The sequence below is a fragment of the Watersipora subatra genome, chromosome 11 (genome assembly GCF_963576615.1).
Source record: "Watersipora subatra chromosome 11, tzWatSuba1.1, whole genome shotgun sequence".
In the NCBI taxonomy this organism is placed as follows: Eukaryota; Metazoa; Bryozoa; class Gymnolaemata; order Cheilostomatida; family Watersiporidae; genus Watersipora; species Watersipora subatra.
Window position 1 is genome coordinate 4,519,011 of NC_088718.1, and position 60,948 is coordinate 4,579,958.

At 36.8% G+C, this 60,948-nt stretch overlaps 3 protein-coding genes and 1 long non-coding RNA gene across 6 annotated transcripts; 3 read left to right on the plus strand and 1 right to left on the minus strand.

The window, feature by feature from the left end:
• Positions 1-5,841: 5,841 nt before the first annotated feature.
• Positions 5,842-29,685, plus strand: LOC137408303 (putative methyltransferase DDB_G0268948). The gene is made up of 6 exons (XM_068094780.1): positions 5,842-5,967; positions 21,448-21,620; positions 22,182-22,395; positions 24,881-24,987; positions 27,007-27,144; positions 29,071-29,685. The coding sequence occupies exons 1-6, from the start codon at positions 5,857-5,859 to the stop codon at positions 29,168-29,170; spliced, it is 843 nt and encodes a 280-aa protein (XP_067950881.1). The 5' UTR covers positions 5,842-5,856; the 3' UTR covers positions 29,171-29,685.
• Positions 29,686-34,179: 4,494 nt separating this feature from the next.
• LOC137408474 (uncharacterized) lies at positions 34,180-39,142 on the plus strand. Of its 2 annotated transcripts, XM_068095013.1 has the most exons (8): positions 34,180-34,316; positions 34,559-34,612; positions 34,851-34,958; positions 35,223-35,299; positions 35,422-35,566; positions 35,857-35,961; positions 36,138-36,183; positions 38,171-39,142. In XM_068095013.1, the coding sequence occupies exons 6-8, from the start codon at positions 35,911-35,913 to the stop codon at positions 38,638-38,640; spliced, it is 567 nt and encodes a 188-aa protein (XP_067951114.1). In that variant the 5' UTR covers positions 34,180-34,316; positions 34,559-34,612; positions 34,851-34,958; positions 35,223-35,299; positions 35,422-35,566; positions 35,857-35,910; the 3' UTR covers positions 38,641-39,142. The 2 variants fall into 2 exon arrangements, with proteins under 2 accessions (XP_067951114.1, XP_067951115.1); XM_068095014.1 differs by lacking the exons at positions 34,180-34,316; positions 34,559-34,612 and having other exon boundaries at positions 34,710-34,958.
• Positions 39,143-40,554: 1,412 nt separating this feature from the next.
• LOC137408188 (putative methyltransferase DDB_G0268948) lies at positions 40,555-47,686 on the plus strand. 2 transcript variants are annotated; one of them, XM_068094593.1, is made up of 6 exons: positions 40,555-40,741; positions 41,687-41,859; positions 42,405-42,618; positions 44,236-44,342; positions 46,155-46,292; positions 47,334-47,686. In XM_068094593.1, the coding sequence occupies exons 1-6, from the start codon at positions 40,631-40,633 to the stop codon at positions 47,431-47,433; spliced, it is 843 nt and encodes a 280-aa protein (XP_067950694.1). In that variant the 5' UTR covers positions 40,555-40,630; the 3' UTR covers positions 47,434-47,686. The 2 variants fall into 2 exon arrangements, with proteins under 2 accessions (XP_067950694.1, XP_067950695.1); XM_068094594.1 differs by having other exon boundaries at positions 46,236-46,292.
• A 9,216-nt stretch (positions 47,687-56,902) lies between these two features.
• Positions 56,903-59,339, minus strand: LOC137408189 (uncharacterized). Its single transcript, XR_010980049.1, has 2 exons — positions 58,972-59,339; positions 56,903-57,108 (listed from the first exon to the last, which is right to left on the minus strand). It is a non-coding gene; the product is annotated as an uncharacterized lncRNA (long non-coding RNA).
• Between the last annotated feature and the right edge of the window lie 1,609 nt (positions 59,340-60,948).

Consider the following 60,948-nt stretch of genomic DNA (forward strand, 5'->3'; position numbering starts at 1 on the left):
GTCGGTACGGAGATGTTTGCGTCTTGTCGCATCCCCAGATTTCGCAGCATGCTTGGAAGAGCTCCGACTGGAACTGAGCTCCCTGGTCGGAATGGATGACTTCTGGAATGCCAAAATATGCGAATACTCGCTCATCCAAAATCCTTGCGATGGTGGTTGCCTTCCCATCTGGTATCGGTATGGCGTCGCTCCAACGGGTGAAATGGTCCGTGAGTACGAGTATAAGATTATTTCCAGCTGTGGTAGGGGGAAGTGGACCGCACAGATCGATTGTCACGATCTGCCAAGGCCGACCGGCGTACAGATGATTCTCAGCTCGGCTGCGGCGGTGATCGGTGCCCTTGGCTCGCTGACAAGCCATACACGTTCTGACCAGTCTCTTTACATGACTCGTCAGGCCAGGCCAGGCCAAAACCAATTTCGTCTCAGCGCAGCTATAACTTTGTTTGCCCCAAAGTGAGCCTCCTGATGAGTCTTTTCGATCAAAGACCTCCTTTGCGCACGGGGGCAGATTGCCCGTCATTTTCCTTCAAGTCCCGTGATCTGAAGCTCCTCTTGTTCTGTCAGAAACAGGTGGCTCCGGATTTTCCACAGCTGTGCTGTTTCAGCGCTCACCACTCGAGAGTCGATGCTGGTCTGTCCCAATATGGCCTGGATGATGGGCCGTAAGTTGGGGTCATCTTTCTGTTGCTGACTCAAGTGTGAACTCTTTGAGGTTTGCACTTCCCGGGCTCGGGGGAGAGCTATGTTTGTCGGAGTGGTGCGCACTACATCGCTCCATCGACGTGGTAAAGGCGACGTCGTGTTCAGCTCTTCTGGATTCTTCCGAGTTTCTTGATCGCTGGCTATCACTTGGCAGCGTTCCATAGGCACAGGGGCAAAGAACCGTGGAGGTCGTGAGACTTCGACATTGCTCTCTTGCGGTGTAGGGGCCCAACGGTTGTTGGGCTGGGGTACCATGCTACCCCGGGTTTGTGACACGACCCTGGGGTCTACCACCCGACCTGGGCGCAAGTTCATACTGTGATAAGGTGGTCTCTGTTTTGTCGAAGGGGGTAGAGGCCACCGGTTGGTGGGTGCAAGGTTTGTATCCTCTGGTGGCCGAAGAACCCGCGAAGGTCCGGCATGACTCTCCAGAGATACGTTCGAAGGGAGCAAGGGCGGTGTATATACCGCGGAGTGAGTTGGGAACCAAAGATCCTTGGTCCGGCATACCATGCCTTCCGGAAGCAGAGGAACCTGGGGCGGTCCTGCGTGGCTCACTGGTGGCAAGTCCGTACGATTCACTCGGGGTGCGATCTCCGACAATTGCTCGGTCCTGGAGGTGCTTGTTAGGTATATCGTGTTGGGTCATGCAGTTGCATTGCCTGCAATCTTTGCACACCTGGCGACTCAGCTCATCCACGTTATTATGCTTCCTGCCTTTACGATGTTCTATCGTGAAGTTGTATGGTGCCAGTGTTTCCATCCATCGCGCGAGTTGGCCATGAGGATGGGTGGTACGCAGTAGCCACGTTAGTGAGGCATGATCGGTGCGCACAACGAATCGCTGGTCATACAGTTGGGGCTTGAAGTGTCCTATTGCCTTGACTATAGCAAGTAACTCCTGGCGAGTTACGCAATAATTACATTCTTCCTCCGACATCATCTTGGAATAATACGCAATGACACGCTCTTGCCCGTCTTGCACTTGTGACAGTATGCCACCTAGTCCCACGGCGCTGGCATCGGTGTCCAGAATGAAAGGTAGGTTGAAGTCTGGATACGCTAGAATCGGTGCAGAGACCAGACGTTGCCGTAGCATGCTGAACGCCTCCTGGCAAGCGCCTGTCTATTTGAATATCGCATTCTTCGAGCTCATCTGGTTGAGTGGTCTGGCGATCTCAGAATATTCGTGTATGAAGCGACGGTAGTAATTACACGTCCCGAGGAACGATCTTAGGTCTCGTTTGTGTTGGGGTGGGGGCCAGTTCTTAATAGCCTCTACCTTGTCTTCGTCCGTTTCTACACCAGCCTGACTGACAATGTGGCCTAGATATTTGACTCTATCTGCAAATAAGGCACATTTACTTGGCTTAAGTTTCAGATTCGCGGCCCGCAGTCTGGAGAAAACTTCTTCTAGTCGTTGGATATGAGTATCCACATCCGGTGCAAACACGATGATGTCATCGAGATAGATCAAGACAGTCTGCCAATGTAGTCCTCGTAGTACTGTCTCCATGAGACGTTCAAACGTAGAGGGAGCCGAGGTGAGGCCAAATGGTAAGACCTCCCATTCGTATAGGCCAGATCTTGTCACAAAAGCTGCCTTCTCCTTGGCATCCGCATCCAGCTCGACCTGCCAGTATCCACTGGTCAGATCTAAGATGCTGAATACCCGGCTATGCCCCAGCGTGTCGAGGCTATCATCAATCCTCGGTAGTGGATACGCGTCCTTTGACGTCACGGCATTCAGCTTCCGGTAATCGACGCAGAAGCGCCAGCTGCCATCCTTCTTCTGGACTAGGACTACAGGAGAACTCCACGCCCCTTTTCCCTCTGAGATTAGCCCCTGTTGTTGCAGTTCGGCCACTTGCTTTTCAATCTCGGCCTCCTGTGCCGGTCCATGCCTATAAGGTCGCTGTTTTACTGGCTGAGCTCCTTTCGCTAACGGAATCCGGTGGCGTGTGAGACCTGTCCTTCCCAAATCAAACTTTCCTACGTTAAACACATCCTGGTTTTGCGTCAGCATTTGTTTCGCTTTGGCATGGTCTTTTCCTTGTAACCCGCTCTGGTCGAGTAACGTTTCTAACACCTCGGGTAGCTGTGTGGAAGGTGGCGTTGGTGCTGTTGGCTTTAAGGCTTGCCTCGCCTGGCTACAAGTCGCGATATTTTTTCCTGGCGGTAACTCGATGGTATTCGTCGAAATATTGCACACTCTAATCCATAGTTTTCCCTGCTGTGGGTGGTGCACTGACGAGGCCACTCGTATATCAGTGTCTGGTGTTTTTCCTTCGATTAGGGCTAACTGTCCATTCCAATTCTGGTTAAGTCGGCCTGGGATGAGTATTTCCGAAAATGGAGGGATCTCTGTAGCTTCTACTGTTTGCACTCCCACTTGTAGTGGCCCGCCATATTGGTCACAGCATTTGATAACCTCGTCGTATAGATGTAGTTGCGCTTTTCTGAAATCTATGCGGCACCCTTTTTCTGTGAAAAAGTCTAAGCCAAGCAACACGTTTTCCTGTAGGTTAGCGATTAGAAATTTGTGTTCAAATTTTTGTTGCCCAAGCTATATTGTAATCGTTGTTAGCCCCTCTAGGGGTAGCTTACTGCCATCTGCTAGTATTCCTTGACAGTGTACGGGTTCGATAGGCTTATCGTGTTTTTGCCGTATGCGATTAAATAGGCTAGTTGGCAGTATCGACTTTGAGCAGCCGCTATCTAGTAAGAAGGTGGCTTTTGCTGTTCCCGCCCAATCGGTGATGTAGTAGGCGGCCGTGTTATCAGTATGCATGGCTTGTTGAATGCCCAGGTGTATCGATTTCTGTCCAGGATCCCCTGGGTGTTTTAACCCTGAACATAATCTTTACCGCCGAGTACTCTCTCTTCCCTTGAGTTGCTAGGGGAGGCAGACTGCACTGTCTTGCCAAGTGCCCCTCTCTGTGGCACCTCCAGCATCTCCTTGTTTCTCTGCGAGGTTCCTTTCGTCTCTCTGGTAGTTGTGTCACTTGATTGACTAACGCCGTCACTTTTTGTAGTGCCTCTTGTGTTTGTAGTTGTGTTTTAAGTAGGCTTTCGTACATGGCCTTTGGTATGGCTGACTCCTCTTTCTTCACTTCTTCAGTTGCTATATCTATGTGTAGCACTCCAGGGCTACTATTGTCGAATGCCTTGAGCTTGTTTTGGATTTCTTTTAAGTTCTTGGGTGGGTCCAAGGTCATGGCCCATGTGGCCGGGTGGTTAGTTGGTAGTACTCCCAAAATTTCCTTGATAGCTATATCTTCCCTATCTTTGTCGCTTAGCGTGGGGTGTGCTATCCTTATGACCTTCTAGAGCTGGCTGGTGAAGGTGTATATGTCTTCCCCTGGCCTATACTTTATCCTTTTTAGTAGTTGATGAGTCTGTTTTTCTTTTATTCCATATTTTTCCAAAAGTTGGCTTTTTCTTTCCTCGTAGTTTGTGGCTGGTAGGCCTTTTGCGGCGTCTCCTTTTAATGCTAGTTTAAAACGTAAGTTAGTTTCTTCTTCGCTCCATTTGTTGTGTTGAGATATCTCCTCGAAACTTTCTACGAACTCCTCTATATCTGTTGCTCCATCGTACGTTGGTGCTTGTATTTGTTGCTCTTTTGGTTGGGCATTTTTCTCTGCTTGTTGTTTCAAGTACGTTAGTAATTCCTTATTCTCCTCTCCTTCTGCCATTTTCGGTGTGTATTCGTGATAGCGTTATCCCACGAGGCTGCCACCAATAAAGGGAATTTGTTTAAATTCAGCGAAATTGCCCCAACCTTCACAGAAATGAGCCAGCAAGCGTAGACAGTGTCTTGTATAGAAGCGATAATGTTTGTATTATGAGTAAAAACTGTAGTAACGATAATAACAATATTATGGGTATAACCGTAGTGATGCAGTAAGAATATGATTCGTAGTTGATAATGTCGGTGAAAGCTGCGTGATCAAATTCTAAAGTTATTGAAGAAAAAGCGCTTTTTTCTTATATCCGGTCTTGAGCTCTTCAGTCCGGGTGGATAAAATGTAGATTAATACGAGAGGATATCATGCGTTAAATATGAGAGTAATGCGTAAATAAACTGCCATTGCCAGATTAAAAACAATTATAAAAGGTACTTACGGCTATACTATTACAATAAAAAAAATAAGCAAATGATATTAATTGATAGTCTAGGTCAAACGGTCTTCATCTATATAATTTCACTTCATATATATATATATATATATATATATATATATATATATACGTATAACAAGATAATTTTAAATTATATTTTGACTAACCTCACAAAGTTTATAAGAAGCAGTTGGCTGCAGAAGTTTTGGATTCTTTTTGCTACTTCAAGAATCCAACCTGTAATTTTCACATTGACACTGTTTAAATAAAATAATAAAAAATGACTCCGTTCACATAGGCCTGGCTGTGAATAATAGTCTACAACTATCCTTAGCTTTCCTACTAATCAGTTCAACATTAAGTTAATAGTAATATCTAAGTCTATACAATTGCAAACACTAAAAACAACGTGAATCTTACCTGCCCACTTTAACGATCCATGCATTCCTTCTTTCAGGATCTTTTGGGAACTGAAAAACCTGTAGGCCTAACGATCTGCTTGAGTATCCCACAGCCCAACAATTAACCATTATGATAAAGATGCTATTTAAATCACAAATAAATTATAAAAAATAAAGGAGAAAGGTGTTGACGAAAAGATCGAAATAACTCAACGCTGTCGTATAAACGGAATTTTGTTTTTAGCCTGGTGTAAATCTAATTAACCACAGATAAGACGCTCGTGTTAAACATGAAAAAAATCAGAAAATTCTGACGATCTTTGTGGTATATAAAACAGCTAAGAAAATGGTGATTTCGACTGTGTATAAGTCGTATTTCTGATTCGATACCTTAATTTTCAACAGAACTTTATATAGCAAAGCGAGTTTGTTTTGAACTCTCTAAAATGACGTAACTCCAGTTGGCGTAACTCTTCCTATACGACACTGTTTGTATAGGCTACATCGGTGCGTAACTTTTCCTAAACGATACATCCTTACTAGTTATGACGTCATTGTCAAAACTCTCATGAGTCACTGAGACAGTGACCCATTTACGAATGAGCCGGTTTGAAAGAACAACGCTGCCATGGGTACCCGATACTTCGCGAGCAAATTGGGCGCTCAAAATTACGCTAAGTACCGACCTTCGTATCCTGACTCCGTTTTTGCATCATGCATCAACTTTTTAAAGAATGGTGTAAGTTTGCTTGTGAATTTATCTTTGTCAACCTTTGCCTAACGACACCGTCTAGTGAGCAACAATAGACCTATCTGTACTTGCCATATTTAAACAAACTGCATACTCGCGGGGCACTGTTCGACTATTTTTTTATTACCTATTTTTATATCAGACATGTTTCAAACATTCTAGCAGGTTTTTCTGAACAAATAGTTGGTGACATAATAAACAGTGACTTTGTTTTCTGAGATTTGTTTTGTGAGATGTTATTGGCATCTCTATTTAATATTAGTAAGGCTATAATATCGTGATACTATAATATAATCGGGTCTAGTGTGACACGTGATAAATTGCGTGACGCTTTTAGTAAGTCTATAATATCGTGATACTATAATATAATCGTGTCTAGTGTGACGCGTGATAAATTGCGTGATGGCTAAAACCATGCCAGATTGTCATAAAATTGCTCTCAATGGCTTACCAGATGCATTTCAAGTAATATTTTAACAAACCAGTGATTTTCTTTCCAGTTTAAATTATTTTCAGTTTAATGCAGGTCGAAGTTGTAGTAAGATTGATTTAGCACGGCCACTAGACTAGATGCGTTCGGTATCGGTATCGGTATAAATAGATCCTGCAGATATTCATATGAATATATTGTGCAGGCCTCAAGTTTGTACAATCAAAAGTATAGACTAAAATTACAACCTCAAAAACAAAAAATAAAAAAGCTTATTGTATGACATATATATCTCCGAGTTTCATATCTCGTATAGTTCTCGGAAGGAAGCTATTATGGTACTTGTTGTTATTTGCGGTTAAATTCATGGGCTGCGAGGCACGCTGACTTCTAGTGGTACAATGATCTTCATTTTTATTTTTACTAAAAAGCTCAGGAAACTTGTGTGATATTGCTCCTGGAGACTCGGAACAGGCGTCTCTGATCATTTTATATAACAAACATTTACGCAAGTTGGTTCTACGTTCCTCTAACGTCTCCAGGTTCATGTCTTTAATTAAGCCAGTTATACCAATATCGCGACCTTTAACATTGCAAATAAATCTTACAGCCTTTCTCTGAACCGCCTCAACCTGGTCAACCTCGTATCTCTTGTACGGGTCCCACACCTGGCATCCATACTCCAAAATAGGTCTAATAAAGGATTTATATGCAAGTAGTTTGAGAGCTTTAGGTGCACTAGATATAGATCTCCTTAAAAATCCTAGCATTTGACTGGCCTTTTTAACTTTGCAATCGATGTGATACTGCCACGAAAGGTCACTAGATAGCCACACTCCCAAGTATAGTGAATGGGTTTCAAACTGTAACAAACTTCCATTTAAAAAATATGGCAACTGGTCGTCAGAACATGCAGAACCTGAAAAACACATCACCTTACACTTTTCAATATTAAATTCTAGCTTCCACCTCTGAGACCAATCGAAGACAGCGTTTATGCTATTCTGAAAGTCGACAACAGTAAAGGAATTATCAATTGAGGCATAAACTATAGTGTCGTCCGCAAACAAACTAATATTACAATCAACACATTCAGACAAATCATTAATATACAATAAAAACAATCTAGGCCCCAAGACAGAACCCTGGGGTACCCCACTTGTAACACAACGACTCTCACTATTTACCCCTTTTATCGTAACTCTTTGAGTTCGCCCGGTTAAAAAATGTTTAATCCAGTCAACTAAAAAAGGACTAAGATTGTAGCGTTTCAGTTTATTAATTAAAAACATGTGAGGGACCTTGTCAAAGGCTTTTTTTAAATCTAAAATTAAAGCATGAGTTGGTACTTTTCTATCCAAAGCTTTTGCAATTGAGTGAATGGTAGATGTCAGTTGAGTCTCACAGGAGAGCCCAGCGCGGAAACCATGTTGAGAGGTGCTAATTATTTGATCTAGTTCGCTATTCAGTTTATGTAAAATGATGTGTTCCATAATCTTGCATGGAATGCTTGTCAGTGATATGGGCCTGTAATTCCCTGGAACTGTTCTGTCACCCTTTTTATGAAGGGGTACCACATTAGCCTCTTTCCATCTTGTGGGAACTTTACCAAGCCTTAATGACTCGTTAAAAACAATAGTTAGGCAGTCTGCAGTTTTTTCGGGCTGTAATTTCAACATATTACCATTAATACCATCTGGACCGGGGGCTTTTTTGATTTTAAGATCGTTAATCAATTTTAAAACGCCCAAGGCTGTAATATCGGCGGCCCAGTTTTCACACTGTTCGACATGCAACAGTTGTTCAGACTGACAAAATTGTTCGATAGACTTTCTTATTAAGTTATTAACCACCTCGTGTTGTTCTGCCCGGAAGCGAGTGTGAATGATATATTTTTCCACATCACCTAATATATAATCCTACTGTGATAATGCGGATACAATACACGTGTATATGTGAACGAGGGAAGACAACTACTACAACATCTCCCTTAATACACAATAAGAAGTAGGTAAGGCATATGTGGATTGGGCATACAGAAAGAAAGCATTACAAACTATGCCGAACAGAGCAAACATATAAGCCATAAACTAAGAATAACAAGAGTGAGTATAAATGTACAAGACCTAGCAACGAATGAATTATCGGCTGCTCACAGATCCATGCGCTTTACAGGTCTACGTATGCTAGTGCTGCGGCGTAGTCCTGGTGGCTGATTGTCAGAAATTGACATAGGTTGTCGTACTGCATCAGTGTTGGATCCGGCCTCACGCTCGACTAGTGGGAGAGTGCTCGGTTCGACAGTGTCCTGATTGTTCGGTGACAATCGGGAGAGGGCTTGACGGTTGCGACGTACGATGCCGTTCGGAGTGTGTACTTCATGCAAGCGTCCTGGAAGGTTTTTGGTAACAACGCCTTCTCTGTCGAGATCCCTAATGTACATGTCATCACCTCGCGATAACGGAGATAACTCTTTCGCTCTGTGGCGGCTGTCGAAGTTTCTCTTCATGCAGGATTTGTAATCCTGTTCTTTCGGCCTGACTATCTCTATGTCAGGAGGATTTGGTAGGAGTGACTTTGGATCAACGGGTATGTCCGATCTTAAACGGCGTCCCATAAGTAGTTCGGCAGGAGAATAACCGTTCTGTATGGGCGTGTTCCTATACGCTAGTAGCGCTCTATACGGGTCGAATGATTTGTGTAGCAGATTCTTAACTGTGCGCACGGCACGGTCTGCTTCTCCATTAGCTTGTGGAAATCTCGGTGAGCTGGTTATGCTGACGAAATTGTATTCTTCAGCAAACCTCTTGAACTGTTGGCTAGCGTACTGCAGGCCATTGTCAGATATGACAGACTGTGGAATACCGTGACGAGCGAATACGGACTTCAGTGCGTTGATCATGGTGTCGCTATCGGTTTGATCTAGCTTTATCACTTCTATGTACCTAGAATAATAGTCTATAACTAGTACATAGTCTTTGCTTTGCCAATGAAACATGTCGGTGGCTACACGCTGCCATGGGCGGTCGGGGAAGATTGACGGTTGCAACGGTTCAGTCTTTTTGCTAGAGTATGTTTGGCATGTTCTACATGATTTTATCATTTCGGAAATCTCGGAAGAAATGCCTGGCCACCAGACTGACTGGCGGGCTCTCTCTCTGCATTTTGTGATGCCCTGATGGCCGCAATGCAATCTAGAAAGAATGTCTGCGCGCATCGGAAGAGGTATTACCAAACGGTCCATATACATGAGAACATTGTCCACCAGACTCAGATCTCTTTGAACTTGCCAATATGGCTTCAGGTTCGTCTGCAAGTCTGATAAGTAAAATGGCCAACCATGTCGCACGTATTGCCTGATTTGCCTACATGCTGTATCCTCCAGCTGTGCATGTTTAATCTCGTTAAGCCTGCGGTCCGTCACTGGTAGTTGCAATAGAGACGATATAGTGTACACCTCAATTTCATCAGCGAGCTTCTTGTCCTCGACGTCTGGTCTACCTACTGGTCGGCGTGAAAGCAGATCTGCCACATAATTCGACTTTCCCGGTATGTGTTTAGTCACAAAAGTGTACTTCATTGCACGTAATCTTTGTCTTTGAATGCGAATCGTAAGATCGTTTGCCGCCTTCGAATTAAATATGGGCACTAGCGGCTTGTGATCAGTTTCGACTGTCACGTCCTGATGGCCAAGAATGTACCTATCGAACTTAGCACATGACCATGCTATACCTAGTGCCTCTTTCTCTATAGGTGACCAACGCTGATCGGTTTCGGTTAGAGATCGGGATTTACATGCTACTAGCCTTCGGGAGCCATCGGATTGCACTTGTAGCAAAACTGCTCCTAGACCCTGATTGGAAGCGTCACACATTATGATTATTGGTTTGTCGATGCTGTACCATGCTAAACACGGAGCCTTCGACAATTCACACTTAATGTCAGACACGGCTTGCTTTTGGGCAACATCCCAGACCCAATGTGGCGACTTGAGGACAGCACGAAGTGGTATCGTCAATTCAGTGATGCGTGGCGAGAACTTTCCCAACTGATTCACGGTACCTAAGAGTGATTGTAGTTCAGTTATATTTGTCGGGTCAGCGAGATTTTGAATATCTCTGATACGATCGGGATCGGGTCTCACGCCTTCTGCATCTACCAAATGATCTAAAAATTTCGTGGAGCGTTGGCTGAAGCAACATTTCTCCGCATTAAGTGTCATGCCGGCCGCCATCAGGCGTTGGAGCACTTTGCGGACACGATCATCATGCTCCTGTTCGCTGACAGAGCTGTATACTAATAAGTCGTCCATGTGACAGACAACACCGTCAAGACCTCTGAGAATGTTATATATACACCGTTGAAAGATGTCGCCAGCGCTGACTAGTCCGAATGGAACCCTATTGTAGCAATAACGCCCAAAAGGAGTCACGAATGTCGTGAGTAGCCGGGATTCGTCAGATAGCGGAATTTGATAATAGCCCGAGCTTGCATCAAGCTTGCTCATAAACTTTGCACCTGATATCTTAGCAAGCGAGCTATCGACGGACGTACTTGGATATGTGTCACGCCGTACGGCCTTGTTTAAATTTGTAAGGTCGGCACAAATTCGGATCTGATTTTGGTCTGCCTTCGGAACCTATACCATACCCGCACACCAGTCTGTAGGTACGGTCACCTTTGAAATGACCTCCTTTCGTTCCATATCGTCCAGCTGCTTCTTTACGATCCGCAAATGGGGCATCGATACTTCGTACGGGATATGCAACGCTACTGGTTTCGCATCGTCTCGTATCTGTATCGTGTATGGATCTGCGAGCTTGCCTAAACCACAAAAAACATCCGGGTATTCAGATTTAAAATCATGTTTCCCTACAACATCACCAGAAACAGTGTTAACATTGAATACATGATTTACATCACAAGTAACCAATCCTAAAGAAATACAGGCATCCTTGCTTAACAGATTAGTGTTCTGATCAGAAACTATATAAACTTTCTCAACAATGTGTCGGTTGTCAATGCGCATCTTAGCATTGGCATAACCTAATACAGGTAAGTGAGTGTTACCGGGTCCTACAAGTTGCTTGTCGGGTTTAGACAGTTTATGAATGTTACCTCTGAAAGAATCTACACTGCATACAGATACAGCAGCACCTGTATCGAGTTTGAACACACTTACGACCTCGGGACAGTTGTTGAAAGTGATATTTATTCTCACCGACCAGCTGCGATCGTCTACTTTGACTGGCTTGACCTCACCTAGGAAATGTGGTGTCGAAATATTTTCAGCTACTTGAACTTCTGAAACCTTAGATAATTGTCTGCATACCGATTTCCAATGTCCGATCTTCCAGCAGTGGTTACATACAGATTTGATAGCTGGGCATGATGATTTCAGGTGGAAGCCTTTTCCACACCTGTGACAGGCTTTCGGTTTACTGGCTGGATTAGGGTTATAACTAGCAGCACCAGTCGTTATGGGCCTAGCATTCTTGGCAGTCGCTTTCATAGACCTACGGTTTTTCAAATGTTTAACGCTGTCTACTGACGCCGAGGAACCTTCAATGCCAGGTCTCACTACCGTCTGTGCCTGCTTTGCTGATTCATATCTTCTGCAAATGTCTACAGCAGTGTTGAGAGTCAAATCTAATTCTGATTGTAGTTTGTTGCTCAGCGAATCATCAGTAACGCCAACAACCAATCTATCGCGAATGAGTTCTTCTCTCAATGCACCGTAGTTGCAATATTCAGCTTGTCTATACAGCTTATTGATAAATACGTCCATGCCATCGTTGCCTTGAGCAAGCTTGTTGAATTTCGCGCGTTCTACTATCGTATTAGTGCGAACACCAAAATATGTATCGAAAGCATTAATTAGATTGTCGTGTGTATCCTCCGGGATAGCTTTGGCTAAAATAATATCTTCTGCTTGAGGGCCTAACGTGTAAACAAGGGTGTTAATCTGTTCTCTGTCCCTTTGCTCACATAATCTACTTGCCTCCCGATACCTGAGCCATCTGGCTTTCCACCTAGTCCATTGTCCTGGGTCACTGAAGTCAAATTTGTCCGGTGGATTCAGTCTTGGAATTGAGTAATGTTTATGTACCACAGGAGCGGCATCTTCTTCTTCGCTATGCTCACTGTCTCCCATAACATTGCTGAAGACCTCTCGCTGCCACCATGTAGTAAGATTGATTTAGCACGGCCACTAGACTAGATGCGTTCGATAGACTTTCTTATTATTAAGTCATTAACCATCTCGTGTTGTTCTGCCCGGAAGCGAGAGTGAATGATATATTTTTCCACATAACCTAATATATAATCCTACTGTGATAATGCGGATACAATACACGTGTATATGTGAACGAGGGAAGACAACTACTACAACAGAAGTTATTTTTTAAAGATGTGATTGCGTCAAATAGTTTTTTTAGTTAGACTAGTTTCTTTGCGTTCTTTTTTAATTTTTTGTTGTACACCGCTTTTTAGTTAGTTTACTTGCAGTAGTACCTTGTGGAAAAAATATGACTATTGATTACCACAGTAAAAATTGCTCATATATAAATTTTAGTTTATTGTAAAAGAAAGTATATTTTTTGTCTATCATATCAGATTATGTTTGTTGTGTTAGGCGATCTCATTGGCAAGATGTTTGAAGATAAAAATTGATCGCGGTGAAAACGTGCCCAGACTTGCCCAAAATGATGTAACCAGTGATGCAACCTGTCTATCTCTCGTATTTATTAGAGTTGCCCCGATTCTAAGATCGGTATCGGTGCCGATATGGGTGTTCAGTATCTGAATCGGTATCAGCCGATCTTTTCTTAAAAAATCGGAAACTTCATAAACTTTTTACAGGTCAACTATTTAGCAGAAAACCGTATTTTAGCCTACTACACTAATAACAAATCATCAGCTGCAAGTTCCTTCTTTTTACCTAATGAATTCCGAGCCTGTCACACAATATATTTCATGTCTACAGCTTAATAAACATCCACACCACTGAGGAATATTTTGGCTTTAGTCAGGCCGTAATCACAAAGTGCGGTATTTCCCAATTACAGCGATATTATTTATTGCAGCCAATCACGAACAAAAGAACAATCAAGAAACATGAATGCGGTGTAATGTTTCTATTTACTAGCATTACAAAAGTAATTTGAGCAGCCGATGCATAAACCCATAAAGTTATCTATCCGTCTCTTGATCCTGACTATATGATGTATCGTTTGTATCGCATAAATTAACCTCAGGGGCTGATCGGTATTTAGCCTGTCCTCGTCATCTGTGGCAAGTGAACCTTCAGTACTACTGGATACATTGATAGTGGTAGAAAACAAAGACGTCTCGCAGAGATAATTGAATCACTAACGGTAATTAAACGAAACATTTATTTGCTCTAAACAGTACAGGCGCAGCAGTTTGTTCAGCAGTAGAAGAAACTCTTAATTTATCACAGATAAAGCTGCACCACTATCAGTAATTACCTTTATTAATAACGGATTTCAAGAACCATGGACTGTTTTGTTACTAGATGCACGGTATGGCAGTATATGAACGTATATACATGTATGTCTTTTTTCCATAACTACAAACAAATAGTACATAAATATTTATATTTTCTTTGCATTATATTTATATTTGCATAATAAAATTAACAATTATCTATGCAACCCAAAAGATCTGAATCGGTATCTGAATCGGATTATTTTTCAATAAGAATCGGTATATCGAATCGGTATCTGAATCGGCTGGTGAAATTAGAATTGGGGCATCTCTAGTATTTATATCGGCTATTGCGATATTGTCATATTAATTTCCTCTAAATGCTGTGTAAACATCTGAGTACTGACTACCAATTTTACCGGTCTACAGTAATTATGTCAAGCAAATTAAGTAGAATAAGGTCTTTGTATCGGCGCAGTTCTGTCGCCACCCACACCAGAAACTAGTTACTAAGTAAAATAAGTAAGTTGCTTCTTTGAAAAGAAAATGTTTGAATGTATGGCAAAACCAGCTGCATCCCTAGAAAGTCATGTATAGTTAACGTTTTCGAGTCATTATTGGTATCAATTTGTAGAAAAAATTCAGTGTTCACATTTAATTAGTTGATTCAAGTACTAAACAAGTAGTCGAGCTATGCAAAAGTACCTGTCAATACAGCTCTGATTACACTTCATAAATCCATCTATCCTACAAGATTTCAGCACAGGTGGCAATGAGGCTATGATGTATTCAATGTTCGGCAAATCATGTTTTGCATTATCTTCAACAATATTATTTTATTATATAACTATTTTATTATTCAACTAACAAGCCAAAAAAATTTCATCTCGGCATAAAGCTTTTATTAAAAATATTCATCCAAGTCGTGGCCACTCACATAATTTTAGCTCATATAATAGGACAAACTAATCTACTGCAGCAAACTCAAACAAAACATATCATGGTTTGTGCAGCGCACATTCACAGCTCTCTTTCCCATTTATAGCAGTTTCTAGACTCACGGCTGCTCGGCTGGTGGCACTAGATAAACATCCTGTAATCAATAAAACAAATGTAAGAACTACATGTCATTCATAGATATGTCGCTTTAATGCGTATCTACTGAAAGCTTTCAAATTGGGAGTTAGATAGGTTGCGAATGTAATTTTAAAAATGACTAAATGTTTAACAAAAACATAAGTGCGCCAAGCCAACAATTCGAAGCTTTGTTTCTGGGCGCTAAAGATGAGCATTGATCAATCGATTTCCCTCACTTTCTACAAGTGAGAAGTGAACATAAATTCTAATCATGAATCTAATTTACCAGCTAAAACTGCCAAGCCAATTCGAAACATATATTATAGCTAGGGGAAACGATAAAAAAGTTATGAAACGATGATTGATGATAGCGAAAGGTTATAATTTTATTAATCAGTAAATGTGTTCATGAGTACTTAAATTATTACCTTTAGTATATTTAACACTTGTTCATCAATCTAAGCCATTATATTGCTAGATGCTATAGATTAATTAAAAAGCCGTCCATTAATTTAACAATCAACATCATTTATTTTGTAGCAAAAACTCACTGCGCATTCGTATCACGCAGGCGTGCACCGAAAGGTACATAATGGTCTCAAACAGGGAAATATAATCTCAATATAAACACAACAGTATATATATATATATATAGGAGACTCAACGTTAAAAAGAAATTTACCTCCATTCTCCTATCTTCCTCTGCAGCATAACGCTGCTGATGCCTGTCGGCTCGAACCGTACGCTGTCTGCCTCAAACTTTAACCACTTGACGCTCAGAAAACTAGAGCGACCTTCACAGGAGCTGGAAGCATTGTTATAATTCTGTTCTTCGTCAATAAAACGTGTCGATGCAGTAATTCAGTAAATTAACAATGTCAATAAAGTCAGTAAATATCGATGTCTATGTGCGCTCTAGTAATTGAGTAAAACCCTAACTTTGAGATCACAGAGGTGTTCTGCGAGCGATAACATTTAATATGACGTATATAAAAATTTCATGCTGATGATTGGCTAAAGAAGAGATCATATATTTATCGCTGGTGAACTCTTTTCACATGTAACACTCGTTACGACACGAATGAAGCACCCGCTCGAATCTGAGCGTTTTAAAAGATGGCCCTATTCAAATGCCTATATCTCTGGACAGGGTTAGTCTACAAAGACAAAAATCAAATCAAATTGTAGCTGATGTTTTAGCCATTTATTGGTCTTAATTTCAATTGATCAACTTTTTTGACGCAATCACATTATTAAACATGTGTGAATATGACTCCTGACAAGTTTATAATAGATTTTAAAGTGTTTTAGCTAGTTTTAATACATTTCGGACCACTTTTGACCCTCATGCATTTTTCAGTTTGTTGAGATTTTTCTCGAACTAGAAAAATGCGTGAAGGTCAAAGTTGGTCCAAAATGTATTAAAGATGTAGTTGCGTCAAATTTAAGTTGATCTTAAAAGAAAGCATTTTTTTTCTGTATCAGTTGATATGTTGTTTGTTGTGTTACGCGATCGCATTGCCAAGATATTTGAAGATTAAAACCGAAAAAATCTGATCGCCGTAAAAACGCTCAGGCCACCAAAACGTGCCCAGACTTGCCCAAAATGATGTCACGCGTTAGGCAACCTGTCTCTATCTCTCGTATTCACATCGGGTATTTGCGATAAAAGTCTAGTCTTACGCGGCTCTATTGGCATATATCTTATTTTGTATTTGCTCATGTTGGCTAGAATAAAATTTTAAATCCTGCTACAGATGCATTATTATGAATGTTTCAAAGGCCTCAAATAACGAAAATTGAAAATTTGTTCTACTCACTTTCTCCAAATGTTGTGTAAACATTTCGGTACCGACTACCAATTTTACCAGTCTAAGGTAAATCTGTCAAGTCACTTATGTAGAACGCGGTCTTTGTATCAGCACAGTTCAGCAGCTACCCATACTAACGATATATAGCCTCCCATAAGCCCCGCCCACATTATGTCGCTTATCCTTGGGGCGGAGCTGTATATCATTGCCTACACCGTCTACGTACTAGTTTCTTACTAGTAGTATTCTCACCGAATACTACCTAAGTGAAATAAGCAAGCCACGTCTTTGAAAAGAATATAGACAGGGATAGAGTTTTAAGGATGAGAAGTCTGCTGCAAACTGGATTTGAACTCACATTCTCCAGTTTTGCGGACATCCATATACCATATCAAATTCACTACAATATTCTGCAAATCATGTTTTGCATTATCTTCAACAATATTATTTTATTATATAAATTTTACAAGCAAAAATATTTTCATCTCGGCATAAAGCTTTTATTAAAAATATTCATCAAGTCGTGGCCACTCACATAGTATTAGCTGATACAATAAGACAAATTCATTTACTGCAACAAACTCAAACAAAACATCATGGCTTATGCAGCACGCATTCAAGTCTCTCTTTCCCCTTTATGTCAGTTTCCACACTGACAAAGCTTCTTCGGCTGGTGGGACGGCATAAACATTCTGTAATCAGTAAAACAAATGCAAAAAATATGTCATTCATAGATATGTCATTCTAAAGCGTATCTATTGACAGCTTCCAAATTGGGAGTAGGATTGAAAGTTGAATTGGAGATTGCGAGTGTAATTTTAAAAAACGAATAAACATTTAATAAAGGCACAAGTACGCCAAGCCAACGATTCGAAGCTTTGGTTCTGGAGATTAAAGATTTGCAATGATCAATCGATTTTACCCACTTCCTACGAGTGAAAATAATTTGTAATCATGACTCTAATTTACCAAAGAAAATTCGAAAAAAATATTATAGTTAGGTAAAACGGCAGATAAGCTATGAAACGATGATTGGAGATAGCAAAGAATTATCATTTTATTAATTAGTATATGTATTTATAACTATAAAAATATTACATTTACTTAGGTATAGAAGACTCTAAGTTAATTTACCTCCATTCTGTCTTCCTCTGCAGCAAAACGCTGCTGACGCCTGTCAGCTTTGACCATAGGCTGTCTACTCCAATCTTTTACTAAAAGTTGCTCAGATAACTTTGAGTAGCGGTCGCTCGAACTTGAAGCCATTTTAAAACTATGTATAACTTAGTAATTGTTGAAACGCGTTGAATCAGTAACTATGAGAATGAATTCCCTAATTATGAGAATCTTCGAGATCACAGACAACGCGTTTTACGAGTGATAACATTTATTACGGCCTATATAAAAATTTCGCGCGCATGATTGGCTTACGAAGCGACCTCATATTTATTGCTCGTGGTTTCGTTTCAGATACCTTGCTTGTGACGTCACGAAAGAGGCACCCGCTGGAACGTGAGCTTTTTAAAAGAGGGCCTCATTCAAACGCATATATCTCTGGACAGGGTCGGTCTACAAAGACAAAAATGGCATCAAATTGTAGCTGATGTTTTAGCCTTTAATGGGTCTTAATTTCATTAAATTGAATTTTTTGACGCAACTACATCTTTAAAACTAGCTAAAATTGTCAGCAGTCATATTCACACATGCTTGAAAAAAACTTCGACCTGTATTTGCTTAAAAATAATTTAAACTCTGAAAGAAAATCACTGGTTTGTTGAGATATTACTTAAAATGCATCTGGTAAGCCATTGGGAGCAGTTTTATGACGATATGGTATTATTTTAGCCATCACACAATTTTTCATGCATTACGCGATTTACTAGACTCGTAATATAATACTGTATTTAGCTGCCTAAAACATCCAAAAATTTAGTATCTACAATAGGTATGGTATGGCATTTGCGTACTGTAGCAAACCTTAAAAATCATTAATGTTATTCTAGCGAGCAACCTATAACATAAGTGAATATTTTGCCAAGGGCTGTGTGGAGCAACTCCTTGAGGATTCGTTTACCTAGTTTTGTAAAACGCGTGATGCGTGAATCAGCGTGATGAGTAAAAATACTTCTAAATAGCATAAAATCATTTTAAAACATTCATAGATGAGTTTTGGCAGATTTTCAGTTGAGTAAAAAAAATTGCGTGAAAGCTAAAATCATGCCAGATCATCATAAAATTGCTCCCAATGAATTACCAGATGCAATTTAAAGATTGACGCAACAAAATTCACTTTACAGTTATTTGGTATCAAAGGTTCACTATGTCTTGCTCTGCTGTGTTGTAGGTTCAAAATATGTTGAAATGTGATATCAAGCTCTTAGAAGCTAAAAAAACGAACAGTTAATCGCAGCCATCATGAAAACGCTGTAGGTTGGAATCCCTCTCAAAACGGCTCAAATGTGATGTAGTTGAACACGATGTGCTTCTGTTTACACTTTCATGCAACCTCATTCGTCGAAATATTTTCACAAATGTACTTCGCTCATTCAATAAAACCATGTCTATTGTCTTTACGCGTCTATTTCATCATCATTGTAATGCTGTCACTTTCAGCACTGATATCTCAAAACCTAGCCTGTAAATTAGCTTAATTTTTTAACCTTAGCTCGAGGGGTTGCATATCATCTTCTGATAACCATGAAGAGCTTGTTGGTCACCGGTGATGGTCGAAGAATGTTGTAGAAATTGTTCGCGCGTTTGGCCAGAAATTTGGGTCACATGATCAGATTACGACTAGATGATTAGACCAAGCTGAAACGAAACTGTAAAGTTGCGAGCATCTATATTCGGGAGGGTTTTCCGGTAGAACCCGAAGTGTTTGTCATAAACTAGTGCTACGAAACTTTTTACATGGAGCTTTTTATTGGCCTTTCATTTCACACAATAACCTCACGTGACAAAATAATAACCACGTCGAGTTGAGTGCGTCATCAAAATAAAAGGATTCCAATCTACGGCCGTTTTTCAACTTCGTTTTTCTGTTTTTATTTTCTGTTAGTTTTTGAGCTTTTAAGGGCTTTTAATCACATTTCCAGATATTTTGAATCTACAGCGCAGCAGAGTAAAGCATGGTGAACCTTATGATACCAAATAACTGAAATGTAAATTTTTTTCCGAGTCAACCTTTAAAAATGTGTAAAAGTTTCCAGTGATTTCTTTCCCAGTTTAAATTTTTTCCAAGCTAATACAGGTCAAATTTTTTTCAAGCATGTGTGAATATGACTCCTAACAATTTCTAATAGATTTTAAAGTGTTTTTAGCTAGTTTTAATACATTTTGGACCAATTTGGACTTTCACTCATTTTTCTAGTTTGTTGAGATATTACTTGAAATTGCATCTGGTAAGCCACTGAAAGCAATTTTATGGCGATCCGGCATAATTTCAGCCTTCACGCAGTGTCACGCAATTTTTTTTCTCACTGAATATCTCCCGAAACTTCATCTATGGGTGTTTTTGAATGGTTTTATGCTGTGTAGAAGTGGTTTTAATCATCACGCTGATTCATCCATCATGTGTTTTACTAAACTCGGATGTGATTGGCCAGTTTGAACAAGAACGAAATGTTGAGGCATTTCGCTTATAAAAGGCGACCGCTGCAATTTATTAGACAAGTCAGCTGGTGTTTTGCTCTTAAAAGGGAACATAATATTGTTACTGTAATAAAATCGTTTATTTGTTGGAGATATCATTTCTGATCGTTATTAAAAGACGAGCAGCAAGGTCGGACAAAATTACAACAAATAATTGGATAGCAAAATGGTTGATTTCAGCTTCTGCCTGGTGGGTTCGGCAGGCTGTATCGTCAGCAGCGTTGGGTCCAGCGCAGATACGCTAGAAATAAGGGCTGTTTCCACTCGTATGAGTTTTCTTCAGTAGGCTATTGATACAAGGCAATTTTACATCACTATGTGTTCTATTTCAGCTATTATAAGAACATTATTTCTAGTCCATCTACGATGAAAAGCCTATTGTTTGCCAACACCATTGTTGTAAACAATCAAAGCTATTCCATAATCAAAACAAGTTTGGTAACCATTATACACTCCTGCTGCTCTAGTTTCATATTGCTGATTCATGTCTCAGCCACCCATCACCTAAGCATTAAGTGTTGGTTTCATTTCCTTTATGGCAAGAGATATGTTATGCTTTGTCATCATATGCGCATTCATATTCAACTGTCCCCACATGTGCTTTATTTCTGTAAGGATGTCTGCATGGAAAATGTGTGTACAGAACAACCTGAAGCTATAGACTGCCTGAATCAAACAGAACTGAAGTTACTGAACTCTTTATATAGTTAAACATGTCATAAAGCTTCCCCAAATAGTGATCTTGTTTCTATAAAGCTCATGTAATTCATCATCAAGGTAATTGTATGTTGAGCTCCCCATGTGCATCATTGCATTGATGAATTTTCCCTAAAAGCTTTCCTGTAGCTTGCTAAGCAGTGTGTTATGTAATTGATGTTAATATAGAACACCCATTATTTCAAACTTTAATGAAAAAACAACTCTAACAGTTGCTATGTATAAAATTCTCATGAAGCTACCGATATTAAATAAATAATCAATGCCGCTAAACAACTACTCATTATGTTATAAGTTTATGTTGTACAACTTTCATACATTAATTTGCTGTAGGCAACAAATAAGGCCAAGAAGTTTCCTTTTGCTGTTGATGTTGGCTGTGGTACTGGGCATCAATCTACAGTTCCACTAGCGAAATACTTTGACTCAGTGTTGGGGGTAGATATCAGTGAAGAGCAGATATCAGAGGCCAAGAAAAGCAAACATCCGGAGAATGTTAGCTTTAAGTAAGTGGTTAACATATATATGTGGTTGAAAGTGGCTTGACAACTGGTATAATTCAACATGTTATATATACTTTTGCTAGATATGTCAGTAATGCCAGATTGGGATTCAAAGATGCTCTATTTATTATCAGAACTCTTGACTTTGATGTAATAGTTTCCCTAAGTGGTACCGAAAAGATGAAATTGATACTTACCATTTATACTTACCCATACTTACCTTTACTTACATGGTGCCTGTTTGACTTGGGTTTTAACCCCTGATTTACTGCTTATGACTTTGGAAGACGAGGAAAGAGTTTTTCTCATGTTATAATCGTTTATCAAAGATGCAAAACATTCTCTATAATAACCAGGAACTTTCAAGGTGTATACATGGAATGCTACATTTTGTCAAAATATTTCTTTTTTTACATTTTGTTAACATGTTTTCTATGCATGCACTTATTGATAACTTACAATTTATTGATGATATACAATTTAGGCAAGAGATTATCACTCTTATGGGTTTGCTTTAGGGAAAAACAGCCTTTGACATTTTTATTCCTGGAATTTTGCTAACAGGGTGTCAGCAGGGGAAGCACTTCTTGTCGAAAATGAGACTGTATCATTACTTCAAGTAGCAGCTGCAGCACACTGGATGGATTTAGCGAAATTTTATAAAGAAGCTGACAGAGTTTTAACTCCTGGAGGGGTTGTCACGTTATATTGCTATGCAGGCCCAGCTCAAGCCTTGAACCATCCTAAATCTGCTGAAGTCAATCCTATACTCCATGAGGTATTGCTAACAATAACAATGACAGTTAAATTTATTCAAGGGACAGATTTTATACCATTTTCCTCACATTGCAATTGCTTATACAATATAGTAGTATTCTTTTGCCTTGGTGTGTGACTATTATTTGGGTTTGTGAATGAAAACATCTTCTGTTTGAAAACAAAGTGTTTGAAACTTAGCAGCTATTTTCTTAAAGGTAGAACTTGTTTAAACCTGAGTCTTTGAAAAGTACTTCAAAAGATGAACTAAAAAAATAGCTCCTTCAATGAACTGGAAATAGCATTTAGAAGTACTGTATTTGATGGTCTATAAGATACACTTTTTTATCAAAAATGGCGTAAAAAGTCTCCGTGTCTTATGTACATGATAAGTATTTTAGTTAAAATGCTACTTAAAATATTACACAGATGCTTTAGCCAAGACTAACGTTCATTTAGTTACATTATTTGTAAAGTTTATTAACTGGATTTCGCCGTTGGGATTATGGATGCAAGAAACAAGAAGCAAAGTTACACTACTCGCTACACACTTTACGTTATAAAATGTGCTTAAGGACACGGAAATAGAGCAGCAGGAAATTATCTTGAGCCTCCTACCAAAAAGACTTGTATGATCTTGGCGGCTACAAAAAATAAACTACAAGAAGTGAAGAAGAACATAGCCTTCAATTTTTAATTCCGCACTCGCCTGCCTAGAGGAGGAAATAAAAAAGTGGGTGGTAGATGAAAGAAACTCTGGCAGGTGTGTATCTACAAAAATAATAAGGAACGAAGCCAGGAAATTTGCTCATGAACATGGGATTGAGAAGTTTAAAGGCACAGAAGGGTGGTGTTACTACTTTATGAAAAGAGGTTTGTTAATGCGAACAAAAACATCGATTGGACGAAAAATGCCAGTCGATTATAATGACAAAATTGTCAATTCTCATAAATTTGTTATAGCTGCTTGAAAAAATATCCCTTAAAACTGGACCAGATTGGAAATATAGATGAGGTTCCATTAACATTTGATGTGCCATCGTATAAAACTGAGTGCGAAGAGAGCAAAGACTTGCAGCGAAAACGACAGGCGATAAAAAGACACATACGATTGTTCTTTCATGTTGCACCGATGGAACAAAACTGCCTCCTTTTTGTATTTTTAAAAGGAAAATTTTCCCTAAAGAAAAAATTGCAAAAGGTGTTCATTGTCGTCCTAAAGAATAGATGAAGATAACCTGAAAATATGGTTATGAAATGTATGGGTGAAACATCCGGGTAGATTATTAAAGGATCATGCCACGAAAGGAAAGTGGTGAAAATATGGACTGATAAAGCAGTCACTCCTAGGGAGTTAACGGGTCAACTACAACCTTCAGATGTATTCCTTAATAGGTCATTCAAGCAAAGCATGAAGGAGCTTTGGAACGATCGGATGACAATGCCAAATCACGATCTCACACCAACAGGAAGGATGAAAAAACCGAGCATTGCAGAAGCTGGTGAAAGGGTGAAACAAGTTTGGGATAACGTCAGACCTGAAATGGTTGGAAAATCTTTTGGGAAATAAAGTCTCGGCAATGCTCTTGATGGAACAGAGGATGACGCATAGGGTTATTTCAAGACGATGATGATGAAGATGGCCAATTACAGTGTTCTGGTTACGACGGACGAATTTTCTGGACATAAAAACGAGAAACATTTGTTGACCTAGTTTTCTGTTTCTATTCACTTATGATGTCTTATGTTTTGTTATTTGGTTTTCCGAAGAGTTTTTGTATAAATCGTGTTTTCTCCTGCCAGAAGTAGTTTCCATAATCGTCCGGAGTGAATAGCTAAATTCTATGATCCTGTTATAACCTACTAAAATATATATAAAAAAAATTCCTTCAAAGTCCTTCTGAAATTGAAAGTGTGTCCTATGCAAAAATGTGTCTTATAGTCCATCAAATACGACATTTAAAAATAACGCAATAGTTTAACAATATTGCAATAATTTAAAATAATGCAATATTTGAAAATAACTCTGGACATTTACTAATTGGCTGCAATTTACAAAACTTCCAAAAATTGTCAAATTAAATCTTAACAATAACAAGTTCAAGTTAAACTAAAGAGATGTTAACTTTATACTGTTAAGAAGTGTTATAAAATACATCTATAGGTTGCTGTGTATTATTGTTATCATTTTATTGATGAAATTGTCAAAGCCATGTAATCTTATTGGTTTTATGACCTTACTGACAGCTTTTTGGTTATGTTACTTATTGTTATTTGTTTTTTTAGTTAATGTTAACTTTTTTCTAGCTAAATCGACCTAAATTTTTTTCGTTTGCCGTTTTTTTAGTTGCATAAAGTTATAGTTATAGTTTATACTTGATTAATTACCTAAGCATCTCAAGGTTAAAATATGCTTAGCCGGTTTTCTTTTTATAATAAAAGCTGTATGAATCACTGTTTTGAACCTTCGAGTATCATATACTATTCAGCCTGCTAACTCTTTACAGATATTTGAGAGACATGTGGAGAGAGGCTTTTGTGTCCCTGCCAATGACATGGTGAGACGTCGTTACACAGATGAATGCTTTCAAATTCCTTATAGTGATAAAACGAGGTGACTAAACATTATTTCAATTGGTTTTAATGGATTAACATTGTGGTTTTTACTGTCTTACATTGAAATCACATATGAATAGAAAGATTAACACATTAACATAGTAATGTAATACAGCGGAATTATTACTTATAAAATACTCCGCTTGCGAAATTTTCAAGCTACAAAACATCTTTTCGTTGAAAGATTTCTTCGGCTTTCGAAAGATGTTTGTAGATACAAAAGACCAAAAGGCCTTTCATTGCTTGACCTGTTTGCTTTCTTTGTTTGAAAAGCAAAATGGTAAAAAATATTGCAATATTATTGTGTGTATTCTTTAAATTTACCATGTATGCTTTGTTAGTAAATGTGCTCCTTTTGTACACCACTTTTTCTCTCTTTTGCCAACTGTTGGCTGCCTCTTTTCGCTGATGTATAGTTTGGAGTTATCATATATCACATCCAGAGTGGGAAAACTTTAATTTTTAGCAATTCAAGTTTTGTGTTTTCTATATGATAGTTTTTAGTTAGTAAGTATAAAGCTTTATACTTGCATGCTTGAAACATTTATTCTGAGCAAAACAAAATCACGAAAACAGCACAACATTCACATCGTCTGACCGCCATCTTCCTACTTCCGCGGTCTTCACTCTGCCTCATTCTGAGGGCCAAAGATATACAAACCAATGTACCGTTCATAGTTTTTATTCATTATTTCTCCATTTCTTTCTTTTTCCATGTGTACTTTTTGCATTTACTAATTAGTAATATAATTCTAACGTGTGTTTATTACGTTTTGATTATTGAATGTATTTATAACTAGGTGAATGGCCGTCATTGCACAGTTAATAGAAAACAGCTTATAAACTGTGACTGGTAATAGAGTGGCCAATGGTTAAAATGCTATTAACACAGCATCGTTATGTGTATTGAATTCATCATGCTAAGTTTATCGTTTAAATCAATAGCGCAAATTTATTATACTGTTGAACTTTGGCTTATGATCACTGATACATAGGAAGTTTTTATTGGTCGACAAAAAGAACCTTAGCAAATATTTATCTGGAAATAATTTCCAACATACAGCGTCTGAAATGTTTTAAAACATAACAATTTTGTAAGTAAAAGTAAAGAAAATAGTAGAAATTACAATAAAACCAAAATAGTAAAATATATGTACCAAGTTAATTTAAGCTATACTCAGTTGACCCTCATTAAAATGCACCTGATTAGGTTAGTCTGGATATCGGATAAGTGGACAAATTTAGGCATAGCTGTTGCAAAAGAAAGACAGTTGTGTTCAATTGATAAGCAGTCAGTTTATAATGATTGTTAGTAAAAATTATTAAATGTAACAAATATTTGTTTATTTGAGAAACACTAATCTTTTTGAGCGTTTAAGAGCTTGTAATCACATTTCCACATATTTTGCACCTACAACACAGCAGAGTAAGACATAGTGGATCTTTTGATACCAAATAACTGTAATGTGAATTTTGTTGCAAGTCAACCTTTAATGTGATATTACCTGTACACAGTGGACGCTCCTAGAGTGTAAGTAATTCGTTCCGAGTATGTTTACTTTATACGAACAGTAAAATACATTTTAATTGCCTAATCCGTTTCTAAATCTTTCCGAACCCACCCCTACGCTCCTTAAAAAACTAAACTTAACATTTTATGTAATGAATACAGTAACTGTGGTATTATTGGTTAGTGTCTACAACTTTTCTTTTTTTATGTCTGGCACTTGGTTTAGGGTCCATGATTACGGTAATTTTATGATAAGTTAAGGGAAGCCCACACCTTCAATGTTAATTTAAATTGATTTTCTTATTTTTTCAATACAGCAAGATCTATGCAGCTAAGAAAAAATTGTATATGGCTAAAATACAAAGCCAAACAGTCACAACTTTCTAGTTTAGCCAACTCCATCTTCACTGCACATTAATGAAAAGTTGAGACAAGATTGTCTTACAAGTTTATAGATTTGTGTCGTGATTGAGACAATTGTGGCCCAAACATGTTGACTTGTTTCAGGATAGACAACATTCCACATCCCATTACAAACACTGTTGAAGATTATGTGAAATTTTGTAAAACCTTGTCATCATTTCGAAGGATGGAAGAGGCAGAGCCTGATTTGACTAAACAGTGGATAGAGGATGCTACATCCAGGTTCCTATGATTCTATGTTCTTAATCAGAGTCCATTGAAAGATTTTAGTTTAAACGCTGGTGATTTTTCAGTCAGCATGCATAAAACGCAACGATACGATTCTTTCCCGTTGTTTTGCTGCCATTCATGCCGAAGGTCAGATTGTTTGACTGACGAAACATGTTTGGCTGGCCATACTGCATTCACAACTGTCCATTCCTGCATGATTAACAGAAATCATTTTACAAGCCCATGAAGAATCATTACGTAATTTCTATATTATTTTTTATGATTGTTTTATTTTTGGAATGATTTTTAACTGATTCAAAAACGTCATACATGAATTCAGCAAAGTTTGAGAACCGGGGGTTCTTAAACGTAGCTTGGTAGCTAAATTTTCCATTAGCTGTCAGGCTTCACAAATTTATTTCGTAGAGGCTTACTCTAATGCTCTTTAAAGGTTGACTTGCAACAAAATTCACATTACAGTTATTTGATATGAAAAGATTCACCATGTCTTACTCTGTTGTGTTGTAAGTGCAAAATAAGTGGAAAGGTGATTACAAGCTCTTAAAAGCTCAAAAACAAACAGAAAATTGCAGCCACGCGAGACCGCCGTAGTTTGGATTCTCTTTCCAAAACGGCTCAAATGTGATGTAATTGTGAGAGATGGTTTCTGTTTACACTTTCATGCAACCTTATTCGTCGAAATATTTTCACAAATATACTTCACGCATTCAATAAAACTATGTCTATTGTTCTTACACGTCTGTTTTATCGTCATTTTAATGCTGTCACTTTTAGCAGTGATATCTTATAACTTACCATAAAAATTCGTTTAATTTTTTAGCCTCAGTTTGAAGGAGTACATATCATTGTCTGATAATCATGATGAACCTGTTGGTAACTTGTGATAATCGAAAAGTGCTGCAGAAATTACTTGCGAAGTATTTGGTCACATGATTAGGTTACGACTTGCCGATTAGACCAAACCGAAACCAAACTGTAAAGTAGCGAGCATCTATATTTGATACAGGGTCTTCGGTAAAACCCGAAGTGTTTGTCATAAACTAGTACTACAATAAGTTTTATATTGAGCTTTTTATTGGCCTTTCAATTCACGTGAGAACATCACGTGACAAGACAATAACCAAATTTCATGGCTACGTCATCGAAGTAAAGAGATTCCGATCTACGGCGGCTTTTCGTTTTTGAGCTTTTAAGAGCTTGTGATCACATTTCCACATATTTGACACCTACAACACAACAGAGTAAGACATGGTGAATCTTTTGATACCAAATAACTGTAATGTGAATTTTATTGCAAGTCAACCTTTAAGTAACTGTGAAATTTTTAAATTTTTGAAAGAATGAGTGTCGGGATGTTATGGAGTTCCTTATTTTCCATCGTCCATACTTCATATGATTTATTTTGGGTTATGGCAGTTTATGAGAAGTTAGCTAGGTGCATAATAACGGTGGGTGGAAAAGGTCATAGTTGAAGGTCAAAGAACAACAGCTCTAAAACAATTGCTGTGTCTATAGATGTGGCTATAACTACATCCAAATGAAATTTTGTTTCTTATCAAGGCTATTAATTTTGGCAGTTTTATTAGTTGCGGTAAAATATCTGATCTGGCTGCATGTAAACTCAAAATTTACAGCCCTATACATGAAATAAAATTTGTTGTTTTCACAGAGTTTTTACCGAGAGAAGTGTACATGACACCTTCAAGTGTTCACTGGCACAATGATGAGTTTTTTTTTTGTGCATACTTTTTTGCTGTATATAGTAACTTAGAGAAATCCATTTGCTGGATGGTGTTTTGTATAAATTTATAGGGATACTCAGAATTGGCTTGAAAAGTAAGAGCATTGCTGTCATAAACCAATAATATTCCTCTGAAGAGCTCTACACTCTACAGTGATGTTTTGATATCGTTGCAGATTGTTGAATGCGCTGGAAACCACTGACATGTCCAGGCAATTTACCGTTTATCTTCAAGTGCACATGTTACTTGGCCGGAAGCCACACCAACCCAAGTGAATGGAACATTCTTACAAGAATTAAATCCATCTGCATGAACTTGCATAATATAGTAATGTTGACAATATATTTTTATATTCTGTCTAATCAGAGAATATTGCAATCCATCCATAAATCCATGACAACTGTGATACTCATGTTTAGTAAATAATCTTCTATTGGAAGAAGTTTGTAAATGAACTAGTAATAGAAAGAGAGGTAATGGAATCATTGATTTTATGAGAAATAGTGGCATTTGTGTGCCATGTAGAGCCAGGTATATTTACACTTAATGGGCTAATGTTCAAAATGGTTCTTTATGTAAAATGTACCTTTTTGTTCTGTGTATTTGGAGAGGTTTACAAACTGTTTACATATCGGCCTGTGACAACGCAACACAGGTACCCATATTTAGTAGATAATATTAACTATCCAAGAAACAAGATCATAAATTATTCAATAATAAAAGCTGAGATATTGGTTCATAATGTTCAATGGTGTATAATATTAGTGGCTAGCATACAATCAGTAGGTCAATGGTTGGAATCACTGAACTGTTGATGGTGCTAGGAAGGGTATTCAGCCACAAGTGCTTCAGTGTCAAACCTCAAGCGCAGATGGAAGCAATATATTCCATTCCAGGATATACCAGTTGCAGTGGTGTGCCTTGAATGGGAAAGCCGAAAGAAGAAGAAACTGAGATATGGGAATCATTAATTCATGAACAAGGTAGGTATAGGTTTTTTAAGCAAAATCAAGGAGTCGCCTATCAATTTAAATCTGCTCCACTGTTACGAGTGTTATCATTGTTGCCACTTGTAGTATGTAGAAACCTTCAAGATTAGCCAAATTCTGCAGCTTCATTAATACTTCAAATTTAGCACGACGAAACTCTTGGTTATCCAACATGTGATAAGCATAGGTGATAACTGGTTGCATCACATCTTAAACTTGGCAGTGTAAGTAATTGGGGCAGTAATTGTAATATGAACCTGCGTGTGCTGACTCATGCACCAGTCAGCCACATGGCTGTGCTAACAGGGCAATATTACAACTATATAGTATTTTAATATTTAATCTATATAACTCTCAGAGTTTGCCTGTTCAGCTATAGCAATAAAGTCTTAGCTACAAAAATCATCTTCGTACTAGATTTGAACTCGCGACATTCAAATCGCGAGTTCACTAACACGCGTGTAACCACAAGGTTAAGCTGTTCTTATCATTCCCATCGTTACATATTCTCCATATTCTTCTCGCGATTGCACACGCCAAATCTGCCCGTGCAAAAAAGAGATGTGATGAAGTCAATTCCTTAACTGTTCGCAGTTATTTCGTAGAAAAACTGCAGACTACATGAGGGTAGGTATAGTCTAAAATATCCCATGTTAGTATCGCTGCCAAGTAAACACTGATTTTTATTTGATAGGCACACTCTTTCTAAAACTCTTGAGAACACCATTCAACGTACCACAACTTGGTATGTTTGATTGACTATTCTTTTTAATTCAATAATAAAAAGAAATTATCCATCACAATCTAATGCTCTTGAAGTTTTCCATTAATAAAAACAGTAGAAAAGTTGATGTTATCGAAATGAAAACCAAATGCAATCAATTTACGTATTTTCATGTGAACCAAAGGTTGCCTGCCGATGGTACGCGTTGCATGATCATAAATTGTTTGAAAAATTTTCAAATAGTGTTAGTATTAGCAGAGCGCTAGTAGAGCAGATATTGTTATTTAAATGTCATATAAGGATTAGGTAGTATTAGGAGTATTGGGGAGTATAAAAAGAAGTTGAACAAAAGGTAGCTTTTTCTTCATCTTTACTTCAACTTCATGTGAGTTCTTTCATTCACACAACAACAGTCTTGAGCCATCCAAAGGGAAGCGACCAAGCAAACAGCTGCCATTACATATAATCCAGACTGGAGTCTTTAATGTGTACTACGAGCTTTGGAATAGAGGCCCTTACTCTCGTAGTAGCCATGGTTGTGTTGTATAGATTTTGAGCTAGTTTGGTTAGCAAATGGGTAATGATCTCAGAAAGTGGGGTAAAGTAGGAAATTATTAAAACTTAGATAGTTGCTGAGCTAAACAGAGAAAAATCTACATATATCCTAACAAAAAAGTTTGTTTCTATGTTGGTTATAACTCATTTTATAGTCGAAAGTCTACATACATTTTTTTAAAATGGCTGACAAACAAAGCCGTAAACATTGCGTTTGATGTTTGAGTGACTTAATTATTTGTTTACAATTAGAATCGCTATAGCAACCACCGCTAAATTTAGCTCTAATTCCACAAATATCTAGATTCTAGAAAAGAAATTTATGCTGGATCTAAATATTTACATGTGAATTAGAAAGTTGTAATTGTTATATGTCTATGAATAATATTAGCTACAAGTTGATAACCAGATTTATTGGTTACTAAAAATTCGATTTGTTATTGCACAAGAATATGGTAACATATAACATTTAATTTGTAATATTTGTATTTAATATCAAGTTAAAATAGCACAGAGGGTTGAATGGCTGTTTATAATCAAATCAATGAGGAAAAGGAAGCAGTGCTGAAGAAACAGGAAGCACATCTGGCAGTTGCCTCCCAGGCTAGATTATATTACAGAATTATGGTAGCCATATCTAAATCAGAAAAATGCATGCACATTTCAATTGATATGGCACAACAGGTGCATTATTCATCAAACTTATTACAGCTAAAACCTGTATACTACAAGACACCAAGAAAGTGCGCAATATTTGGATTCACAGATGAATCTCTATCGCGCCAGATAAACTACTTAGTTGGTGAGGGAGTTAGCGTAGGCAAAGGGTGCAACAGTGTAATATCGTATCTACATCACTACTGGGAAATAAAACAGTCTGCAAATCTAAAAATTTACTGCTCGTACATGCAGATAATTGCGCAGGATCAAATAAAAACAATTACATGCTGATGCACCTGTTTTGAAGAGTGGCTAAAGGTTTTCGTCAAATGGTTGAGGTAAATTTCATGATAGCGGAACACACAAGGTTTTGGCCTGATATCATTATGAGAATATTCAAAAGAAGATACGGGAAAGAGTTTGTTTTGTCATTGGATGAAACCAAAGAATGTATTGAGAGATCTTCTTCTCTTAATTTGGGAGTCGTTGACTCACAGTATGGAAAAGTCCTTATGCCCACATATGACTGGAGCTCATACCTGCCGACTACAGAATAATTGTAAGAATCAAATCAACACATCAGTTTATATTTGATAGTAAATCACCAGAAAATGTAACAATTAGACATTTCACTACAACGGATTGGGAATGGTTCAGTTTATTATCGAATGCAGATGATCTGCTTCAAGTAGTTATGGCAAATAGCTCATAGGTAAAGTCTGATCTTGATTATTGACTGTTTTAATCAATTTATCTTGTTGATTAATGTACACATAACTGAGATCTTACAGTTGACCTTTCCAGATGCTGCAATTTAAAACTACGGTTTCAAAGGAAATGAAATTCCTAAGGTAAAGAATGTCAAGCGGTTTTCCCATAACCTTACGTTTATTTTAAGAACAATAAACATATAATTGTTATCCCTTTTGACTAAATTATAAAAATAGAAACGTAAATGTTTGAGACTTATAATATAGTCACCATCTTTTACTCTCGATAATCGACTTTTAGGTTTGCTCTGCTGACACGTCTGTCTGCCATGATGAAGCTGTATTGAAAGAGTGAAGATTATGAGTGAATACTCGTCCTTTTGTATTGATTTAGCATTAGCATTTAGTGTCTAGAAGTAAAACTATGTTTCAGGTCTTTGGTTGTGGATCTTGTAGTTCTGGGGCTTTCTAAGTACTTCTTGTTGATTTCAGTCAACGGAGATCTCAACATGTGTAATCTCTAATCATAATACCAGGTTTGGTGTATATTGGTACCAGATGCGAACCTTGATATCGCGTGACACAAGTCGTTATAATCTGAATTATAGTTACGATCTTCTGGTGATTATCTGAGATTTCCTTATGTCGATTTCTCAATGTCCTAGTAGTACAATAGGTAGCTTGAATCTGGAAGTATGCTTGTAATGGCATCTTCGGAGTTTGTAGATGCTGTAACTGTGGCAATCTGCTACCAAATTTGCAATGGTACTGTCACTTTTTATTCACTTTGTGGCTAAATATTTGTACATTGCATGATATAGTAAAGTTGTACATACCATGTTTATGCTAGCCAGCTAAACCTACCTCTTATTCTGCTTTGTGTGAGTCTATTGTATTCATATATTATTATTACATAGTATTGTTGTCTCAGTTGCCTTTGCACTAAATTGATCTCTGTGTCTTTGTTATCACTTGTAGCCACATTGTCTCACAATTCAATGTTGGATTATTTTCCGTGTGTTTAGCTCATTATCTTGCTTACTGGTGGATATGTGAAATTCATTCGAATACAAGCAGTCATTGCCGAAAGTTTATACTAAAGTTTACTTATCACAATTTTATGTCTATCTGTTAGTACATGGCAGGTATCAGATTTAACAGCAGTCTTAACTCTTGCTTTTCTAAACATGCAATTGTTTCTTCATAATCATCTTCGGCATCAATTGAACATGGAAAATCATCTAAATCTTAGCCGTTCCTTTCATCAGATAATTCTGCGTCTGTTACATTGCCAATGTACTCTTCGAACGTACCAATTCATATAATCATTTATTATCAATCGTGTCAATGTAAAAACGCTCGTTTGACCTATGCGACGCCATGTTTTATTATTTCGGTTTGCATAGCAATGACGGTCAGATATAAAAAAGATAACGATTTGTGAGTTTCTAGACCGCAGTTCCTAACTCGGTTTGAAAACTGTGTAGCTGTGTTGGCGATTATATGTAATCAGTAGTACCATTGACGTAAGAAAATAGTTTTGTATAGTTTTTAAAAGAAACCTTTGACATCAGTGTTAAACGTCCTGCTCTAGCGGGCAATATTTGTTTCTTTTTTGCATTTTTAATGCGAGCGGCATCGTGGGCCAGCATCGTGCTGCACGCTTGCAGTCAAAACTCTTCTTCTTGTAAATTAAGAATGATTACTGGCATTAAAGAATGGTTACTGGTGTTTTGCTGGTGCTGGAAATGTCTAGATTTATTCTAGATACTAGAAATATAAGGTATACATATAAAAGAGTGATAAAAACATAATACATTGAAAAAATACCAAAAAGGTTTACTGTTCTTAATAAAATGTTACGCTGCTAAAAATAGATCCTAGACAGATGTTTTATAAGCAACTATGTTCTTGATGACAGTTTGTGTGGCAACAGTGTCTTCTAGTGCAGTCTGTTAAATTTCTAATTGTAATTTTCCTTCGAAATATTGGATCAAGTTTTAGATTTTATTTTAATTATTTTAGGTGGTAGATGTTGGCATAGAACTGGCGATTTCCAAGTCGAAATCAACAATCAAGGTATGTCTTTCTGAGGTTGTGATCTAAAGTTGATGTGACGTGATGCTGTCAAAGTATCTCTATTTCATTTAATCAGCGGTAAAAGTTCATCATGGGATTAATTTTATCATAATTTTTGCTACATCAACAAAATATATATTTTATAAACTTATTATGCAACGCTTAACGGAGCAGAAAAGATTTTGCCATATTGTATTATTCGTTAACTTTTTTATCTTTATCAAATGTTTATTTTCAGTTTCATGCTCTACTGATCCATGATAGTCTCACTAACGCATTAGACCAGCCTGCTGACATTATTATAGTACCAAGACATGATTCTGAGCGAAGTCATTACTCCCTAATGGTTAGTATTCTTATGCTGCACTTTTATACTAAAAGACTATGTCAAGATATTAATTTTGAGAACAATTAGTGTTGCATGGCTGTGCATAGTTATTATAATTGTTTTAAAAATTTAAAACAGCACATCTTTTATATAGCATGTAACTTGAATAAGGTAACTGTTTTGTAGACACGGAAATACTTGCTCTGCGTGTATCTATAACATGCAACTTGCATTAGCTTGCATAGCTTTATATACAAGTTGTATACGGTACTCTGTTTGCAGCTGGTAGATAGGAAACTTTGAAAAATTCATTCAATGGACTCTCTTTCTTACAAAGGACAACAGACCATTGAAAAAAGGTGAGCATGAAATTCTTCACTAGGTTTGTCGGTAAATCTTACAAAAAGCAACAGTTATTGCCTTTGCATTCTAGCATAAATGGTTTAATCCAAAAGCTCACTGTTAGCAACAATATTTACAGGAAGCTTGTTTCTGTTGATGAGAGGTTTGCTGATTATGCTGTGACAGATAGTGACAACATGCTGTGACGGCTATGCAACAGAAAGATTGTGTAAGCTGTGGACTGTATGTTACCAAGGTGAAGCTGTGGACTGTATGTTATCAAGGTGAGTGACACTCTCATTCGTAGAGGTCTCAAGACTTCAACAATTATTAGTAGGAAACGTCTGGTTGGATTATTTATCTACACATTAACTATTACTAAGGAACCTAGTCCTATTCTGTCAATTTTCACTGTTAACCACAATTTTTTTTCACCAAAATTAGTGTGATTCCTTGTAGGGGGTTATGCAATAATCTTGAACTTTCTAGATATTCGGCACATTTTTGTTGTTGTAAACTTACTAAAGAATAATTCTAAGAATCTCCATTTTTATAATGTTATTAATATTTTCAGCATGCGCAACGATATGTTGAATCGTTTGAGCTAGAAAATAGAAAAGATGGTGATATGTCTTTAAATCCTTCCACATACCGTAAAGAATTATTGGCAAGTATAAAGGTATGTGAAACAATAACTATTCCCAGCAGATTTAGCACATCTGTATATCTTGTATGTAAATAGATGTTAAGATACTTCCTCACTTATTTGGTTTAATTTTCTCAACCTGAACTAACAACTTTTTAACATTTCTGCATTGAATTTCATTTTTAACCAGTTGTCTTTATTTATGTTAGGAAGATGGTCGAGCATTGGCGGATATCAAGCTCTCTATTGAAGCAGGTAGGTTGAAGATGTAAGTCACATTCAGGCTAACAAGTTTTATATTTGTATCATAATAATACATAAAAATTATTTTACTGTGTTCACCAATCTAGAGCATGAGAATACTATTCTGATATCTTTAAATAGTATAGTGTTGGTATCTATGGACATTACCTGCTTTATATATATCTAATGCATGTTCTTAACCCTTTGGCTACGGCGCTTACGGGCGGGAAAATACCACCGTACGGAGGCAATTACTAGGGCGATTTGAGCCTTCGGCATGACTGCATAAAAACTGCAGTAACTTACATCACTATTCTGATAGTTACATAAATTAATATGCATAGGAAAGCTGAGAAATTTCTCTACAAGCTGATATTTTTCTATGCAGATAGCTTGCAAATGCTTTCCAGCAAAAGTCTCAATTTGTTGAAGCTATTAATTTTTTTTATACACCATTTTCAATTGTATTTTCCTAATTGATAAAGGTAATTGGCAATGTTGTATAAATAATACATGCACGGATTCATAGGTTCTCAACAATTTGCAAAAAAAATTGGTCGTCAAAGAGCATTGAAAGTGGAGTTATGAGCTCCGATGCATTGCGGGAGCACCACTCGAAATTCTCAGTGCGTGACCCAAAAGACCAGCGAAAAATGGAGGCCTGACAATGTCGCCTAAACTTCGCTATAACGTACATGCAAATTGGAATAGAGCTATAAATGAATATGCATTTGAAAGCTTAGAAATTTCTCAACAGGCAGCCATTTATTCCCTGTAGATCGTCCCTGCAAAGTTATTCGTCTGTGAATATTTCTATCAACATTGTGATGTGTCAATGTTGCCACCTTTCTATCATAAAACATCGATAACAAATACATTTTTGGAAGCAATAACTCTGTGAAAATGGTTTATGATAAGCATCTGCACAGTGTCATATGTTTGCAAGAGTTTGCAAAGAAACTGGTTGTCCAAGTCATCCTTTCCAAGCCAGCAAGCTTTCATCTATAGATATGAATTTACCAGGCAGTGAAACAGAATATAACCGGTCGCATATCATGGCAAAAAGATCTTCTAACTTGAAAAATCTATTGCTAGCAGGCTGTTCAAAATTGTCAGCAAAATGCACAGTAGAAAGTAAACTTGCTTCTATTTTTCTTTCTATTTTTAATTTTATTAAAAATCAGCGTAGATAATAAAGGATTGTGGACCAGTAAGACAACAGAGTAGGCTTTTTAAAAATACTTATATGCAAAACTAAATAAATAACTCGCCAAATATCTTTACCATCAACAGGCTCCGAAGCATCGCAATGTTTTTGGAGGCCATGTTTATTCGTTTCGTTAAATATAACATTTATAATGGCCGATGTTATAAAAAGCTTTAAATATTAAAAATACTTACCTGTTTAAAAATTCGAACTTACTCCTGCCAAGCTGTCAGCAAAATGTAATTTTTTTGTTTTAAGTCAGCTCCTCTTTGAAATCCGTAAATACTCCCGGTTTCATCGCCGGCCGTTTCACTCTCACTTTTGCAATCCAATTCACCCTGTTGATCTTATTTTTCACTTTCATCGTCTACCCCACATTATTCCAACCTGGTATCCTTTTCTTCATTTCCAAACCAGTCGATGTCTTTCTCTAAACAAACTTTTTTAGCAGAGCTTGAACAACCGCGTGTGTTCATGATGAATAGATTTCCATAAAAGAACACATCTTTGCAAAGTGTATTGCTTGCACATGCGTATTAGGTATTATTTATAACCTCAAAACAGTATTACAAAGCCGACGGAAATTGATCAAATTACTCATTTTAATGCTGTTTTTTTAATAAATAATATATTTTAAAAAAGGTCTATCGAAGGCCGAATTATTTCGAGATCCGTACGCTGAGACAATGCTCGTATTCCGGGCTTTTATGGATTTTGGAAGCAAAGGGTTAACTAGATCAAAACTTTGTGGAGTAGTCTGTAATGTTTTCTATTTATTTATTTGTGTAATAGCCAAGGAAGAATCCACCAGAGTTGGAGCAGTGAAGTGTTTCACGACAACAGAAGATCATGAAGCTACCAACTGGAATGGCAAGGAGCTTACAGAAAACCCTGTGGAATTTTCTGCTGTCTCACTAGATGCTCAGCTTATGTATTATAAAATCAAGTACCTGAAGCGCTATAAAACACACCATACTAGTTATGGTGTATTTAATGTAGTTCCAGCCGAAGATTACGAACATTGTCGACAGGAGCATATATCTGGAACATATTATGGTATTCAGATGGTAAATGAGACCATTTTATATTATCTTAAAGAGAGTAGCTCTGACTATCCGGTCATTAGTCGGCAACTTATTAGACTGAGTCCAGCTGTACTAGAAGCTTACGAGTCATGGTGTAAGAAGTTGACTCCAAAAGATGACAATAGTAGGCCATCTCCAGCATATTATGGTATGGAAAAATCCATTACGCATAGCTAAACATATGCTTTCCTGTTATGCTTTCCAATGTACACATGTATGCGGATAACTGGCATATCTTCAATATGTTTTAAAACAAAATTTTATTGTTTGTTCACACTGGACTATTATAGTGTATTACCTTTTATTTGATGCCCTGATCCAGTAGTAACTACTGTTTTATTAACTTTTATGTTGCATACATTTATATAGTTTAGCCATCCTGTATTTCTAGTCAGTTTGTTTGCATTAGTGGAATATGCATCAAGGCAGTGTGTACTCAGCTGTACTCAGTGTATACTTTTTCTTTACACAATTTTGCAACTTGGTGTATTCAACTTTTTCAATGGTTTTTCTATTTGGTACATATTATATTTCGTTGAGAAATGCTATGTAAATCTAAATAGTATATAACTTTTACATACAACATACAATGATAATACCTTCTCATAACTCTAAGCTTTAGTTTGTATAATGTCATAAAACTTTTATGTAGCCAGTCTAATACTTGCTCTTCAAGTCCATGAAGTTGAAATAAGATAACTGTTTTGTAGCCAGGCTAATAATTGCTGAAAAGTTAGGTTTTAACATGTATTTAATAGAAATATAACTGTTTTGTAGCTAGGCTAATATTTGCTGAAAAGTCAGGTTCTAACATGTATTTTATAGAAATATAACTGTTTTGTAGCCAGGCTAATATTTGCTGAAAAGTTAGGTTTTAACATGTATTTAATAGAAATATAACTGTTTTGTAGCTAGGCTAATATTTGCTGAAAAGTCAGGTTCTAACATGTATTTTATAGAAATATAACTGTTTTGTAGCCAGGCTAATATTTGCTGAAAAGTTAGGTTTTAACATGTATTTAATAGAAATATAACTGTTTTGTAGCTAGGCTAATATTTGCTGAAAAGTCAGGTTCTAACATGTATTTAATAAAAATATAACTGTTTTGTAGCTAGGCTAATATTTGCTGAAAAGTCAGGTTCTAACATGTATTTAATAAAAATATAACTGTTTTGTAGCTAGGCTAATATTTGCTGAGAAGTCAGGTTCCAATATGTATTTAATAGAAATATAACTGTTTTGTAGCTGGGCTAATATTTGCTGAAAAGTCAGGTTCTAACGTGTATTAAATAGAAATATAACTGTTTTGTAGCCAGGCTAATATTTGCTGAGAAGTCAGGTTCCAATATGTATTTAATAGAAATATAACTGTTTTGTAGCTGGGCTAATATTTGCTGAAAAGTCAGGTTCCAATATGTATTTAATAGAAATATAACTGTTTTGTAGCTGGGCTAATATTTGCTGAAAAGTCAGGTTCTAACGTGTATTAAATAGAAATATAACTGTTTTGTAGCTAGGCTAATAATTGCTGAAAAGTCAGGTTCTAACATGTATTTAATAGAAATATAACTGTTTTGTAGCTAGGCTAATATTTGCTGAAAAGTCAGGTTCCAATATGTATTTAATAGAAATATAACTGTTTTGTAGCCAGGCTAATAATTGCTGAAAAGTCAGGTTCTAACGTGTATTAAATAGAAATATAACTGTTTTGTAGCTAGGCTAATAATTGCTGAAAAGTCAGGTTCTAATTTGTATTGTAATTAGAAGAAAAAGTATAACTGTTTTATGGGCAAGCCAAAACTTGCTGTAGTCATATAAAATAACTGCTTTGCAATGTAGTACATATGTAATAGTTTGTAATAATAATAGTATCAATGTACAAGCCCTATTCAAGAGTATACTAAAAACCATTTACAACAACAGCCTCCTACAACTACGCGGTACAACTAGCATTAGCAGTTTTGTAGTTCCGTAGAAACGACCTTGTCAACGTTCAGTTATATTGTAGGCGCCAAAATTTATTTTTGTGTACATTCCGCAACCGATTTAGGAATTGCGGCTAGAAACTCACAAATCGTTATCTTTTTTATATCTGACCAGCATGTAAATGGTCCAAAACGTCGACCATTGTGTACGGACGAGCCGGTTTGAAAGAGCCATACTGCCATGGGTACCCGATACTTCGCAGACAAACAGGGCGCTCAAAATTACGCTATATACCGACCTTCGTATCCTGATTCTGTTTTTGCATCATGCATCAATTTTTTAAAGAATGGTGTAAGTTTGATTGGAAATATCTTTATTTACCTTTGCCCAACGGCATCATCTAGTGAGCAACTTTAGCAATAGACCTATCCGTACTCGCAATATTTAAACAAACTACGTGTTTGCCGGGGTACTGTTCGGTTATTATTTTTTCATAACCTCTTTTCATCTTTTTATATCAGACATGTTTCAAACATTTTAGCAGGTTTTCCTAAACAAATTTTTGGCGACATGACAATCGGTGACTTTATTTTTCACCAAACAAGTTTACTATTTAACTGAATGTAAGGATCTTTGCATTTGAAATGTGTGTACAGAACCAACTGAAGCTATAAATGTTGTATAAGTATATGTACTTGCATGAAATTGAAGCGATGAAGACCAAGAAGAGCGTCCGTCTTTCATTACACTTCCTTATATCCTCCCCCATACTGCCTTATACTACCTAATCTACTAGCTTTACCCACTAGCTTTATCCACTCACCGTAATTACCAAGACCACCTGTACTGCCTTGAGCTCAGACACCAATATAGCCTGAGCCTAACAAATCCTATAATACAACAATAAACTGCCTGATTCAGACAGAAGTGAACTGTTTATACATATTAAAACATATCATTAAGCTTCCCCAAATAGTGATCTTGTTTCTATAAAGCTCATGTAGTTCAGCATCAAGGTCATTGCATGTTGAGCTCCCCATGTGCATCATTGTATTGATGCATTTTCCCTAAAAACTTTCCTGTAGCTTGCTAAGCAGTGTGTTATGTAATTGATGTTAATATAGAACACACAATATTTTAAACTTTAATGAAAAGACAACTCCAACAGCTGTTATGTATAAATACTTATAAAGTTACTGGCGCGACTGATATTAAATAAATAATCAATGCAGCTAAACAATTACTCATTATGTTATAAGTTTATGTTGTCAACTTTCATATATTAATTTGCTGTAGGCGACAAATGAAGTCAACAAATTTCCTTTCGCTGTTGATGTTGGCTGTGGTACTGGGCATCAATCTACAGTTCCACTAGCGAAATACTTTGACTCAGTATTGGGCATAGATATCAGTAAAGAACAGATATCAGAGGCAAAGAAAAGCAAACATCCAGAGAATGTTGACTTTAAGTAAGTGGTTAACATATATATTAGGTTGAAAGTGGCTTGACAACTGGTATAATTCAACATGTTATAGGCCTATATACTTTTGCTAGATATGTCTGTAATGCCGGATTGAGATTCAAAGATGCACTATTCAGTATCAAAACTCTTGAGTTTGATGTAATAGTTTCCCTAAGTGGTACCGAAAGAATGACACTGATACTTACCTTTTGTACTTACCCATACTTCCTTTACTTGCATGTTGCCTGTTTGACTTGGATTTTAACCCATGATATATTACTTTATGATTTTGGAAGATGAGGAAACTGTTTCTCTTGTGTATAATCATTTATCAAAGATGCAAAACATTCTCTATAATAACCAGGAACTTCCAAGGTGTATACCTGGAATGCTACGTTTTGTCAAAATATTCCTTTTTACATTTTGTTAACATGCTTTCTATGCATGCAACTATTGATGATATACAATTTAGGCAAGAGATTGTCACACTATAGATTTGCTTTAGGGAAAAACAGCCTTTGACATTTTCATTCCTGGATTTTTGCTAATAGGGTGTCAGCAGGGGAAGCACTTCCTGTCGAAAATGAGACGGTATCATTACTTCAAGTAGCAGCTGCAGCCCACTGGATGGATTTAGCGAAGTTTTATAAAGAAGCTGACAGAGTTTTAACTCCTGGAGGGGTTGTTGCTCTATACAGCTATGCAGGTGCAGCTCAAACCTCGAACCATCCTAAATCTGCTGAAATTGATCCTATACTCAAGGAGGTATTGTTAACAACAATGACAGTTAAATTATTTGTACAGACAGATTTTATACCATTTTTCTCACATTATAATTGCTTATATAAGTACTGTATATTGCTTTAGAAGTACTGTATTTGATGGTCTATAATATACACTTTTTTATCAAAGATGGCGTTAAAAATCCCCCCATGTTTTATGTACACGATGAGAATTTTGGCCAAAGTTCTACGTGAAAATGTCAATAGATGTCAGCTGAGCGAGAAGGGAGCAAAGACTTGCATCGAAAACAACAGGTCATGAAAAGAGGCATACGATTGTTCTTTCATGTTGCACCGATGAAACAAAACTGCCTCTTTTTTACATTTTTAAAAGGAAAACTTTCCCTACAGAAAAAGTACCAAAAAGTGTTCATTGTCGTCCTAAAGAATAGATGAAGATAAGCTGAAAATGTGGTTATGAAATGTATGGGCAAGACATCCGGGTAGATTATTATGGATCACCACGAAAGGAAAGTGGTGAAAGTATGGACTGGTATAGCAGTCATTCCTGGTGAGTAAACAGGTCAACTACAACCTTTAGAGGTATCCCTAAATAGATCATTTAAGCAAAGCATGAAGGAGCTTTGGAATGATCGGTTGACAATGCCAAACCACGATCTCACACCAACAGGAAGGATGAAAAGACCGAGCATTGCGGAAGTTGGTGAAAGTGTAAAACAAGTTTGGGATAATGTCAGACCTGAAATTGTTGGGAAATCTTTTAGGAAATATAGTCTCGGCAATACTCTTGATGGAACAGAAGATGCCACAGGAGGGTTATTTCAAGAGTATGATGATAAAGATGGCCAATTACAGCGTTATGGTTACGACGGATTTTTCGGACATACAGACGAGTAATATTTGATGACCTAGTTTTCTGGTTCTATTCACGTATTATGTCTTATGTTTTGTTACTTTTTTTTCGTAAAGTTTTTGTATAAATTGCATTTTCTCCTTCCAGAAATAGTTTCCATAATCGTCTGAAGTGAGTAGCTAAATTTTATGTTTCTGTGATAACCTACTAGAATATAATAATGTAAAAATCCATAAATTTTTTCCCTCAAAGTCCTTCTGAAATTGAAAGTGTGTCCTATGCAAAAATGTGTCTTATAGGCCATCAAATACAATATTTGAAAATAACTCTGAACATTTACTAATCGGCTGCATGCAAAATTCTGAAGAATTGTCAAATTAAATCCCAACAATAACAAGTCAGAGTTAAACTAAAGAGATGTTAACTTTATACTGTCAAGAAGTGTTATAAAATACATCTATTAATAGTGTTGTTGTGTAATATTGTTATCGTTTTATTAATAAAACTGTCAAAGCCATGTAATCTTACTGGTTTTGTAACCTTACTGATAGCTTTTTTATTATGTTATTTATTATTATTCGTTTTTTTTAGCTAACTCAGCCTAAATTTTTTTTTCGTTTACGATTTCGTATTTGCATAAGGTTATAGTTTATACTTGGTTGATTACCTAAGCATCTCAAGGTTAAAATATGCTTAGCCGGATTTCTTTTTATAATAAAATCTGTATGAATCACTGTTTTGAACCTTCAAGTATCATGTACTATTCAGCCTGCTAACTCTTTACAGATAGCGGAGAGACCTGTGGAGAGAGGCTTTTTTGTCCCTGGCAATGACATGGTGAGACGCCGTTACACAGATGAATGCTTTCAAATTCCTTATAGTGATAAAACGAGGTGACTAAACATTATTTCAATTGTTTTCAATGGATTGACCCCGTAGTTTTTTCACTGTCTAACATTGAAGTCATATATGAATAGAAAAATCAACAAATTAACACAGTAATGCAATACAATGGAACCACTACTTAGTAATGACTACTTGCACAATTTTCAAGTTGTGAAACATCTTTTCGTAGACATAATTCTTCGACTTTCGAAAGATGTTTCTAGATATGACAGACTAAAAAGCCTTTCATAGCTTGGCCCATTCGCTTCTTTGTTTGAAAAGCCAAATGGAAAAGAAATTTCAATATTATGTGTGTATTCACTTTGAATTTACCATGTATGGTTTGTTAGTGAATGTGCTCATTTTGTACCTTGTACATACTTGCATGCTTAAAACATTTATTCTGAGCAAAACAAAACCACGAAAACAGCACAACATTCACATCGTCTGACCGCCATCCTCCTACTTCCGCGGTATTTGCTTTGCCTCGTTCCGACGGCCAAAGATATACAAACCAACATACCGTTTGTAGTTTTTATTCATTATTTCTCCAGTTTTTTTTCTTTTTTTCATGTGTACTTTTTCTATTTATTATTTAGTAATATAATTCTAACACGTATTTAATACGTTTAACCATTAAATGTATTTATAATTAATGAATGCCCGGCATTGCGCGGGTAATAAAAAAACAGCTTATAAACAGTGGCAGGTACTTAGGTAGCCATTGGCTAATATGAGTTAACTAGTAACACAGCATCGTTATGTGTATTCTAAACCATGTAATGACTATCTGTCCAATGATTCCATTGTATCCTGTGTAGCTTAATAGGCAGATTGTTGCCTTGTGAACTGATGGTTCGAAGTTATAATCCAGTGTGATGCGGATTTTTTGTTGCTAGATTTTAATCGCTATTGCTGGGCATCCACATAACACACAGACTGAGATTTATATATCGTATGTCGATTTATTTATACAAATATGACCGAGTTTTGTGGGGGCTTGGAATAGATTAGGGCATTCATATAGTAAAATGTTTTCCATTTTGGAAATTTTCTACCTATAAAATGGCTTCTGAAATTAAAATAATTTCATAAATAGAGACTCCGCTGTATATGCGAGTCCAGAACTGTAACACATTGATTGACATTCTACCTTACCATGTTATTAGCTCTGGTAAATATTACCGTCTTGTTTGAAAGGTAACTGAACATTGATGGATTGTTCATATTAGTGTCATGCTACCATAGTTGGCAGCATTTGCTGTAGTAGTTTAGACCGAGTCCAAATTTTTTATGGTTGGTTTGAGTTGCATCATGGTAGGTTTATCGTTTAAATTTATTTTTATTATATTTTATTATACAATTGAACTTTGACTTATGACCATTGACACATAGGAATTTTGTATTAGACGACAAAAAGAACTTTGGCAAATATTTATCTGAAAATAATTTCTACCATACAACGTCTGAAATGTTTGAAAATATTACAATTTTCTAAGTAAAAGTAAAGATTATAGTAGAAATTACAATAAAACTAAAATGATAGAAAATATATATGTACCAATTTAATTTAAGGGAAGCCCACACCTCCAATGTCAATTTAAATTGATTTTGTCTTTTTTAACACAGCGAAGTCTATGCTGCTAAGAAAAAATTGTATAGGTCTAAAATACAACAGTCAAACAGTCACAGCTTTTTAGTTTAGTAGACTCCACCTTTATTGTACATTAATGGAAAGATGAGACAAGTTTGTCTTACAAGTTTATAGTTTTGTGTCGTGATTGTAGCAAGTGTGGTACAAACATGTTGACTTGTTTCAGGATAGACAACATTCCTCATCCTATTACAAACACTGTTGAAGATTATATAAAATTTTGTAAAACTTTGTCACAATTTCGAAGGATGGAAGAGGCAGAGCCTGATTTGACTAAACAGTGGATGGAGGATGCTACATCCAGGTTATTATGGTTTCATATTCTTTATCAGCGTCCATTAAAAGATTTTTAGTTTAATCGCTGGTGATTTTTCAGTCAGCATGTATAAAAAGAACAACAATGCGATTCTTTCATATTATTTTGCTGCCATTCAGATTGTCTTTGGTACAAATCTTTGAAAAAAGGGAAACATGTATGGTCATACTGCATTCACAACGATACATTCCTGCATGATTAACAGAAATCATTTTACAAGCCCATGAAGAATCATTACGCAATTTATATATTATTTTTTATGATGGTTTTATTTTTAGGAGTGATTTTTAACTGATTCAAAATCTTCATACATGAATTCAGCAAAGTTTGAGAACTGGGGGTTCTCAAACGTAGCTTGGTAGCTGAGTTTTCCATTAGCTGTCAGGCTTCACAAGTTTATTTCATAGAGGCTTACTCAAATGGTCTTTACGTAAAGGGAAATTTTCAAATTTTGGAAAGATTGAGTGTTGTGATGTTATGAAGCTTCTTATTATCCATATTCCATGCTTCATATGATTTAGCATTATGGAAGTTTGTGAGAAGTTAGCTAAGTGCATGATAATGGTGGTTGGAAAAGGTCATAGTTCAAGGTCAGAGGATAACAGCTCCAAAATACGTGTTGTGTCTATAAATACATCCAAATGAAATTTTGTTTCTTATTAAGGCTATTAATCATGGCAGTTTTATTAGTTGTGGTATAAGATCTGGCTGCATGTAAACTCGAAATTTATAGCCCTATACACGAAATAAAATTTATTTTTTCACTGAGTTTTTACCGAAAAAAGTGTACATGACACCTTCAAGTGTTGACTCGCACAATGGTCAAACATGTTTTCTTCTTTGTGCATATCTTTTGCTGTATATAATAAGTTAGGGAAATCTATTTTATATTAGTATACGCTGGATGGTGTTTTGTATGAGTTCAGGTGGAAAATATATATTCAATATAGGTTTCAAAATAATATCAAGAGTTTGAACAGATTATATTTCTCCTAAAAGTTCGACTGTGATATTTTAATATCGTTGCAGATTGTTGAATGCGCTGGAAACCACTGACATGTCCAGTCAATTTACGTATTATCTTGAAGTGCACATGTTACTCGGTCGGAAGCCACACCAACCCAAGTGAATGGAACATTCTTACAAGAATTAAATTCATCTGTATGAACTATGCTTATGTTGACAATATATATTTTTATATTCTGTTTAATCAGAAAATTGTGCAATCCATACATAAATCCATGATAACCCACAGTACTCATATTTAGTGAATACGTAATTTTCCATTGGAAGAATTTTGTATCATCCCACGAGCTTGCTGATGTTGACAATGATTATCAAATTGAAATATATTTATAATTTGAATCCACAACAATCCGAAATTCTCGTGTTTAGTAGGTAATTTTAACTGTGGAAGAATCTACTGTAGATCATGAATTAGTCAACAACTAGCCTCTTCAAAAAGGTTTCTGTAGTTACCATCTGATAAGAGCAGACCTTGGTTTGCTTGAAACAAATGTGTAGTTACCAGCAGCTAACTACTCTCTATATTAGACATGATGTTATGTATGAATCACTCATAATTCATAGCACAACATTGAGTGCGTTTTTATTATTCTTCATGAAACTAGCTCTTCTAGCAATACTGTGTACATGCATATATATGTATATATATATATATATGTATGTATATATATGTATGTATATATATATGTATGTATGTATATATATGTATTAAAGTAAAATCAGGGCAACCCCCGAACCAGGCCTAGCAGGAGCTGAGGCTTGAATATGGTAGCTTAGGCCCCGTCAGTTTAACTATATTACCGGCACTACCAGCGTAAAAGCTGTCAATACCAACTCGCTATCACACAGCCGATAGCAGACTGTGGATATTACAACGCCACCCCTAACAAGAGCCGGTCAATCTGACTCTATATATTACAGCCGATAGCAGACTGTATATATATATCAGCGCAATTCCAGCAAGAGCCGATAATACAGACTCTATATAGTACAGCCGATAGCAGACTATATATATATCAGCGCAATTCCAGCAAGAGCCGATAATACAGACTATACACTATAGCCGATAGCAGACTACGTATATATACCAGCGCATCTCCAACAAGAGCCGATAATACAGACGCTATATAGTACAGCCGATAGCAGACTGTATATATACCAGCGCAACTCCAACAAGAGCCGATAATACAGACTCTATATAGTACAGCCGATAGCAGACTGTACATATACCACCGCAACTCCAACAAGAGCCGATAATACAGACTCTATATACTATAGCCGATAGCAGACTATGTATATGCCAGCGCACCTCCAGAAAAGAGCCGATAACACAGACTCAATATACTATAGCCGATAGCAGACTATGTATATACCAGCCCCACTATTAAGCTAAGCTGTCTAAGATACAAAAGAAGGTGTGTTGTACTTGAATAATTTTATTATAATGTTTTAGTATGCCACACCAAGCTAGCCAAATCTACACTGCTCTTCAAATGCACAAGCAACTGTTTATATAAGCTAGCAGATCCAAACACAGCATATCATTGGTGGATACAGACAGTTGGAATTTGTAGGTCAAAAAGGCAGCAAATTTTTACAAGAACAAATGCTATTTACAAGTAAATACAAGACATAAAAATTTGGCAACATTTTTGTAATGCCTTAGTTAATATAGAAAAAGAATTAGTAATACAACAAACAATCAACAAATTTTCTTTCTCTACTTTTAGGCAATTTTCTGCTTGGGAGTCAAAGAAAGCGGTTGCCTTATAGTCCATCTAGCGGGCGTAGTCTAGCCTGTTCTCATCCTAGCGAGCGCTTTGGGTGCTGGTAACCGTTGGCTTACGTCACAATCTAGATTATTCGATTATATATATAAGCCCAGGTTAATCACTGTTAGGCACCATCCAACATGGCACTCAATTGCAAGCACTGCAACTTCTCTACCGACAAGCCACGCGCACTCCGCCGGCATGAACGCATGCATGTACACAGGTGCACTCTTTGTGACTGTTACTTTGACCAGCGTGAAAAACTAGCCGCACATAAAGACTCCTTCCATCGGAGGTCTGTCGGCACCCAAACCGAAGGGAGGGATAGCTGGGCTCTGCGCCCCTACAAACGGCGACCCGAGCCTCGCCCAGTGCAAGCCTACAGACCTCACTCCAGGGAGTCCAAGAGACCCAGATGGCGACCGTCACGGGGCCAGGCTCCTACACCTCGCCAATCTGTGGAGTCCGTTGTGACTCGCCCCAAAATGCCACCTCCAGCGGCTTCCCCGTGCTTCAGTGACACGGATCCTCTAGGGCTGCTGGACTCGCCAGTGCACATAGAGCTATAGCCTGTGCTCACACTCTTCTAGCCCTTTTCAGGGCCACCACTATCTGATAACGAGTTGTTCTTTCGCTTTAGTGGCGGAAAGTCTTTTTCGTAATTTTCATGCCAATTTACTACAGTATATATATATATGTATACTAGCTGTACCACCCGGCGTTGCCTGGGTAATAAAAAAGTCTTTGGACAAAAATTGATTTGTCCTTAACATATAATAACATTTACCATTCTAGCTTTCAAACTACATACCATGAGAGAAGTGTTGTCTGTAGTTGAAATAAATTAGGCGAGAAAATAAAAACAACTGTAAAAGTTTTCAAACTTTGTCAAACAGCTGCAACTTTCAAACTTTATATCATGAGGGAATGATTTTGTGCAGAACAGGTTCTTTTCTTTGGAGGTATTAGACAATGTGTAACTCCTGAGAATACATGTATTTAACAGATTAATAAAAAAATATGACAGAATATGGTAGTATTTTGTGGTTGAAATTTTATTAGAACAATGTCTGCCAAAAATGGTTGAATTAATAATAAAAGTTGGAAACTAACTAAGTAATAATAGGTAACAGTGATAGGACAATGAACAATGGTTAAACTTCAAAAAGATATTAAACTCAAATTAAAATTAAAAATGCAAGTTGCAATAAAAACTATAACGTAACAAACTTTAAAAACTTATATTGTAAACTTCAAGGGTTATACAAAGTTTATATAACACTTAATAGCTTATATAGTGCTTTAATAGCGCTTGTTACTATACTATATCGCTATTAAAACAAACAATAATTAACAAAATGAATAAAATTTAACAAAATAAAAACAACTGTAAAGGTTTTCAAATTTTCAAACAAATGTAACTTTCAAACTTCATATCATGAGGAAAAGGTTATCAAGCCACTCTGAAGTTAAAAGTTCATAACTTTCAGCGACGTATAGCTTTTAATAACGTACAGTTCAACCTATTTTAGCAGAACTGTTCTAGCATTGCTAACCGAGTTTTTAGAGATCTGAAACAATTTTTCCCATTAAAATAAATATATGTAGATTTTAATCCGTTTCAAGATGAGAAAAACTTGAGTAAATTCGGAGATATACTTCGGTAAAGTATGTTTTCAACATTTTACACCATAAGCTGTACTGTATACTGCATACTATAAATAGAAACGGGTATATATAGATCATGTTTAATTTTAATAAAATGTTTTATATTTATGACGATGGAAAAAGAAAGCAAAATTAAACATTTTGTACATTTGGCTTTTAAAACATCCAAAGCATTAAAGGTTAAAATACAATACTAAAAATTGCAAAATGGATAATGAAACAGTCAAAAATGCAACAGATAGTTGCAGCAAAAATCGTGTGAAAAAGGAAATATAAACAGCCTGTATAAATTTATCAGCCTGAAAAACTTGTCATACTTTTATAGAATGTTTCATAGATTGCTTCAGATTATTTCATGGTAACTTTTTATTGTATGTTAGTAGCATGTCAAATGAAGTCACTGATGGAGTTATCTTCCCAATGCAATGCTGCCCTTCAACTAATATATACTGTTGTTGTTGTTGTCGTTGTTGTCGTTGTTGTCGTTGTTGTCGTTGTTATTGTTAGTTAGGATCTGAAACTATTTTGTGAATGGCATTTCATTGCACTCATAGAATGCTGAATTTATAGAGTTTGGTTTTTAGAGAATATATGTAAATCATTTTATTGATGTTTTAGAGAAACTTGGAGGTACCTTCATAGAATGTTTCGTAGGTTGCTTTAGGATATTTCATGGTAATTTCCTATTACACGCTAGTAGCATGTCAAATGAAGTCGATAAAGTGAAACACAAGTAAATAACAAGCTTTTTAATAAATCAGAGATGGAGTTATCTTCCCTATAAAACACTTAGCTACGGCTAATACTGTTGTTAATGGCTATGAAATAGAACTATTTCGTGAATGACCTCCCATTGCACTCATAGTAATGCTGAATTTATAAGGCCTGTTTACTTTACATCTTCAACTTTACATCTTTACTTAACAACTGTACCTTTCAAACTTCATATCATGAGGAAAATGTTTTGCGCAGGAAAACTAAATTAAAAATAAATAAAAAAACTGTAAATGGTTTCGAACCACTAAATTTAAAAGTTCATAACTTTCAGCGACATATAGCTTTTAGTAACTTTTAGTTCCAAAAGGTCGTTATGTGTTACCCGTTAGGTTAGGTTAGGTTATGTGTTAGGTTGTTCTAGCGTTGCTAACTGAGTTTTTCGAGATCCGAAAAAATTTTCCCCATTAAAATAAAATTATGTAGATTTTAATCCATTCCAAGATAAGAAAAACTTAGGTAAATTCAGATCTCTACTTCGGTAAAGTATGTTTTCAACATTTTAAACCATAAGCTGTATTGTATACTGCATACTATTAATTGAAATGGATATATACATGTATATAGATCGTGTTTAATTTTAATAAAATGTTTTATATTTATGACGACGGAAAAAGAAAGCAAAATTAAACATTTGGTACGTTTGGCTTTTACAACATCTAAAGCATTAAAGGTTAAAATACAATACTAAAAATTGCAAAAATAGATAATGAAATAGCAAAGAAATACAACAGATAGTTACATCAAAAATTGGAGAAAAAAGAAAATATAAATAGCAATGGCCTGTTTACTTTACATCTTTACAGGAGACTCATCCTCCAAAACAATTTAGGGTAACTCGATCGGAAGGGTTAACCACCTAGCAAATTTCTTCGGTAGAGGAGACGTCGTAACACATGGTTTCTCCCTTTTTGTAAAGAATTTATGAAGCGTAAAATGCTTATCCATTTCAAAGCATTTCCGGAGCGTTGCTAATTGCAATGCGCATGCTTCAGTTTAGTCGAGAACTGAATTTATGTTCAAGCTCCGAGGCAAACAAATCTCAAAACCTTTGGTGAAAACCTAAGGCTAAAGTAATTAGCACGTGCGTGCTGTATACTTTATATGAAAACTTATCTAATCCCTATGGTGTTCTAGCTCAGTGGTAGAACATCAGGATTAAACGCTCATCGATTAAAATATTGTTGAGAGTTCAAATCCATCAGAATGCAGGAAACCAAGATTTTATGATCTATAGCCGGATTACCGACACACGGACAGACTGAGAAATATATATATAGATATATATATATATATACAGACATGTTTTTATCAATGGCAGAGTTGAAACTGATCATAAAGTGCCTACTAGAATATTTGTTGAAGTATAACATTAGAATAATCTGATTGTAGTATCGTCCATCCATTTGACAGTGAAATCTGGTTCAACTTCCAAAGAGAATAAGTAACTCCAACACAATAGAGTTATGAATCAACACGCTAGTCAGAATTGAAGCCAAACAGTTTAGTTCAAGTTGCACTTCTCAATTTGACACTGTTGTCACCGGCATAGGTGTCACTATAGCGTCTGAGTGCTATCAGTGTCAGGTTGGCATAGGTAGGATGGTATTGGTGTCCGGGTGGCATTGGTGTAAAAGTGCTACACGTATCAGGTTCATGAAAGAATACTCAGAACAGGTGTTATTGTGACATGAATAGCAGGTTAATGCAAGCGTCATATTTTATATGAGTGTCAGGTTGACATAAACGCCATTGTCAAAAACAAATGTCAAATATAGTAGCTGCTTGGGTGGTATTATTACGTGTAAGAAAAGTATAGGTGTCACAGTGGTAGCAGTGTTAATATGATAGCCGAGGGGGAGGGGACAGCGTGGTTTAAATGTCAAGATGTAACAGACATTAGTATATGAACATTTTATTGTATCACTTTTCATGGTAAAATTTTTGTTTGGGCAGGCTCTGTGAATAGAAGTGTAAAAGATAGTAGATATAATTGTGTATACATAAAATAAAAAATGTGAAAAAAAACCAAAAAAGACTGAGGTTTTAAGACATAAATTTTGTTAAGAATTAAAACTCGTACTGAGAGATGCAACACTTGTGAGTGTTTGTGTGATGCGCTACAGTTCTGTGCTGTTCTGAGGGAAGCGACTAAGCAAACGGCTATCATGACAAAAAATTTAAACCAGAGTCTTTAATGTGTACTACGCCCGTTGCGATAGAGGAGCAACACACGTTGCAAAGCACGTTGTACCCGTAGTTGTATTTTACAAATTTAGAGGTAGTTCAGTTAGTAAATTGGTCTTAATCACAAAAAGTGGGGTCAAGTTGAAAATTATTTATCAGAGTTTAGATAGTTTTCCAGCTGAACCGAAAAAAATCTAAAAATCTCCTTGCAAATTTTTTTATTTCTATGTAGGTTATAACACATGTTATAGTCAAAAGTCTTCACACATTTTTTTTAAATGGTTAAAAAGCAAAGCCAAACGAGTTGTAAATATTTGTTTACAGTTAGATCACCATAGTTAGACCACCACTAAATTTAGCCCTAATTTAACAACTATGGAGATGCGAGGACACAATTTTATGCTAAATCGGAATATCTAGATTAGAAAGTTCTAATTCTTATGTCTATAAATAATATTAGCTACAAGTTGATAACCACGTTTGTTGGTTACTAAAAATTTGATTTGTTATTGCACAAGAATATGCTGACATGTAACATAAAAATGCCTTTCAATTTATGCTGTAGGTAATCCAATAAAACTTAATTTTAAATTTAAATAGTTGAATAGAAATGTTTTCATTGCAATGATTCATATTTAATATCAAGTTAAAATTAAAAATGCGTTGTGGCGAAGTTCCCATTACTTTTTCCTCTGTCATTTATATCATGCATGGGCAGCGTGTAGTCTTCAGGCCATTGCGTTGCCCACTCATGGTTTAGATGGACACTCGACCGTACTAGCTGCATCAGAAGTGTTGGTGAGGCTTATTGGTATTTTCGCAGTGGGACAAACTAAGTCACGGCAAAGCTCCTTGCAAAACTATCGTATATTGTCGTACTGGTAATGCTGTCGATTAACTGGCAATCCAAGTGGCATCAGCTGATCAGGCAGAAAGTTTTCAATTGGTTTTATACTGAAGACTGAGTAGCACAGAGAGATGAATGGCTGAATTGTCTAATTGTTACATTTTCTTGTGATTTTCAAATACAAACTGATGTGCTGATTTGATTCCTGAAATTTTTCTGTAGTAGTCAGGATTGAGCTCCAGTCATATGTAGGCACAAGGATTTTTCCATCCTGTGAGCTAACAACTCCCAAATTAAGAGTAGAAGATTTGTTCAAACATTCTTTGATTTTATCCAATGATGGAACAAACTCGTTCTGGTATCTTCTTTTGAATATGCCAAAAACAGGCACAGACTTTGTGTCCCTCACTATTATAAAATTTACCTCAACTTTTTGATGAAAACCTTTAGCCATTCTCCAAGACAGGTGCATCAGCATGTAATTGTTTTTATTTTGTTTTGCGCATTTATCTGCATGTATGATCAGCGAATTTTTAGATTCGGCAGACTGGTTTGTCTCGAAGTAGTTCTGCATAATATGTTAAATATATATACATGTGTATATATATATAGTTATGTGTATATATATATTCATATATAATTATATATATGTATGTATAGACTGGTTTGTCTCCAAGTAGTGATGTAGATTCGATATCACACTGTTGCACCCTTTGCCTATGCTAACCTAGCCTGTCTTGACAAGCTGTTGTTTTTGCGTAGTTGTCCCCCCGTCGAGCTGCGAGCAACAACAGTTGCTGATCGTTGTTGCTCGCCGCTCGACGGGGGGACAACTACGCAAAAACAACAGCTTGTCAAGACAGGCTAATGCTAACCGCCTCACCAACTAAGTTTATCTGGCGCGATAGGGATTCATCTGTGAATCCAAATATTGCACACTTTCTTGGTGTCTCGAAGTATACAGGTCCTGGCTGTAATGAGTTTGATGAATAATGCACCTGTTGTGCCGTATCAAATGAAATGTGCATGCATTTTTCTGATTTAGATATGGCTACCATATTTCTGTAATCTAATCTAGCCTGGAAAGCAGCTGCTAGAGGTACTTCCTGTTGCTTCAGCACTGCTTCTTTTTCTTCAGTAGATTTAGATGTACATCAACAGTGATTATATCAAACCTTTAACACCAAAAAATTAATATGAAAATAATTTATTATTAAATCTAACTAAACCAAACATTAAATTATTGAATAGAAAAATACTAAAGATTTTTGTATGAGGATAATTCAAGATTTTGGCTACATCAACCATTAGCATATACTAGCAAACAGTCGTATACTTACTGGTAGATAATGTTGTTGTTCCGCTGACAAATTCAGCGTAAGTCTGACTTGGGTTTATAGCAGAATCCTCCAGGGAACAGCAACTTCCAAAGTCGTTTAAAACTAGAGATGCTGACTTTCAAAGATTCGGCATTAGACCTTGCCTCACAATATTGGCTGTAGACGTATTATTTAGTCATGTGTGAAGCCAACACTTCTGTAGCTTCTCCGGATATTCTATTCAGTCTACCAGGTAAGCACTAAACTGTGCTGCTGCAGATAACTTTTCTTGATTATTTGAAAGCATACGGACTGTTCATATGTGAACTTCTTTGGAATAATTGATTAGACTGACTTGCAGCGATTTACAATTGTATCCAGTGTGTTGACACACACAGTGCGCATGTATGCAAAAATCAGTCTGCATACTGGCTTACTATGATGTTTATACTCAATTCTAGCTTTTTGTCTAAATGGATTACAAGCACTTTTAGTAGAAACAGTGTGTTTACTACCATGAGACCCACATTCAATCTTGGCTAAGATAGCAATATCTAACTCAGGGCTGCCTAGTTCAGAGCAAGCATATCTGCAGAGACTGATTCATCGTTTTCGAATTGAGTAATACACTTGTAGTCTCCTGAACCTAATTTACAACATTTACAAAGCAGAGGGTGATTAGGAATGTCGACTTTTTTTGTTATGAGTGTGAAGTTTACTTTCATGAATGAAATTTCCTAATGCAATGTTGTGCTGGTGATTGATAGAACTGGAATATCATATTGATTACTCTACTACATATTGGGAATGGCTCAGTTTATTATCGAACGCAGATGATCTGCTTCAAGTAGTTATTGCTAATAGCTCCTAGGTAAGGTCTGATCTTGATTATTGACTGCTTTAATCAATTTATCTTGTTGATTAATGTACATGTTACTAAGATCTTACAATTGACCTTTCCAAATGCTGCAATGTAGAGGTTAAAAAGAAATGAAATTCCTAAGGTAAAGAATGTCAAGGGGTTTTCCCATAACCCTATGTTTATTTTAAAAAAAAGAAACAGATATAATAGTTATACCTTTAGACTAAATTATAAGAATAAGAAAGTAAATGTTTGAGACTTCGGATCATAAAATATAGTCACCCTCTTGCTCTCTCAGTAATCGACTCTCCGGTTTGCTCTGCTGCCATGTCTGTCTGCCAAGATGAAACTGTAATGAAAAAGTGAGGATTATGAGTGAATATTCGCCCTTTCATATTGATTCAGCATTAGCCTTAGTGTCTAGAAGTGAAGCTATATGTTTCAGGTTTTTAGTTGTGAACCTTGTAATTTTGGTGGTGTCTGACTACTTGTTACTGTTTTCTGTCAGCGGAGATTTCAACATGTGTAATCTATAATCATAATCCCAGGTCTGCTGTAGATTAGTATCAGACGCAGATCTTATTATTGCACGACACAAGTTGTTATAGTCTGGGCCATGACTACAATCTTTTGGTGATTATCTGATATTTCCTTATGCTAAGTTCTCCATGTCCTAGTAGTACAACGGGTAGGTTGAATATGGAAGTCTGCTTGTAATGGTGATCATCTCAACTTTAGAATTTGTAGATGCTGTAATTGTGGCAATCTGTTATGAAATTTGCAATAATGCTGTAACTTGTTATTCTCTTTATGTCTATCTGTACATGGCTGGTATCAGATATAACAGCTGTCTCTATTTCTGCTCTTCTAAACTTGCAATTGTTTCTTCATAATCATCTTCGGCATCAATTGAACATGGAAAATCATCTATATCTTAGCCTTTTCCTTCATCAGATAATTTTGCATCTGTTACATTGCCAATGTATTCTTCGAATGTTTTATTTATATTTTTATTATTTATTGAAAGACAATCTACAGCTGACTGACTAGTTAGGAGTTACCCTCTCCGTATAGACAACTCAATATGTTATCCATATCATTACACTTATATGTTTATCTACATTAGCCAATTAGATTATTAGATTAATTAGCTGCCGACTTAACTCTCTTCCCATTATGCTGCAAAAGCCGATAGTTGTACAAATACATACACGATATGTTAATCTGAATATTACATCACTGATTCCTATCATCTCTACTCAGAATGAGTACCCAAAGCAGAAAACTCACTCACTCAACAGGTTATGGGCCAAGAAGTCGCCTGCACTTTGATGAAGAGATGGAATCATATGCTATATGGGAAACGTGCTTTACTAACTATATATACACTACAGACAAAGGCATGTACAATGCCATACTACCTCTTGCTGAAGAAGAGGATGACACAGACTTTGCAAACAAAAACAGGGAAGCATATGCAGAGCTTGTCCAAGTTATTGATGAACGTTCATTACAACTGATCATGAATAATGCCAAAGATGATGGACGGAAAGCTTTGCTATTACTCAGACAACACTATGCTAGTACTGAGAAACCTAAAATTATGACTTTATATGAAGAGCTAACTACAATACATATGACAGAGACAGAAGATGTAACCGATTACTTGATTAGAGCCGAAAAAGCTGCTACTGGTTTACGTTCAGCTGGTGAAACAATATCTGACAATCTTATAATCACTATGCTTTTGAAAGGTTGGCCAGCAGCTTTCAACTCGTTCGTCGTTGTGCATACACAAACCAACCAGAACAAGTCCTTAACCGAATTTAAAGCTGCACTATGTAACCAGGTAAACACCGAAGCTGCCCGTAATACTACAACGCAATCAACCACCATGGCAGCTAGTACTAAACCTAGACAATATCACTAAGACTAAGCCTAAGACAAAACCGCCTATGCACAATAACAAACAGGTATGTCTGGTATGTGCGAAACCAGATCACAGAGCACGTGAGTGCAGATCAAAGTTAAAATTAGCCTGCGAATTTTGTAAAAGGCCTGATCACGTTGAACTCGTATGTTTCCAAATGAAAAAGGAAACCGACCGCTACCAACACACATCAGACGGTGCATCGACATCAACATTTAGCTCTACAGTCAACTGTAACCCTACAACATATGCAGATAATATAACTAACACCGACAAACTTACAGACAATTTTTACAATAGCTTGTTGGTCGACTGTGGAGCTACGTGTCATATCGTAAACGAGGCCACACGCTCTCCTACATATGACGACACATTCGACTGGAGTAAACATTACATACAGCTCGCCGATGGCCGTCGCAGTAATGAACTCGCTGCAAACAGAGGAAATGTAGAGTTTGTAATATACGACTCAGAAAACAATCCGACTAAAATCACACTTACAAATGCATTACTAGCACCAACATTTCCTACAAATCTGTTCTCCGTTCGTGCCGCCACCGAAGCAGGAGCACAAGTTACATTTGCTGAAGATACAGCTTATCTCACCTCCAAAACACTAACTTCAACGTTGTCAAACAAGATCAGCTATATTTCCTGAAAACTGACGACAATAGTAACAAACATGACTTGATATACAATACCTGTACAATCGAAGAGTGGCATACGACATTAGGGCATACAAACTACGGAGATATACAGCAGCTACAGCATGTAACCTGTGGAATGAAGATAGCACTGTCGCCTAAGAAACACATGAACTCTTGTCAAACATGCAAAGAAAACAAACTAAGCAACCTAAGTCAAACGACGATCCACCAATACATGCCACAAAGTCGTTACAATGTGTACATACCGACATATGTGGACCTATCGACCCATTATCGAAGGAAGGGTACAAATATATTATAAACTTTATAGACGAGTTTTCTAGTATGCTGTTTGTATATGCGCTACGCTCAAAAGATGAAGCTAGCACAGCACTAAAGACGTTCCTAATCGATATTGCACCAATTGGAACCGTACTCGAATTACACAGTGACAACGGTAGTGAGTATCTCAGCAGTGACTTTCAATCTATTCTTACAGAGAGAGGTATTAAACAAATGACTACGACACCGTACTCGCCATACCAAAATGGAAAATCTTAACATTCCAGGGGTACTATTTTAGAAATGTCACGCTGTCTGATCACGGGAACTACATTACCGAAAACGTACTGGTCATACGCCGTACGCCATGCTGTGTATATAAGAAACCGATCGTATCAAAGGAGAACTAAATCGACTGCTTACGAACTATTTACAAACATAAAGCCTGATATGACCAAACTACACGACATTGGTTCATCGTGCACATTCTACACGGAAGGACACAAGCAAAAACTACAGCCTAGGAGACAGGAAGGTATCTACCTAGGTGTTAATCTTAGAAATCAAGGTCACTACATCCTTGATACACAAACCAATAGAAATCTAACGTCGAGAAATGTACACATGCACAGACGACTCCCCGACAACAACACAGCTGACACACAGCCCCTGACTGATGACTATGGTACTGATGACCTGCTACCACTACAATGAAAAGGCAGTAAGCAAACAGTAGTAAACGACACCGAAACTACAACTCCAAACAGTACAGAAAACACCGAGACGCCTCGTCGATCTAGCCGTGAAAGAAAGCCACCTACATATCTAACAAATTACCAGCTGATGACCTCAGTAGATTATGCATATGCTGTTATACCGTTTATACCTAAAACTTACGATGAAGCAGCAAGCTCAGAAGATGCTTCAAAATGGAAAGCAGCTATGGACAAAGAAATGACAACTCTGACAAACAATGACACATGGGACAAACCGTTACCGAAAGATCGTACCGAAACAAAAGGCAAATAGGTGTGTACACTCAAACAAGGTACAGTAGCCGATGAAGTACAATACAAAACTAGATACGTCGCCAAAGGCTACTCACAACAAGCAGAGATCGATTATGACAATACATACTCGCCTACTACACGCATGACGTCGATCCATATACTGCTACAAAAGGCTGTTAATGACAGGCTACAGCTACATCAAATGGATGTCAAAGGAGCTTACCTCAATGCTCCTATCGATAAAGACATTTATGTTGAGCAACCAACCGGGCACGAACAGACCGACAACAGTAAACGCCTAACATGCCATTTTAAAAAGT

Excerpts from the sequence above, each read along its gene's own strand:
- LOC137408303 (XM_068094780.1), top strand. The coding sequence starts at position 5,857 with ATGGGTACCCGATACTTCGCGAGCAAATTGGGCGCTCAAAATTACGCT. Across the intron at positions 5,968-21,447 it reads TCAACTTTTTAAAGAATGGT|GCAACAAATAAGGCCAAGAA; the intron begins GTAAGTTTGCTT and ends AATTTGCTGTAG. Across the intron at positions 22,396-24,880 it reads TCAATCCTATACTCCATGAG|ATATTTGAGAGACATGTGGA; the intron begins GTATTGCTAACA and ends AACTCTTTACAG.
- LOC137408474 (XM_068095013.1), top strand. The coding sequence starts at position 35,911 with ATGTCTTTAAATCCTTCCACATACCGTAAAGAATTATTGGCAAGTATA. Across the intron at positions 35,962-36,137 it reads AATTATTGGCAAGTATAAAG|GAAGATGGTCGAGCATTGGC; the intron begins GTATGTGAAACA and ends TATTTATGTTAG. Across the intron at positions 36,184-38,170 it reads CAAGCTCTCTATTGAAGCAG|CCAAGGAAGAATCCACCAGA; the intron begins GTAGGTTGAAGA and ends TTTGTGTAATAG.
- LOC137408188 (XM_068094593.1), top strand. The coding sequence starts at position 40,631 with ATGGGTACCCGATACTTCGCAGACAAACAGGGCGCTCAAAATTACGCT. Across the intron at positions 41,860-42,404 it reads CCAGAGAATGTTGACTTTAA|GGTGTCAGCAGGGGAAGCAC; the intron begins GTAAGTGGTTAA and ends TTTTGCTAATAG. Across the intron at positions 42,619-44,235 it reads TTGATCCTATACTCAAGGAG|ATAGCGGAGAGACCTGTGGA; the intron begins GTATTGTTAACA and ends AACTCTTTACAG.